The 72089-nt window shown below is 30.3% G+C and overlaps 2 protein-coding genes, 2 long non-coding RNA genes and 1 pseudogene across 5 annotated transcripts; 2 read left to right on the top strand and 3 right to left on the bottom strand.

The window, feature by feature from the left end:
• Positions 1-7466: 7466 nt before the first annotated feature.
• LOC114188920 lies at positions 7467-18081 on the bottom strand. The gene is made up of 4 exons (XR_003605469.1): positions 17778-18081; positions 17523-17652; positions 14453-14476; positions 7467-7726 (listed from the first exon to the last, which is right to left on the bottom strand). It is a non-coding gene; the product is annotated as an uncharacterized LOC114188920 (long non-coding RNA).
• Positions 18082-20345: 2264 nt separating this feature from the next.
• Positions 20346-24015, bottom strand: LOC114175924 (annotated as a pseudogene).
• Positions 24016-27118: 3103 nt separating this feature from the next.
• LOC114192978 (uroporphyrinogen-III C-methyltransferase) lies at positions 27119-30411 on the top strand. 2 transcript variants are annotated; one of them, XM_028082673.1, is made up of 6 exons: positions 27120-27330; positions 27415-27927; positions 28471-28548; positions 28672-28741; positions 28864-29141; positions 29453-30411. In XM_028082673.1, exons 2-6 carry the CDS (start codon positions 27415-27417, stop codon positions 29597-29599), a joined length of 1086 nt encoding a protein of 361 aa, XP_027938474.1. In that variant the 5' UTR covers positions 27120-27330; the 3' UTR covers positions 29600-30411. The 2 variants fall into 2 exon arrangements, with proteins under 2 accessions (XP_027938469.1, XP_027938474.1); XM_028082668.1 differs by having other exon boundaries at positions 27119-27927.
• Positions 30412-39796: 9385 nt separating this feature from the next.
• Positions 39797-43246, top strand: LOC114173617. The gene is made up of 3 exons (XR_003602529.1): positions 39797-39827; positions 39916-39974; positions 43217-43246. It is a non-coding gene; the product is annotated as an uncharacterized LOC114173617 (long non-coding RNA).
• A 14424-nt stretch (positions 43247-57670) lies between these two features.
• On the bottom strand, positions 57671-61011 carry LOC114192415 (O-fucosyltransferase 20). The gene is made up of 6 exons (XM_028082132.1): positions 59951-61011; positions 59662-59827; positions 59191-59280; positions 58762-59045; positions 58422-58680; positions 57671-58228 (listed from the first exon to the last, which is right to left on the bottom strand). The coding sequence occupies exons 1-6, from the start codon at positions 60631-60633 to the stop codon at positions 57998-58000; spliced, it is 1713 nt and encodes a 570-aa protein (XP_027937933.1). The 5' UTR covers positions 60634-61011; the 3' UTR covers positions 57671-57997.
• Between the last annotated feature and the right edge of the window lie 11078 nt (positions 61012-72089).

Raw genomic sequence — 72089 nt, forward strand, 5'->3', positions numbered from 1 at the left:
CGAAAGACATTTTTAGTTTCCTTAAAGGGTTTCACCTAAAATATGCTTTGGTTGGTGAAACCAATTCAAGTTCCTCTTTCTATGGAGAAACCAAATAGTGATTTGCTTTTGGTGCAATGAAAATTTGAAATTGAAGAGGGGATTTTGTTTGAGTTTGCAAAAATGAACAATAGAAGGTGTTGGTGTGAGTGATATAATTGAGGAAAATAAGTGGAATATTTGTAGCATATTATTGTGATAAGATAGGAAGGTTGTGACTGCTTTGTTTTTTACCCTCACCAAATGCAGATATTTTGTATATATAATTATTGTTTTGTATTATCATTAAACTTAAGAAGTAGACATAAAAGATAATTTAATTAAGAGAAAAAGATTGGAAAAGAGATGCATGCAGGTGATAAAAAAGATCCACCCACCCCAAAGATTTTAAAGGTTCTCATTTATTAAGAGAATCAAAGTTACTTTCAAACACGAAATTTTTCTACAGATATTAATTTTGTAGATAAGTGAGAATCAAATTTTTAGGTGAGATTGAAGGACCAATAATGTTATTCAATTCACCCACAATAATTGGTTATCTCATTTGCATATAACCAGTACATTAAAAAAAAAGAATCTTATTCTTAAAATATTTATTAAATATATCATAAAAAATTAAAAATATCATAACAAAGAAAGAAAAAATTAAAATAAAAAAGCACTCATTTTCTTCTTTTAAATAAGATGTTTCAATAATTTTAAAGGAAAACGAACATCATGTACCTACATATTCACTCATATTCATATTTATATTTGATGCATATTCACTCATATGTATATTTATATTTGGTTATAAGTTTGGACAATTCCTGCAAATAGATATCTGTATTCATCACTCCATTTAAGTTAGGTTCCGTGAAGCAACGCTCCCAAGTGAGGAAACAACGTGGTAGTGGTTCGAGTATTTTGACCACATGATCTATGTTGTCAAACCTTAAAGAAACCAACCCTGCACAAAATCCATGACATGAGACTATGAATTTTCAAACACCGATGTGGTCCCATCTTCTCCTTCCTCCCTAAGAAAATGGACTAACGTGGCAATTTCCTTTAATTGGTTTCATTTAATCATACACCACTATAAATATTTTGGGTAACCCTAAATTCTACAATCACCCATTTTTAGTTTTACAAACTCAAATACAAACCCTCTTCAATCTCTCATTGCCATTGTTAGGGCAAACTCACACCACAAAATTAAGATGTCAATGTTCTTCAATTGTTTTGGTTTCTCCTCATCAACTCAAGTCTCGGATTATACCAAAGGTTCATCATCTGAATTGAAATCTCCCTCTTTGCAGAAACCTAAAACAACATCAAAATCACAAGGAGCTCCTCTTGTTGTTTCTTACTTCCCCGTCAACCATTATCCCTCACGCTTGTAGTTCATCGTCATTAATCACTGTTATATATGTCTTATGTTTCGTGTTTCTTCATACATAAATTTTGTTTTTTTATTTTTTTCTTATACATGTATACTATAGGTAACTTATGTTTAAGTTATATGTAAATTTTTTATTTAATTTTTTATTTGTTCATGTGTTGTGTATTTTTGAGGCTCGGGACTCGGTATTTCGAGCAAGAAACTAGGAAGATATTTCGGAAGACGCAGTCATATCGGTTACTTTGTCTAATTTTGACTAGTTTTTTTTTTTTTTTAATATATATTTTGTTGTTCTTTTCTGGTAGTTTGTTTATAATATTAGCTACAGTTCATGTTATTAAAGAGGTGATGGGGGAGAAAAAGAAGATAAAAAGTAAATGAGTAAAAATAAGATTGAAGAAATTAATGTATATAAACTATTTTTTTTCCAGTTTACAGAACATTAAATGCAAAATATATCATGAAATACTTTTTAGCATTGTAATAAGTTTATTTTTCCTTTATGGCTAAATAAATGAGCAAATGTTAAAAAACATGTAATATATAAGAGAATAATGTAATTTTAAGATTTTATTTTATTTTTTATACTACACAATTATTAAAAAACTGTTAAGTATCATATTTTTACAATTAATAAATGGTGTTGGTGTGAGTGATAGAATTGAGGGAAAGTGGAATATTTATCGCATATTATGATAAGATAGGAAGTTCCATCTTAGTTCATTGATTTTGGAGACAAACATAACATGGACCACATGCTTGAAAAGTCTTTTAGTTTGTTTTTTACAAGTTTAAATTTCTTATTGAATATTTGTGGTCTTAAAATACATTAATATTGATTCTTTAAAAATATTTTTAATATATTTAAAATATTAAAATTAGTATTTATCTGTGTATGTTAAAGACATATCAAAGTAAAAAAAAAAAATCCAAAATCGTTTTTTACGCTCACAAATACAAATATTATATTATGTATATATAATTATTGTTTTGTACCATCGTAAAACATAGGAAGTAGACGGAAAAGGTATTAATTAAGTGATAGGTCTTGTTAACTCCTAAACATGATTGGATAGAATAGGAAAGAGATATTTGCAGGTGATAGTAAAGATACACTTTCAAACATGAAAAATTTCCACAGATATTAATTTTATGGATAAGTGCGAATAGCTTCTTCTCTTTTCTTTTTTTTTTTTTTGTGAGACTGAGTGATGAATAATGTTATTTTGAAATCACCCACAATAATTGGTTATCATTTATATTTTAAAAAATAAATCAAGAATTTTATTCTTAAAAGTCCCATTTGCATAAGAGTGATTTGTCAGGAATTAAAAATGTTCGGTATTAAACTCATCTTCATTCCACACACTTGTACAAATTACTCAACTTTTTTTCCTAAATAAGTTTAGATCCGTAATATAAACAATATCTGTCTTAAATACTTACTATTTATTTTTAAATCATGTATCTAAAATATAACTTATAAAATTTTAGCTTAGATTTGTGAAAAAGAATATTTATTTAATTTGATCATCCTATTATAATAATAATGTTTTTGACTTATTTATGATTTTTTTTAAAAAAATTATCTTGATCTCAACTTTTTCTCATAACAATCATTATGATTTTCATTACATCCATGTTACGTATAACATATATGTCCAGACAAATAATAGAAATAATTTATTGTATATCATCCATTAGTAAGAATGATGTATTGTATGGTTTAGTTGATTGTCTTAGCCAATTTTGTTAACCGTCTTAGCCGGCGATCTATTGACCACTATTTGAGTAAGACTATTTTAAATGTTTGCAGTAATGCGATTAATAGTTGTTTAGTGATCAAACGAATATCCAGCAGTGTCAATAGTTAGACTGTCCACATGATTCCACTATAGGATTCTTTTATATAAGTTATTTATAATAATTAGCAACAACTTGATGGTCGAGTGGATTCCTTACAGTGCCAACAGTTGGACTGCCTCAAGATTCCACCATAATGTCCTCTTATACAGATTATGTACGACGTCATTTGGGTAGTCGGGCCAAACGACGTTGCAATGAATTAACTAGTTTTGTAATTAGCGTAAACATGTTAGTAATTAGGTTTAAAAAGCAGTTGAGCCATGATTAGGCCGACTCTTATCACTAACCCATATAGAAAACTAATAAATACAGGTCAAAGGTATGGATGTTATTTCTCTTGCATTAATTACAATATTTATTGTTTTCACCAATCGAACCATTCTGACTTTAGCATCGGAATTTCTTTAACAAGTATCCTCGATCGGCGAACGAATAGGAACATCAAATGGATGATTAGACTGAAGATTTGAAGACTTGGCATTTGACCCCTACACCCAAAACATTTTGGTGCCCACCGTGGGACCAAACATTTATTTATTCATACCTACATGGTGACCATAAGAAACATGACGAGCAACGTATATGTGGAGAACTCTTTAGACGACCAGACTGATACAAGGGAGATGATAAGGAGGATGCAACAACGCATGAATGTAATGTAGTGGAATTATGAGGTAGGGATCAAAGCGTTGGGGAAGAGAATGAGGCCATAAGGTAGTAGAGGGCCGAGAAAGAGCCCATACTATCGACCTCGACCTTACCCAATCCCCCCAAGCAGTCTCGCATTGACCTAGTCATGGGAAGAGATGAATAGCCATGACCCTCTCGAGTAGAGTCGGTCGACCGAACAAAGGGGGAACCAACACGAACTGTTTAGGAAAGCACATGAGCGAGCAAGGGCTTCAATCCATCTAAAATGACAATCCACACTAAAGGGATGTTCCCCTTTGTTAGCACGAGTGACCTTGGTGTATGGATTTTATGAAGCAAGTGCATGAGATCATATGTGGTTGATGAAAAATGAATGAAGATGCATTGATGATCAAGCTAGGGATTTGGTAAATCTGAAATTGACTTGAAGACCATAGACCTTGTATTTTGTATTGTATTTGTACTTTTATTAAGACTTTTTCCTCACATTAATTACAACATTTATTACTTTCGTTGATCGAACCATTGGTAACTGTGGCATCAAAGTCCTTTTAGCAGGTATCCTAATCGATGGATGAATAGGAACACCAAATAGACAATTGAAGTAAAGATTTGAAAACTTCATAAATTGTTTAAGTGAATTTTTGACCCTAGATCCAAAACAAAATGACAATACCAATATGTTAACTAAACTACACATATTATTGTAATCCAAATAAAAACTTATACATATTATTGTATTTCAAATATTTATTAATTTAAAAAAAATAAAAAAAATATAACAAAGGAAACAAAGAAGGTGTTGTAGTGGCTGGAGTATTTGACCACGTGATCCATGTTGTCAAATCGTAAAGAAACGAAGCATGCACAAAATCCACATGACCTGAAATTATGAATTTTCAAACACCTATGTGGTCTCATCTTCTCCTTCCTCCCTAAGAAAATGGACTAACGTGGCAACTTCCTTTAATTTGGTTTGGTCCCATCTCATACCACTATAAATATTTGGGGTAACTCTAAATTCTACAACCACCAAATTAGAAACCCTCTTCAGTTTCACATCACAACTACTTGGGCAAACTCACCAACAAGAGATTAAGGATGTCAATCTTCTTCGAATGTTTTGGTTTCTCCTCACCAAGTCAAGTCTCCGATTATGTCGAAAGATCATCATCTGAATTGAAATCTCCCTCTTCGGAGAAACCAAAGAGAACACCAAAATCAAAAGGAGCTCCTATTGTGGTTTCTTACTTCCCCGTCAACCATTATCCCTCGCGCTTGTAGTTCATCCTCCTGTTTCTTGTTTTTTCATATATAAATTTACTTTTCTTTTAAACACTAAAGGTAGCTTATTTGAAACTTATTATATGTAATTCTTTTTAATATAATTTTCTTTTCTTTTTTCACTTGTTCATGTGTTGGGTCTTTTTCAGGCTTGGGACTCGGTTATTTTTGGTAAATATTTTATTGCTCTTCAATTTTAGTTACAATTCATGTTACTAAATCTTTCAGGTTACATTAGAAAATGAGTATAAATATTTTTAAAAATTTTACTTGAATAATAACTGAAGAAATTGTAAGAAGAGAGATACAAGAAGAAAAAGGAGATGCAGAAAAAATTGATGTGCATGAAAAAGGAGGTGGTGTCGGAGAAAAGCAAAGAGTACAAATAACATAGAAGAGAATAGAGTAAATATATCGAAAACTGCACAAAAGTATGACCCATACTATTCACACCCCTATCTTTACTCTTTGCATACCTTGCTCTTTACGGAAACTAATTTCGCGTTTATATTCGTATCAACATTATTTTTTGCATTGTAATAACTTTATTTAATACAATCATAATAATAACAATAATTATATTATTAGGATTATATCACTTTGTAATCATAAAAATAAACATAAGTAATTCGATTATTTTATACTATGCTTACAATATGAGATCAATAATAACAAATCATTGAAAGAATAGTAATTCTATAGCTATTCATATGTCAAATTTATATATATATATATATATATATATATATATATATATATATATATATATCGATAGAAATGGGGCGAGATTTCGTTATCTCACACTCGTCTCTATAAAAACAATTCATGCACATTTTTATACCCAAACCCAACGAGTATTAAACTTTTGTTTCAATCCTCATCTCCACCGAATAATATGTATATATTTGTACTCATACTCGTACTCGCTTTCTTAATATTTTAATATTAATTAATTAATATTTATAAAATAATAAAAAATTATGGTAAGTGAAATATAATATTATCAAATATGCAATATTAAGATGAAGTTGTTTCTTCAATATCAAATATTTATAATTATATATATTTTAAATTAGAATATCAAATAAAATTTTATGAGAACTAAAACATTTATTAAATTTTCAAATATTAGTGAAACCTAGTTGATAAAATTAAAAAAAAATTAAAATTTAAAAGGAAATAAATATTCAAATTAAAATATATTTTTAAATGTTTGTTTACTTCAATTTTTTAAATTCTAATGAATCTCCTTTTAATACACTAATCAAAATTCTAATACATCCATCGATCAAAATCACGCAAAGAACAAAGATTAAACTAATAATAATAAAATTTTAACATACATCTTGTATCTTTTGAACTTCAATATATGTTAGATGGTAATAAAAAAAATTATGGCAATTACATTAAACTTTTATATTATAGTAAATAATATATATATATATATATATATATATATATATATTGACAAAATTATAGTATGATAATAAGTTACAAAATAAAAAATAATTATATAAAATATATAAAAATAGTATTCTACATTATCAAAATAAATAACAAATAAAATATTAAACAATTATCAAATGTGTGGCTTAGAAACAATTTGAGAGACTATTGAATGAGATCGCACAAAAATATATATATATATATATATATATATATATATATATATATATATATATATATATATATATATATATATATATATATATATATATATATATATATATATATATATATATATATATATATAATTAAGGGTATCATAAGATAAAAAATACCATAGAGATTTAAGAAAATTTTTTAAATATCAACATAGTCAATGATTGAAAAATAAGAAAAATTGTTTTAGGGAAACAAAATAGTTCTTCAAATGAAACAAAAATTAATAATAATATAGTAAAAAAAATAAATTATTTATATTATTTAGTAAATGAAAGGTTTGTGCTATTAAACATTTAAATTGAAAATGTTAAATATTCTCATGTGAAAGGAAAATATACAGTAAATTGAAATATTAAAAGAGAATAAAAATATTCAAATGTGAGACATAATATATATATATATATATATATATATATATATATATATATATATATATATATATATATAGATAAATAAGGTTACTTAATTGACTATGAATATTTTAATAATTTAATCGAAAAATGAGGACATGGCGGAGACCGATAGTATTGCGAGTATAGGTGTAACATCTCGGTAGGATATTACTTAAAATAAGTAATGAAATAACAATTTATATAATTAATACCTCATTTATTGTCCAACCAATTCCCAAAACGCGGGAAATTATGGCTTTAACCCTTAATAGCAAACTATTAATAGTCCAAGTGTCACAAAATTCATCTTTACAATTTAAAATCCAAATCCATGAAAATTGTATTCAAATTACATGGAAATTAAATAAAAGCAATTATAAAATCCCCTCATACTCTGAGTCCACTCTCCGCCACTATGCATCTCCTAGCTCACCTGAAACATCATCTGGTCCCGGATAATAAATTACCCGATCATCGCCACACACAAACAGATAGGGTGAGTTATCCACATAAACATAAATAACTATGAAATAATCTCCCAGCCATTCGTAATTATTTATTTGTTTACAAAAATACCCCCTTTCCCACACTCATAACCAATATGAGTTCATGCATGTACTTTAAATCTGGGATTTCATGTTCTTCCACGATCCTCCTCGCTCGTGGTCCAACCTACAAGCCTATCCCGCTTGTAGTCCTACTTCACGAACACTCACGTCCGTTCATCCGAACTCCTCGCTCGGACCCGGACACGTATACCTGCCTTTCCTACTATGAACTCCCTCGCTCATAGCATTCTCAAGTTGAGCATGAGATAAACTCTCTCGCTTACTCATCCCAACTAGAGTACCTCCGGTGAACTAATCTGTTCACATTTCGCATGCGGTCCACCCATCACGAACTCCTCGCTCGCGACTCAAACCAAGCATATCCTAAATTCTATGGACTTAGTCCTTCAAGCCCAAACACCACAAACACGAGCATATAATTCCTATACCCTAGGAAATAGCAACAAACCAGCTCAATAAAGCACACATAAACATAAAATTCCCAACATTCTTACTTAAGCCAGGGACCCTCACCCAAGCTAGTCCATCAGCCTCACTCAAGCTAACCTGCCTCGCTTGAGCGAGTGTGTAACAATGGCTGCACCACACCATCTTGCTTAGGCGAGCCCAGGCTCGCCTGAGCAAGTCATACATTCGCTCAAAACACACAAACCTCGCCTGAACAAGAATTCGACGCAAACTGCATCAGACCACAACAAGACCTCGCTTAGGCGAGCCACTCTCGCCTAAGCGAGAGTATCTGTCGCTCAAAAACCAAAACCCCTCGCCTGGACGAGAAGTCGCGCTTAACACGTACAAGTCTCATCACGACCTCGCTTAGGCGAGTCATTCTCGCCTAAGCGAGAGACCAAGTCGCTCAACCCTGACACTAATCGCCTGAGCGAATTGCGCAAGCCAAAAGCCAAGACGTGATTCTGCAACTTTCGCTTAAGTGAGATGGACTCCCTTGGGCGAAACTTGCAGAGTTTCATCTCTGTTCATGCACACAAATCACCAAAACCATGCCAATTTACAATGTACTCATTCTCATTCAATCTGTTTCATCAATCAAACCTTAAGCACAGACTTTAATCATGTTTGAATCCCCAAAACACAAAGTTTGGCCATAAACAACAACAACAATACCAAAACCCTCATCCAATTCATATAAAAACCCCAAAGAGCTTTATACACAACATCCAATCCACCAATTCTCAATCACAGTGCATATAATACCAATTCATACCACATAGAATCCAATTGAGAATAGAAAACTCGGAAACACATGCAAAATTCGTATAGACATAAATTCAGCACCCCTAACCTAGAATGAAATTGGGAAAAAGAAAGTTCCTTATTCACCAATACTTTGCTTCAGCCCTTCTTATATAAAAAAATATGAGGATTAATTCATGTTTATCAAGGTTTGAACCTGTGACCATACCAACGCCCATTCAATACCCAACCATCCAACCAACTCATCTTGAGTGATAGTTATCAAAATACTATGATTATACTCTCACTCACTAGGCATAAATATTTTATTAAAAAATAAGAATAATTAAAATAACACATAAAAGGCATACATAGGACTCAAACCCAAGTCTTTTCACATAAACCAAGTACTCTCAACCACTTAAGCTAATACTTTTCCACATCATACCAATTAACATTTAATGACATCAAAGTTCCCTACACCCGCATTTATTAATTAATCAATTATTTAATTAATTAATTTCCACGGGTCTTACAATAGGAACGGAGACGGGGCGAACATGTACATCCCTATACCCATCCCATACCCAATTGAAAAAGTCAAGAATTTTACATACCCATACCCAGTCAATGTGGAGATTCCCCGTCAAAACGAGGATGAGTTCAGGCAATACTCACAAGGACGAGTTTATTTTCCATCCTTATGTATATTTATTGAACACTTAGGTTGACTTGAAAAAAAAAAACCACTTTTACTTAACCCGTCAAACTCAGGTTGGCCTAGGTTTAGATTATTTCGACTCAACTTGATCCTTATTGACTTGACCAAACCTGGTCTCAACCCAATTAGGCTTGAAGTTGGCTCATGTGGATTTAGTCTGAAGTGGACTTATGTCAGCCATAAGTAGACCTTAGATGACTCAACCATACCTACCTAAATCTAGGATTATTCAGCTTGACATGGATTTGAGCCTCCTCAACTTAACTTTGATATGACTCAACATTGCTTGACTTACTTCAATTCAACCTAGGTCCCATCGACTTTGGCTTTACTCAACTCAACTTGACTCTAGTCTGCCCCAATTTGGCTTGTCATGGGCTCACCTTAGGACAAACTAACCTAGGCCTAACTCGAAAACTTGCCATGGTTTTACTCCAGCCTAACTTAACTCAAGACCGACCTTACCAAGACTCACTTACATTTATCTAGCCCAGTTTAATTTAGGCTCACTCTAATCTATGTTGGGTCCGACTAAATCCAACTTAACATAAATTGGATATGACTTAACCTAACATAACTTGGGTCTAGCCTAGTCTAGCTTGACTTTAGCATGACCAATTCAACTTGTGTTAGGTTTAGCCTGACCAAATCTTTCTTTATTTGGTTCAACTGAACTCGATCGTAGATGAATTTTGCCCAGCTTGATTTGTCCTTATCTCACTTAGGAATGATAACACCTAATATTTTATAACTTGAACTTACTAAGCCTTGACTTGAATTTTAATTTTCAAAATTCAAAAAGTTTTCAATTCTATCTACAATCTAATTATCATAATTGAACTTAAAATTTTGAAATTTATTCATTAAAATAAAATTAAAGTAAATATAGCTATATAATTATGAACTTAATTTAAAGACTTATATATTTAGTGTGTTCTTAATATGCCAGATTTTGGTGAGTGTTTATCTTGAAATTGGTTGATCAACTTAGGTCGATCTTAGAAGATACATATTCAATTTTCAGTAAACTTGTCTCAATTTCTAAAAATCAAAAAAGTATTAAAGGAGTCCAAATTCAGAAAATGATTAATATACCCAAGTTGACGTTATTTTGATATAGAATCCAATCAATTTGAAACGATAAAAAAATGATGTTTACAAAGAAAATTAAACATGTCAAAAAAAACTCGAATTATTACTAAAAAATAAAAACGAGCTTAAAAACGTAAAATCAAACATTTAAAAAATACAATAAGTATAAAAAATAAAACTACAAAATGAGTACAAAATATGTAGTAAGTTGTTTTTTTTTTCAAAATTTTCTAGTATATATATATATATATATATATATATATATATATATATATATATATATATATATATATATATATATATATATATATATATATATATGTAGATTTTAAGTATAGTTGTTAACTTGGCCCATGGTCTATGGGCTAACCCTAGCCCACCTTTGAATAAGTTTCTTTTTAGGGGGTCCTCAATTGCGGGGCAAAAAAAAGTATAAACCCTCGTAACCCCTCTCAAATGGGTTAAGGCTAGAGCTAAGATGGGTTTGACTCTATTACAAGATTTTAATTAACTTTTAAAAATAATACCTTCAGTTTAGATCATATTGAGTTTGGTTGTCTCGGACCGAAGGCTAAGATGGCCCCGCCTAGACCGAGGTCGAGACGAACCGTTTTGGACGAAAAATTGAGACGAACTCTCTCAAATTGAGGATTGAGAATGGTTGACTTAAACCAAAGGTCAAGATAGATTGAACTATGCTGAAGGTCGAGAACGATTGACTTAGATCGAAGATTAGGACAGGGTAGATAGAATTGAAGGTCTATACCAGTCGGCTTGGGCCGAAAGTCAAGACCGGCCAGCTTAGGTCGAAGGTCAAGACTGGTAGGCTCGAGCATAAGGACAAGATTGGTCAGTCTAGGTCGAAGGTCGATCCTGACTGGTTTGGCTGAAGGTCAAGATATGCCTATTCATATCAAAAATCGAGAAGAGTCGACGTAAACTGAAAGTCTAATAATTTATTTAATAAATGAATATTTTCTTATGTTTTAAAAGTACGTTCATAAGTTGTTTTTAACCCACAAGATTTTTATGGACATTTTGATCGAGTAAACTTTTTCAATAGAGTTTTTTTATCCTGTGAACTTTTTTGTCCTAACCCACTACAAGACCAAACATTGTGGAGTGGACAAATTGAGTGCTCTAATTTTAAGTACGTTGTTAAATACACATTATGACTTAAACGCTGAAGCTGCAAACGTGGAGTTATTTATGAAACATGAGAAAGAAGAACATGAAAACTACATTTCTACACACATCGATCGTTTGATAAGGTAAATAAATTAATTTAAAGTAGGAGCGTGTTTGGAATCGGAGTCAAAGTCTTTATTTGCGGGGCAATTTTTTCCATGATGGAAGAAGACAGTTCTGAAGTATAGCGTCTTGAGCAAGGAAATGATTAGTATAAATACATCCTCCCTTTTCACCAAAACCCAAACCTAACTCATTACTTTACCTTTTCATAAGGCAAAGATGAGTCTTCTCTCAGCCTTATTCTGCTGCTTCTACTCCAAGAAAGAAAATAGCTCTACGGTGGCAGTGAAAGCAGGTTCTTTATCTCTCAAACCCAAACAAGATTCTCAGAAATCTTCACCTCCCATTGTCGTTTCTCATTTCCCAGTTAACTCTCCACACTCACTCTTGTAGCTTCGTTTCAACCATCTCTCACAACTTGTGCTTTTTGCTTATTCAAGATCAAAGTTCTATATTCACAACATACCGTTCCTTGTAATTTTTCTTCTTACCCATATGCAACTTCAATTCCAGTTCTCTTTTTTTTTTACATAATTTTAATTTATGATTTATAATTATGTGTAGTTTAATTTAACTTTTTATTAAAAATTTGATTAATAAATTTATAATACTGAGTGTAAAATTTATTTTAAAAATAATAATTTTAAAATTAAATTATATTTAAAATTTATTTCTTAATTTAATATATCTAACTAAAATTGTTATTTGTCAATCATACTGAACCACCCTTAATATCCATTTTTTCAATAAGTTCAATTAGAAAAACTAGGATGTTAATTTGATCCAGAAATATTATCTTTAATACTGTTAATAAAGATTTGAAACATAATGCATTTTTCTCGGTCTCACTTTGTCAAGTTAAAGCAACAAAGTACCGATGTTTTGAATTAGAAATTCGGTAAAGTTAGACCTAATTAAAAAATAAACGAGCAAGATTGGGTAAAAAGAAATTTAATAAATAAATTACGTAAAGTTGCAGATTTTATATAATATAAACCCAACCTATTGTGGTTCACTCTCTTAGTTGATTTCAGTGAGATAATAATAAGGAAAGAAGTTCCTTATGAAATAAAAATTTAATATATATTATTCATAAATTAATAACAATTGTATAATATAATTAATATTTATAAATAATATAATTTATTAATTAATATTAATCTATTATAATAATAAAAAATAACAATTTTATATAATAAAATTATATAAAATACAATCGTAAATATATATTTAACAAGGTATCTAACTGGTAGTCTAGGTAAATAAGAAATTCATAAATTTTTTATTTTATTATGCTGTTAATATATATCCAGAAGTTGCAAGCAAAAGAAAAATATTTACATAAATTCTTCTCTACTAAAAAACATGTGAGGATACATAAAAAAAATAGTAATCAACGTCACAGGTGACGTAGTGTAAGAATATTTAACTAAAATACTTCACGATCATAAATCTTAATCATAAATCTTATAAATTTAATATGCAATCATTGCTTCTTAAATCATATTTTGAAGTAAGGGCTTCACAATGATGGAAAAACTGGTAGCATATAAGTGTGCCATTTTTAACTACTCTTAATATTTATATAATTTTTAAGCCGTGGTTTGATCTATTTACTGGTTATATTTTCTGTTTTAAGTCTGATTCTGACCTACTTCAAAACTTAATATAACTTCAAAGTTTGTTAAGTAATTGTTTTATAGAAAAATGTATAAAAATGACGCAATAAATTTACCTAATCTATCAAAACTAAAAGATCAATAAATTTTGTTTGTTAGATAAATCATCATTTATTTTTTAACGACCAATAAGAAAGGAAATAGAAAATTGTAAGTGTTTAATTCATTTTACCTTTTTTTTTCTTTAAAATGAAAAAAATTGATTTAAAAATAACCGAGTTTTATTCTTATTGATAAGTTGAATGTGTTTGACGAAAAAAAATTACAAAATTAAATGTAAGACTAAACGAAAATGCTATAAATCTGAAATGTGAGAACAAAATTAAATGCTATAAATTCAAAATACGAGGAAAATGAATTAAATTCTAAATTTATTGTTCACTTTTTTATGCATTTATCAATCAATGATAAAAGAAAATTATGATAGACTTTACTCTAAAGATATTTATGTTGAGTTGATGAATATTGGACTTCATTTATAGGTTTAAATATTTTTTTTATTCATATTATCGTCGTATTTGTTTAATGTGATATTTATTTAGTTTTTAAAGTTTATATTGTGTAAATTTTGTTGAATTTGATTCTTTTTGAGAGTAAAGATTAACATCAGAGTGAAATATAAAAATAAAATACAGAGATTGAGAATTGAGAAGAGAAAAAGGTACCTTTGCAGCAGAGAATGCAAAAACCTACGACATAGAGTACTGAATTAGATAATCAATTCCTATAATAATTCTTCCATTTTTCTTTCTTTCATAAAATAACGTTCTATCTAAAAAAATTCAAAACAAAAATCTCATTCTCAATTTATTAAATTACTATTAACAATTTCAATGTTATACTAACATTAACCGTAAGGCCCAATTGTTTTTGCCCTTTTTATTTTAATGGCTACCCAATCTTATGTGTCTAAGGGGTTGGTCCAATTCGATTTCTGACCTAATGTGTCTCAAATCCTAATTTGTGCTCATTTTTCGTAAAAACAGATCCCTCACATCCCTTGAGATGTTGCTGCCACCTCTGCTAGGGTTCCAAAGTGTACCCAGTTTCACGTTCAGCTTGACCCCGTTTTGGCTCACATAAGTATTCCCAACCCACACTTTTCGATCTTTGGTCCTGTTTCCGTGAGTAGTGTTAGAGCTCTGGTATTAAATGCCCTCTGTTCATTTTTCCAGCTCCGTAATCTTCTCCTAGAGCTGTGGTGTTCCGTTGTTCGGTGTCGAGGCCTTAAAACTAGCTCATTCTAGGTAACGGAAGCTAGGGATCTTCGTTAAAGTATGTTTCTTGCATGTTTTGCCACTGTTTTATGCTTTGTACGAGTGTGGTGCCATTGCGAAATATTAAATGCATGCATGCTGCTGTTTGGGGAATGGTTGGATGGCTGTGCAAGGCGAATAGTGGCGAGACCCGACGTTCTCACCCAGGCGACCCGGCCTCACCCAGGCGAGACTTGCAGAGACAGACCCAAACTCGCGCTCGAACTCTCGCTCAGGCGAAGAACTTTCGTTTGAGCGAGACACCATCTCGCTCAGGCGAGAGAGGCTCGCCTAAGCGAGAACGCGTGGGGGTTTGAGGTTTGTTGTTGTATATGTAGCTCAGGCGAGGAAGCCCTTTTTGGGCGAGGGACATGCTCGCCCAGGCGAGTAGCGGCTCGCTTAAGCGAGAATCCGCAAGTCTCACAAGGTTTCCCTGATGACAGTCTCGCCTAAGCGAGACCCCGTGGCTTAAGCGAGACTGGCACGATACTTCTCTCTGTACAGTTGCACCTTTCATGGTTTTGGGTCCTTAATTGTATATTTGGCTTGTTATGTTTTACCTTGGGTATGAACTGTATGAATTGGGTGACCTTGTATGAATAAGATGGAATCATGATTCATGAGTTTTAAATATGAGGTGAGCATGATGTTTATATGAGGTGATTCATGGAATTAAAATGATGGGTTTGGTATGGGTTTGACATGAGACATGAGGGAATGTGGATCCATGAATGTGGCATGGTGCTGATAGGAAATACACTCATACTACGTGATTTGTGAAGGATGAGTGGAATGGATTCAATAGGAAATACGAGTGAGGATGGATTGTGAAGGTTGACATGATATATATATATATATATATATATATATATATATATATATATATATACACACACCCGTGCATGTTAAATAATACTAGTTTGATTTTGATTGGTCCGTGTCAGTGTGTAATTCCTTGAAGCCTCTAGGTGAGACTTTTAGGGTCACACTTTAGTAGTCGGGATGTAATTCCATGGCCCCTGTTAGTGGGTGTTCATGGTGGTGTCCCATCTATATGGTCTAGTAAGGATTCAAGGTAAGGTTGCATCCTGACGCTCTAAGGAGTCAGTTAGTCTCACTAAGAGCGAACTGATTCCTGTGGTGAGAGTAGCAGGAGGCCTGAAACTCATTAAGGGCTAACCTTGTGCGTGAGGGAATTGATTCATTGTAACACTTGTAACACATAGCTTGGGAGTGAGCAGCTCGGGGGTGAGCAGAGGTATCCACCACAAGTGCAAGCATCCGCTGAATCTGACCAGACTATATGTATTCGGATGAGTTGAGTCAAAGTCTAGTGTATTGTTTGAGAAGTCATAACATGTTTGGATGACATATGAAATGCTTGGTTTGTGTAATGGTATGTTACTATTTGATGAACTGTTTTACTCTAACTTACCCTATTTGTTTTGTCTGGTTGTCTTATTTGTGGCTCTTCTCTTTCGCGATGATCATCAATTTATTGATGGGAGCAGATGCGAGAGGTCCTCGCGGTCAACAAGGGACTAAGACTAAGTATTTGGGTTCTCTAATTAATCATCCAGGTTTTCAGGGGTTTCATGTTGGGCACATATGCTTGTGAATATAAAACTCAGATATAAGTACCACTATCCTTAAACAATGTATAAAAACACACATGACATGGGTCACGATGTCCCCACATTTTTAAACACTTTAGTCCATCCTTTTTTTTAAATGATGAAAAAAAGTGGAAAGTTGGAAAGCAACACGTAGAGGGAAACCCTTGAGGGAGACTACATTCTTACAATTATTTCCAGACTTTGAAACTCATTCAGTGTAAGCAGTTTCTACAATGCAGAAGATGATGCAATTCAATCCAACAACAGATTATAGTTCACTATAACTGCTAATGATCTAAGCATTTTGGTGACACACCATCTTATCCACTCTGCCATAACTTTATCAGTAAGACTTAGGTTACATTTATAGCTACATAAAAAGAAGCCGCTCTTGCTGGACTGAACACGTATTGCTAGAGTGCAACAGTTCAATTAGCTTATTAAAATTCTCGTCCCATGTGTTGCCTTGTTACGTGAGACCACAACTTATGACAACAAACTATTTAATAGTCAACATGAAGGGGCAGGGGCAAAGGCAGAGCAAGGGCAAGGCTTTTTGTTTTCTTACAGCTACATAATACATGTTTAACCTTTTTACAGTTTTTCCAGGTCACAGGAGTTCAAGAAGAATAAAGAAGTAGCACCTTTCAGCTTCCCTAATATATTGGACTTCTCCTTTCATTACCTTTAGAATCTTCCTGCTCATGCTCAACACTAAACCTTTTTAACTCACTCACCATAGTTTTGTTTCCTAATTTCGCTACCCATTTTATTACTTCTAATTAAAACACAGAAACCAGTGCAAGAATAAGCCAAAACAAAATTCTTTAACACATTTGCAAAAAAGCATTTCAAATATTTACCTCTTACAAGTGCCTCAAGCTTGGAGCTACTGTGTTGGTCTTGGGAGAAACCAAGCTTGGGTTTCCAAAGTTCGTGTTGCAACTGGATCGGGTCTTGACAATTGATGATTTTGAATCCCAGGGATTCAACCTACAGAATTGAAATTAGGGATAATGTCCCTTCTCGGCATAATGTCCAAAAACGAAGCAGAGAGAAAGGTAAAACACACGGAATCAACATGGAATCAACTTTAAAACGCAATAACATGGAATCACCTAGGTTCAATCACGATAGATAACTTGTTCTTCGATTTAGTTCCAACTTCAACGATGACTTCAGATACGCGAGAAATTTTGAGGCAAACAAAAAATCTTTGAGGGCGCGCGAAAAATCTTGGACTCAGAGCACACTGGTTAGGGTTGCGCGAGAAGGTTTTCGTGTTTAGTGATGAAGATTCTCGATAAAGACTGGCGACTTCAGCCTACGCCATTAATCTGCAGCTCGAACCACACCATCCACGATCTACGCGATCTTTAGTTTAGGGCACGCGAAAATGTTGGGAAAAACTGTCTATAGAGATGTTTAGGGTTACGAGAGTTTAGTAAAGAAGTCATTTCTGTGCAGTTAAAAAAATATTTTAATGATATTTTGCTTTTTAAAATTTTATTTATGAGGATCAATAGGTAATATTAGTAGGTAAGAAATAAAATGTTTACTTGCTTACGTAAATACGATTACATACGGATAAAATCCTTCAAAACCTTTTCCCGCTTAAGTGTGCTAAATTTATATACGGACGTTACTTTCAGATCCTAGGCGCCAAAATAATACATGGATACAAACGGAAAAATCCGTATGTAAGTAAATAATTACCTACTGAAATATATCGGTAAGTAAATCGGTAGGTAAGTGACAAATTACATACGGATTATAATCCGTATGTAATTATCAGTAGATAACTAACGAATTTCTTGTAGTGTGTTTAGCCATTTGGGCTGGATTTTCTATTCTGGACTTTCTTTTAGGACTACGACTCATGTATTGGTTGTCCTTTAAACTTTCATTTTATTTCTGTTATATTTCCGTACCTGGTTTAGTATGACATCATTGTATACCTTGATTTATTGTAAGGTATTATGTAGAAACTCTAAGACTGTGCTACTATACTTTTTGGTGTGACGCTTCTTTTAATTATAATTATTAATTAAATGAGGTGTTACATTAACAAATTAGCAAATATATTATTATTAATTTAAAATATAATAAATTTATAATTGAGACGAAAAAAATTAATTTTATGAATTTTAGTTACCGCAAAATCAATATCTAAATGTAGATAATAGAGACAAAAAAAATTAAGTTTTTAATAATACGATAATTAAAAACTAAAAAGTTAGTTTTTAATTGTATTATTTTTGTTGACTAAAATTTATTTTCTAAAATAAATTAAAAATTGACTAAAAAACAATTTCTAATTACATCTTGAAAAGACACTAAAATATTATTTTTAAATAAACAAATATTTTTTAATAATAACTAATTACTAAAAATATTGCATCTAGTGATACTTTTAATTTAATCACTAGAATGATTAATTATTATTAATTTTATATTTAATTAATTTCTTTCCTCGTAACATTTTATTAAAATCTACTATATAAATTTATTTATCTACGATAACTTTTTCAAAAAATCTTGCTATTACTGTAGAATATATATATATATATATATATATATATATATATATATATATATATCAACATATTTAGTAAATGTAACTTAATAAAACTATTAAATCTTGTAGTGAATAATCTCTATTATTTGGACAATTCAAATATTTTTCCAAACCTAAACAACAACAACATCAATTTTTTCCTTTTCCTCTAAATTAATAAAGACCGACAAGAAGAAGATCCTTCTATAACATTGTCATATTGGTCATAAAATTATTATTTCCTTCCCTTTTTAATAAATGCTATTACAAATAAGAACCACCAACTAGTAATTAAACAAATACTCCATATGTAGTTCATCTTTATGAAAAATGAGAAATGTTAATCACTTATTTGGAATGTTTATAAAAAATAACATTTTGCTATAATGGGCTTATGTTGACCAACATGATAATGTTAAGTATTCATTGAAAGCTGTTAATGAACAATTTACTATATCTAATAAATCTCTTGCTAGTTTTAATGAAAGTTATAAATGAGCACTTTACTACATCTAATATATCTCTTTCTATAATTAAAGGGTATGTGTCGATGACTTATGCATAAAGAACATTATGATTCAAATGAAAGTTTTGAAGGTTATCAAGTCCTATTTTTTCTTGGCATGCCTAGTAATGATAACGGGTCGGGTCGGCTACGGATAATAGGATAATACCTACTCGTAATTTGATCTGCAAAAAAGAAAAAATTCTTCTGTTATTCGTTCGTTTACCCGTTAGATACTTGTTTAAAAAATATTTGTGGATTTTTTAAAACTCATGGGTACCCGTGAATATTCGCATACTTGCAAATATTCAAAAAAATATATTTTTTATAAATTTTTTAAATAAAATAAAATAAAATTAAATTTTAATTTTAATTTTAATTAAATTTAACTTAATAAATTTATGATACCCGCACCCAACCCATTTATAATCAGATATTAAAATACCTGCAGATACTAACTACCTGCCGCCAATTTTATCTAAAGATATTCGCGAGCACAAATATTTTTGTCATTTCTAAAAATGCCATATGAAAGAGTAACATAAAGTTTATCATCAACAATAATATATAAAAAAAATAAAAGTTACCTTTATTCAGAGTGTTCCTTTACGCTCTTTCAATAACTTAAAAATCTTCAATAATTGAATCAGAGCTGAAGCTAGTTGCAATATCCCTTTCAATATAGATTATCATAGTGCTTGCTAAAAATTTAGCCTCCATCTTATTTCTCAACTTGTTCTTGATTATTTTCATTGCAGAAAAAGATCTTTCAGTTATAGATGTAGAAACTAGAAGAGTCATGATAAGACGGAGTAATCTATCTATCAAGTAGTAAACTTCAGACTTTTTTGTTGTTGACAAACATGTACATAACTCTTGCATTGTCGATAAATTCTTCAAATTTGAATCTTGACGAGCATCAATAATGAAATGTTGAAGTTAAAAATTCAAATTAATCTTCTCTTGCTCATTGAGATCCATGGGATAATATTTTTTCACAAGAGTGCAAATTTTATCAAGGTTTAATTATGCCTTTGGTCCCCATTTTGGAGTCAAAATCTCAAAATGGTACCCAAATTTTTAAAAGTCTCAAAATGGTCCCCTTTTTTGTTGAAACGTCTCACGTTTGCCCTTCCTGTTAACTCAAGGTTGACGCCGTTAGAGGGAGTGACACGTGTCAGTTCCTCGATTTTTTGAATTTTTTTTTATTTTTTTTTTGAATTTTTTTTAAAAAATCAAAAAATTACCACGTGTCAAGCTGTCATCGTGCCACGTGGCAGTGGCAGTGACACGTGTCAGTATTACGTCACGTGTCATTTTGTTAGTCTCAATTTGGTCCCTTTATTTTAATTTGTCTCAATTTAGTCCCAATTTTTGTAAAAATTAGCAATTTTGTCCCCCTTCAAATTGAAACAAAATTTAATTTTATATAAATGTTATACAAATATTTTTATTAAATTTGATATTTGTATTCAAATTGATATTTTTATTATATATTTTTAACATAGCTAAGTTTAGTTAAAATTATGTTTCACATTCAACTTTACTTAAAATTGTTTTAAAATTTTAAATTTATATGTGTTTTATTGTAACATGAACTAGGTAATTTATGAATTTTTTTCTATTAACAACTTTTAAACCATTTTAAATAAAGTTCAATGTAAAATATTAATTAAATGAACTTAATTTGGTTAAAAATATTTACTTGAAATATCAATTTTGATGGAAATATTTGTGTACATTTATACAGAAATTAAATTTGATTTTAATTTGGAGAGGGACAAAATTGCTCATTTTTACAAAAATTGGGACTAAATTGAGACAAATTAAAATAAAAGGACCAAATTGAGACTAAGAAAATGACATGTGGCGTAATATTGACACGTGTCACTGTCACTGCCACGTGGCACGATGACAGCTTAACACGTGGCAATTTTTTTTAATTTTTTTAAAAAAATTAAAAAAAAAATTAAAACAAAAAGAAATTCAAAAAAAATAATAATAAAAATTCAAAAAATCGAGGAACTGACACGTGGCACTCCCTCTAACGGCGTCAACGTTGACTTAACGGTAAGGGCAAACGTGAGACGTTTCAACAAAAAAGGGAACCATTTTGAGACTTTTAAACTTTTTGGGTACCATTTTGAGATTTTGACTCCAAAATGGAGACCAAAGGCATAATTAAACCTTTTATCAATATTAAAAGCTTTATAAGCATCCTTAGGATCTAAAGCAGAGCTTAGAATTAATAACTCCATTGCTTGGTCATTAAATCTACAATTTAACTCTTGTAATTGCTTATCAATGGTAACAAATAATATTTCAACTTTGAAATAATGCTCCACTATAATATGATCCTTTTGGTGACGAGAGCGTCTTTGCCTTGCTACATAAGAAGCCCCAAAATTAGGCACCTCAATATCATGTTTTTCACAAAAAAAGAAGTCACATTTTTTAATAACTTATCCCAACCATTTTCTTTCAAGTTTTGAATAAGTCCTTTTGTAGAACAAACTAGACGCATAACATTAACTATATCCTGAGATTGTTGTTGTAATGCTTGACAAAGAACATCTGTTATCCCCATAATTTCTCTCACCAAATACAATATCAGTATAAACTCAAATGAGGTCAAACTTTTATAAGCATTATCAGCATCACCACGTTGTGAATAAGTAGATTCATCATCAGTAATTTTTTCTAAAACTAAACAAGTTGCATCATACATATTGATCAAGCTACAAATAGAAGAGAAATGGGAGCTCCAACGGGTATCCCCAACTCGTTTTAAAGTACCAATTTGATTTGCCCCTTTACCCTTTTCAAGCTCATCAATTTCTAACAAATATGCAATTTCATCTAACTTGGCAGCCTGTAACTCATCATGACATTTACTAGAAGAGCAAACAATATTGACAATAAAGGTCAATTTTGAAAAGAACTGGTGAATTGGAATAACTTCTCTTGATGCAGCAACCAAGGCAAGTTGTAACCGATGAGCAAAACAATGAACATAATATGCACAAGGACAATCAGTCAAAAATAATGCTTGTAATCCATTCCATTATCCTCTCATATTGCTAGCACCATCATACCCTTGACCACGGATATTAGAAACATTAAGATTATGTCGCGATAGTACAACACACAATTCATTCTTCAAAGTTATTGCTGCAGTGTCTTTAACATGCACAATATCAAAAAATCGCTCTTGAATAAAACCATTTTTATCAACGAATCTCAAAACAAGATCCATTTGCTCTTTTTTTGATTCATCACGAGCTTCATCGACAACTATACAAAACTTGGAATCCCCAATTTCCTCACGAATATGATTTTTCACTTTACTAGAAAGAATATTCAATAACTCCTTTTGAATTTTAGGTGAAGTATATTTGGAATTGAATGGAGCATTTTCCAACACAACTTTTGCAACTTCATCATTGTATGATGCTATGAGTTTTATCATCTCAAGAAAATTACCTTGGTTCCTCGATTCAGTACTTTCATCATGACCTCTAAAAGCACAAGCTTGAAGTGATAAAAAACGAACTGTGTCAATTGAAGTCTTGAGACGTAACCGATTCTTCATAATTTGATCTAAGCTTTGCACTTCCAAAACATTCCTAATGTGACAATTTTGATTTAACAAGTCTTGACAAGCAGACACTGCAATATTGTGTGGTGAACAAGGATCCTTCACAATGTGTTTAAGGAAAGCACAATTTTTTCCATTATTAACTTTCCTCCAATTTTTAAAACCTATAAAATAACATTCAAAAAGTTAAAACATGTTGATGACAATAAACTTATTGCCAATTAGAATTCAATGAAAATAAACTCAATTACCTGTAACAATGAAAACATCTGAGTCAGGTCATCCACTTGGTTTTTTACTAAAAAGATAGCACAGTAAGCAATATGCAACATCTTTTAATGGCGAATACTCTAACCATGAAGGAAATAAGCTAAACCATGTGTATTGAAATCTTCTTGGATGATCATCTTTACCAGACAATGGATAATTTTCTAGATGCATTTGATATGGACCCCATTTTAGATAAACCCTTCGTACCTTATCAATTTGATTTGGTGGGTATTGCCAAATTTGAAGACGCTTTCTCGGATCATGTTCTAAAGTATTTTCAAATTCATTATATGTAACTTTAGAAACCTTAGAGAGTTGTTTTTCGTTTTCTTCAATATTTGGATTCTCATGAAGTTTCTCAATTTTAGATGACGTAGATGCATTTTTTTCATCTTCATCACAAGCCTTCCTCTTGAAAAAAGAATCAATTCTTTACTCTTTATCATAATTTTTCTAATATAAAATTTTCACCTCTCACCTATTTACAAAAAGATAAAATTATGAATATCCCAAATTAAATCTTAAAAGCAAGACTCAATATTTTAAGAAAACTAATAACTTCTAAATGATTAGCTTCCCTTACCTTAGAGTAGATTCCTAATCTTGTTCTTCCCTTACACAACTTCAAAGCCTAAAATAGCTCTATCTACACAAAGAAGAGTTTGATCAACAATTAAAACATGATTTTATGATCTCTAACAGATAGAGATATGTAGGGATGTCAAAACGGGTCAGCTCGACCTGTTTTGACCCGACCCGTTACTGACCCGTTAAAATCGGGCCGGGCCGGGCCAACCCGTAAAAAGAAAATTGGTTGAAAACTAGAACCCGTCCCGCAACTGTCCGGGTTGACTAACTTGTTTCTCTATGAGTTTGAATGTGCATCACAACCAAATAGAATACTAGAAACTTCAATCTTGAGAATGAAAAACCCCAATTTTAAAAGAGAAACCATATCGGAAACTAAATCGTAATACAAAAATACCACAGATAAATTATAAACCCCATCTCAAAAGGGAAAAATTATCACAAAGAAACCCAATTCAGAAACCCTAATCCTAGCAACAGTGCAAATAAAAGGAGATTAGGGCAAATAAAGGGAGATGAGTTCAAAGCAACAGAAGAAGATGATGAACGACAATTGTTGGTGGTGGGGCGCCTACTTCCTCTGCGTGAGATCTGCCATTGTGGATGAGAACAACAGTGGTCTCGTTCTCTCTCTAGTCTCGCATCTCGTCGCTCTCATCGCTTTGGTCTCTCTCCCTCTGGACCTGTGCCTCCTCGCTTTGTACGTCAAAGAAACAACGTTTGTGATGAGAGCAGAGTGAAGGGAACGCTTGAACTTCGAAGGGAAAGGAGGGTAGTAGAGAGGCTTCGATTAGGGTTCAGGAGGCTTTTGCGAGGTTGCTGAAATGTGATGGTGATTGGGGTTTAATTTGGGGATTATTTTGGACAACGACAAAGTGAAAGGGATAAGGGTTTCAATTTCAAAGTGAGAGGAGAGAAGGGTTTCCTTGTGTAGAGGTGTGGCATGGCAACGTGATTGAAGGCAAAGTGAAAGAAGGGAGAGGGTTTTAATTTCAAAATGAGAGGAGATAAATGTTTCTTGTGCAGAGTGTGGCAACGTGAATGAAGGAAGGAATAAGAAAAATCAAATAAAACAGGTTAATGGGTTAGGGGCGGGTTGGCCCGCGTTTGAACCCGATGGGTTAAGGGTTAAGCAGGCCGGGTTTAAACGGGTTAACGGGTTAAAAAACATAACCCAACCCGATTTTTTATAGCGGGTTAACGGGCCGACCCGTCGGGTCGGACCCGTTTTGACACTCCTAGAGATATGCTTAGAGCGTAGAAAAGCCACATACAAAAGATAAACATATTGCTTCAAAAATAAAAAGGAAAATATGAACTTACTCAAAAGAAGAAATTGTTCAGTCCAAAATGTTCCTTAACTCTTTAATTTTGTCGTAGTGCAATTTGATTTTGAAAATAATAAAGAATTGATGGTGAAAATTGAGATGAAAATAAAATGGAAGAAAAAGATGAAGGCACGGAAAAGAGAAATCAAATAAAAGAGTATAAAAAATTATAATAGAGAAAAAAAATGTGATTTTTAAATTTTAAAAATGATTTTTCAAACTAAATTAATATAAATAAGGTAATAATATATAAATAAAGTAATAATATATAAATAAAATAATAATATATAAATAAAGTAGTAACATATAAATATTTTTTTAAAATATATAGAAAATAAAATAAAATAAAAATTAATTAATATAAATAACGTAATAATTTATAAATATATAGAAAATAAAATTAAAAAAATGATTGGGTGTCTCTTCATACTTCCTCCGCCATTGTCTCAAACATTTCAATCCACTCGTCTCACTATAGTCTTAAGGATCACCATTGATTACATCATGTGTTTATGCTTTATAGCCTAAATGTATATTTTAAAAATCATTCCTTTTTAAAATATTATTTAAAAAAATTAAACATGATAATTACATTTTCTCATATATTTTAAATAAAATAATTTTTTTTCTTCTAGAAACTAACTTTCATTAAAGTATTTATAAGAATTTATGAATATGAAACTATGATTTTATATCTCAATAGAAAATCCAATAAACCGTCTCTTCCAAAATAAAAATTTATAAGAATTTTTCAGAAATAAATTGTTCTCATTTTATAAAATGTAAAACTATGATATTTTTAATTTATATTCAAATAATAAAATTATAATTTTATGACTATATAATTTTGAATTAAAATAATAAAATTATAAACATAAAAAATTATACAATTATAAAATCATAAATTATAAAATCATAAATTATAAAATTACATATTATAAAATTTTAAAATAATAAAACCACATAATAATATAATAATGATATAATGACAAGTCAACACAACAATACAACATAATAATAATCATTTTAATTTTTTGTCAGTTTTGGATCGGTCACATTACCCAATAAACTCAATAAGAGATTAAATTAAAAGGAAAAATTAATGAATACTTAATAAATTATAACAATTTATCAAGGATTCAATTGAATAATTTTAATTTATTAGAAATTTAAAATATAATTAGGTAATTATTTTAAATCTTAAATATTTAAAATATGAAATTAATTAAACAAATAAATATCGGAAAAATTTTGATTTAATAATAAAAGTTGAAAAAGTTAAAAAGGAATGAGATAGTTCTAGGTTCAACACTTTAAATCTCTAAGAAGACAATAATATTTATTGGTTTCATTATAAATAAATTTTAATAAATTTGTCATCTAAAGAGATGTTTTAATCAGTGAAAATTTTATTTCTAATAACTTTTTTTATTCTTAATATTAAGTTTTAATTTCTTTTAAATGAAATTAAATATTATTAACTTAAATTTATTTTATTTTATTTAGGTTCGAAAATGGAGAAATGATAATTTAGTAATTGTAATTAACAAATCCACAGACCTGATCTCCAAATCCTCCAAATTCTGCTATCTAATTCATGAGATAGAAGAGAACAAAGAAAAGGGAAAAGCACACAGAGTCACAGAGGCGTGTCCCTCCCACAAGCCCAAAGGCAAACAACACACGCCGTCTCCTCAATCTCCCCAAAGTCCATTCCACTTGCCACTCTCCAATTCCAACACAAACACTCACTACCTCTGTTTAAAATATATAGAACAAATTCCAAGCCTTTAAGGTACTTCGTCTTTTGTCTCACACCACCCACATGGCTCTTCTTCACAAGCTCGCACCTTTTTCCTCTCTCCACTCACCCTTCACCGGAAAGCCCCATTTTTCTCACACCACCCACATGGCTCTTCTTCACAAGCTCGCACCTTTTTCCTCTCTCCACTCACCCTTCACCGGAAAGCCCCATTTTTCTCCTCCCCGCCGCCACCTCGTTTCCTTCTCCGCCTCACCCTTCACGGAGAAGCACTCCCTAGAGAGGTACCAGAGGGATCAATGGGTGTACGAGGATAATCAGACGATGTCGCTTCCTCCCCCTTGCGACTCGGGATCCGTGAGGGAGGAAGATATAGCCCTGCAGCTGCCGGAGCTGAAGAAGCTGCTGGAGGTGCTGAGGGAGAAGAGGGAGAGTGAGGGGAAGTGCAGTGGAGGAGAGTGTGTGCCAGGGAATGTGTTCTTGGTGGGGACCGGACCTGGGGACCCTGAGCTTCTCACTCTCAAGGCTGTGAGAGTAATTAAGAGTGCTGATTTGTTGCTGTATGACAGGTTGGTGTCCAATGATGTGCTGGATTTGGTTGCCCCTCAGGCCAAGCTTCTCTATGTGGGAAAAACTGCTGGATACCATAGTAGAACACAGGTAAAGATGTTGTCTTTTTATTTTCTTCTGTGATTAGGTTGTTGCTAGGTTTTTAAATTGAGGTTTTGTTGCCATTCTTTATATTGTGGGTAATTGTGAATAAACGTGGTTTTTGCAGCCGCAATTGCGGTCGTGGTTTTGTCATTCTTGATATTGCAGAAAATTATGGATGAATGTGGTTGTTGTGGCTGCAATTGCGGTCAACAGTACTTAAAAACCATGAAGTTGAGGCCAAAGTTACTGATAAATTTTCTTATTGTGGTCGTGATCTAGTCACAATGATCTTCTTAGTCCTTGATAGTGTGGAAAATTACGTTAATTGTGTCTTTTGTCGCTGCAATTCTAGTCAGGACTGTTTATTGTAACCTTGAATTGTGGGGTTTTCTTGGAATTTATGATTCGCTGATGCTGGAGTCAAAAAGTTGTGTTTGTGTCAACTTCTGAATATCCTTTGGAGGTGTGATTTTTGATGTAAGTTGTAGAGATATTTCGAGTCATAGATGTTGATAAAATGGATTTTTTTGTGTGGTTGATTTGTGGCAGGAGGAAATACATGAGCTTCTTTTGAATTTTGCAGAAGCTGGGGCAACTGTTGTGAGACTTAAAGGGGGTGATCCATTGGTAAGTTTTTGTTTGAGATTGTTTTAGTGGATTGTATTAGTAAAGCAAGTTACTGTTTTAGTTTGTCATGGTCTATGTGATGAATGTAGATGTCTTATAATGATTGTTGTTGGGTACTTGTAGGTGTTTGGGAGGGGTGGAGAGGAAATGGACTTTTTGCAACAGCAAGGTATCCAAGTCAAAGTTATTCCAGGTATGACTCATGAATGTAATGATTCAATAGGCACCAACATTGTTCTTCTATGTAATGATTTCTATAAGAAAAGGCAGCAACAGTGGTGATTATTGTAATTACTTATTTCTCATTTCTTGCAGGTATAACTGCTGCATCTGGAATAGCTGCAGAGTTGGGAATACCATTAACTCACCGAGGCATTGCAAATAGTGTGAGATTTCTCACAGGGCATTCAAGAAAAGGAGGATCTGATCCTCTCTTTGTTTCAGAAAATGCTGCTGATTCTGATTCTACCTTGGTGGTTTATATGGGCTTGTCGACCTTCCCTTCACTTGCACACAAGTTAATGCTTCATGGTCTGTCCCCTCAGACCCCGGCTGCAGCCATTGAGAGAGGGACAACACTTCAGCAGCGCACAGTAAGCACAATCTTATCTTCCTTTCATCATAGTTGTTCTCTTCCTGTCACATTGATTAGGTTTCTGATTAGTAGACTCTTTTCTGATTACTAATCTTATTGTTGATGCCTTTGTTGTTAATCTTAACAAATTAATTGAGGTAAAAGATGGTCGGTCATCTTAGAAGGTTGAACATGTAGTGTGGGAAGGAAGTGTATGGTGTGAGTGAAGACTTTATGATTTTTTCTAATGGTAACAGTGAGCAGAGAGAAAAATTACTTTGTAGTTGTGAATGGTTGTTAACATGAAAGTGATGATTCACAATGATGCAGGTGTTTGCTGAACTAAAAGACCTTTCTGAGAAAATAACATCTGCTCAGCTGGTGTCACCAACACTGATTATAGTAGGAAAAGTTGTTGAACTATCCCCATTTTGGCCAGCTTCTACAAAAGAAGAATCATGTTTAATGCAGACATGAGGGATGATGTTGTTGAGAAATATTACTGTGATGTGAAGCTTGGTGGAAATGAAGGGTTACCTTGTTGAGGGTTGATTTAGCATGAGCTTGCACATAAAAAGGGGTGATGATGATTTTGATTGAGATCTATGGAGGATGCCTGGGAAAGAAGGTAAATAAAGCTATCTGATGTTTATGGAAATGCAGAACTTCTGCCACACAGTCTTGGGGGTATCAATTGGATTGATTGGCTTTGGCAGGAACTGTTTCAGAACCAATTTTGATTTTTTCATGTTCAAGATTGGGAATAAAACAAAATGATACACAGATTCACTCTCACTTTTATGAAGAAACACACTGATTCCCATAGCTGCTGTTATCTTGATCAGTGATAACTTGGTCATTGGAGGAAAATTTGTGTTATAGCCTTAGCTTTTTAGAATCTTTCTTTCAAGAAGAAATGTGGAGATGGGTTTCATCAAGTGCTAATGTTGCTGTTATTCAGAACCATTGATTGTATTTTTCATTCATTGTTCTTGTCTGTTGATGTTAAAGATACTGACTTCATCATGTGACCTTGATGGTTGTAAGAATTCAGTTTTGGTTTACTGAATTCAAAATCATATACCTGGTGGTATTCCTGTAACCAAAAGATAAGGTTTTATTTTGAGTTTTTGAACAACCTTGTAAATTATTCACTGAATTATTTCTTCTATGGGATTTCTAAATTAAAAAATCCCAAGTACTTCACATCATGAGCATAACAAAGGAAGAATATGTTTCGTTTTTGTCCCAATGTAAAATAATCGATCAATGAATACCTCTTGAATTTACTTTTGCCTTCATTTGTAAATATTTATTTCCAACGTGAGGATTTGATATAATTGTTTTTCACACTCTCCTATCTTCTACTCAATTCTTTTGCACTGCATTGCTAAGTCCTTTGCTAGTTTTAGTTCAATCTTTCTTTTTTCAAGTCTTTTTACCCGTTGTGTTTTAGTATTGTATATATATTTCCTTCTTCCTTTTTCAAAATAATATAACATTCATCTTTTCTTCTTTCTTCTTCTACTTTTATCTTTCTAACTCCATGTCATTGTGTTACACTCACTACAAAATTTCACTCATGAATATGAGCGTTTTTTTTCCTCTTTTGGCCTTGTTCTCAAATTTGTTGACACCCCTGGTCGTGAAGAGAATTATTTCCCAGAATAGACCTCTTTAAGAAATTGAATAATTTTACAAAATTGTTTTTTGAAATGTATATTTATTTATTAAAAATGATTTATTATAAATTTAAAATTTTGATAGTGTGGTGTAAATTTAAAATTGGTAAATATATTTAATCTAAAATTTAAAAATCAGTTAGGAGTAAAACATTAGAAGAATAAAAATAATTAAATACAAATACAATAAATCTTGAAAAGCATCTCTTTAGATTTAAATATTTAAATACAATAAAGATAATCAAATTTATTTCAAATACTTTTTGCCAAAAATCACAACTAATCATATTACTAAATTAACATTTCATTTTGGGACAAAAAGATTAATTACTTTATAAAAATTAACATTTCATTCTTAAATTAATATAACACGAAAAGTATTCAAACTTAACCTTAAAACAAATATTTATCTACAATTATCACTATTTTTATAATTACAAAATTTTTCTTAACTTAAAGACTCACATGGTAAAATAAAATAAAATATATTATTAAATCACTCAAAGCATAAAAAGCATCAAAATATAATTTTAAAAGTATTTAAATATAAAATTATACACAAAAAATAATTTAAATATAATATATTATAGGCAAAACATAAGATATAATTAAATAAAATTTTGGAAAGTTAGTATTGAATTTAAATTATAGACAATGGTTATTTACACAAAAATAGTAATATATTAAAATATTATAAAACTAAGGTAGGTTTATTAGGTTAAAAATTATAAAACACCAAATAAAAAAGTTAGTATTATTATTATTAACGAAAGCAATCCACGCATTGTATTTTTTTATTACATTAATATATATATATATATATATATATATATATATGTATGTATATATATTTACCAACGGAATTATTTTTAACATTGATTATAAATTATAATTATATAAGAAACATCATAGATTAATGTTTCATTGTTAATAAAATAATTTAATAAATATAATTAAGTATAAATTAATAACTAAAATGTTGAGTTTAAATAAATGTAATTAGAGTCAGCAACTTAGAAGCGTCAAAATGTTATCTAAGTGACCCAATGAAACATAAAAGTTTTTTCTAAAACTATTATTAGAAGTTATTATTTTCAACATAGTCCAAAAATCATATTGTTTAGAAGTTAATGTACTTCGCATAGCGAGAGATCACCATGATAAATTACCTCTTCATTATTTTCACATATCTAAAAACTTATATTTTTCAAAAAAAGATAGTTATGTCAATAATAAAGACCATTATCTTAAAAAATAAAATTGACTAAATATATAAACTAGATATGAGTCATGATGTCATAGATCAATGTAGTGGTGTTACTTAAATGTATACATTGTTATTAAAATTTAACAATATTATATTAAATATTTTAAATGTATACATTAAAAGTTTTCTATATTATTTTGTATAATATTAAATTAAAAGGGAAGTATATTAATAATATGTATAATTCAAAATAAATTAATAAATTTCGTAACTAATAATTGATAACTATTTTGTTCCAATAAAAATTCAGAAGTTTGGGAAAAAAATAGTAGATAACTCTTTCGTAAATAATAATGAGTAATAGCAATTATTATTTTAAAAGTTTAAAAAGTTTCAATTAACATTTAAAAATTTAAAAAGAAAACTAAATATTTAATTCTAATAAAATCATTTATTCCTTTAAATCAAATATTTCGTTTCATCAATATATTTTTTTCTCAAAAATACAGATAAAAACATTTTCCATAGTTGAAGTCAATATTCATTAACAATAAAAGAAAATATGTTATATAAGCATGTTCAATAACCATGTATAAATGTTCAATATTAATAAAGAACTTAAGAAATTGTTCAAGTACACCATTTCAACAATAACATTACAAAAATTAGCTTAATCCAATTATAACAACAACCATTAACAAACACTTCATTATTTGGTTCAATGAAATTATTGTCTACTTGAAAGATAACAATATCTCCTACTTTTAAGTAATTTTCAGAACAAAATAGCCTCCAACCTTGACCTATCTTTGTTGAACTTCTAGGTTTTGATATTAGGATTTTGCAATTCACTATAATTTTAGGCCCTATAAGAAACACATCTTCTACATTCTCCTTCCGAACGAAGTTGACAAATTTTGATGGCAAGTATTGCATGATTCATACATAAGGTGATTGTTAGTACGTTAAGTTTTTTCATTTAATTTTACATAAACTGGTATTAAATTATACTTGTAAGGATAAAAAGAAATGAGAAGGCATATACCAAGCAACTTCCTTTGCTTTGATACTTTGTCAATTTTACTAAAAGTATAAATATTGTATTTTGATGACTAATACGGTAAATAAACACTGTCAGACTCCTTGGCGTACAACCACCTTTAAACTTTTAGTTGAAATAAAGAATTTCCTAAATACTGAAACTGGATGTGAGAGTCACTTTGGATGTCATACACATTTCTCATATTACTCCAACCTTCAGTGATTCTCGAGTTATCTGAATCCATGTTATAGGTAATTGTCGTGCTCTTACCATTTACGTCTACCAAGTGCCATTGTGGACCTAATTCGTGTGCATAACCAACAACAAAGTGTCGATCGACAAATCCAAATGGCTACAAATTAATGAACACACTAAATTATTTTCCAACAATAAATAAAAATATAATCAGACATGTAGCTGGTATGAATTTGATAGTTCACTAAATAATATAACGTGAACACAAATTATGATCCAAATTGTTATCCAAAACAATAGACAATAATAGAGTAAAATATATCATTGTTTATAAGAATTTAGAAATATTGATTTAACAATGTAAGTCAAATGAAGATAATAATGTTTTACAGCACAATACACACATACACACTGAATAATGCTGACAAATATTTGGCATACATTGGAAGATATGTAAATGGTGTTCAATTTGTACCATGGATCACAACTTGTGTTAATCTTAACGTGCAAATATTTGGAATACCCAAAAAATTATGCATTGTATTTATGAAAATGAAAAGAAGTACAGAAGAGCGACTTCTATGTTTGTTAATTTGGTTCCATACATGTGTTGTGGTTTTTTTTCATTCATAAACATCTATGTGAAATAAGACCTAATTGATATCCAACTTTTCTTTAACGTCTAGAACATGATATACTGGGAACAAACACTATTAAGACTACTACCCAAGTGAAATAAAAATCTTTTACAACATAGTACACATACAACAACCTTAAGTTCACAACCAATTGGCGAATGCTAAACTTTATTCATTTCATAGCTGCTTTCCAATTAACAGTTCTACAACACGAAAATTACGAATGTGTAAGAATTTAATAAAAATGAGTTGAGATGAAACATTTACGGCATACCTTCGAGCATATGTAGATGGTGTTGAACTTTCAAAGTATTGCTGTGTAGTTTTCACTTTACTCCATGTCCATTGTCATACTTGCATAAGAGACTCACTCCTAACATATATGTCTGTTAGGAATCCAAGTGTGAGTCTAAGTCCCACATTGACCAGAATTGAGAAAGTAGAGCACCATATAAGGATAAAGACCCATAAACCTATTGCCTTAAGGTTTTGGGTTGAGAGTGGTGTCAATGTCTTATGTGGTTGGGCTCAGATCTCATTGGTGTTGTTCTCCCCAGTGAAACCCCCTCTGTAAAACCTAACAAGTGGTATCAGAGTCGATGGTTAATACCGGCTCAGACGAGTGCAGTACCAGTATGGTCCTAGTATCGAAAGTCTTCCTGGCAAGAGTCCCAGGTAAGGGTTCTAGGTAAGCGTGTCCCGTTAAGAAAAAACGGCGGTACAGAAAAGGGCAGAATAGGAGTACTCGTGGTTGGGAATGCTTCCGCTGGAGGGGGAGTGTACCAATGTGGTTGAAGGGACTCACCCTTGAGGGGGAGATTGTTAGGAATACAAGTGTGAGTCTAAGTCCCACATTGACCAGAATTGAGAAAATAGAGCACCATATAAGGATAAAGACCCATAAACCCATTGCCTTAAGGTTTTGGGTTGAGAGTGGTGTCAATGTCTTATGTGGTTGGGCTCAGATCTCATTGGTGTTGTTCTCCCCAGTGAAACCCCCTTTGTAAAACCTAACAAGTGGTATCAGAGCCGATGGTTAATACCGGCTCAGACGAAGGGACTCACCCTTGAGGGGGAGATTGTTAGGAATCCAAGTGTGAGTCTAAGTCCCACATTGACCAGAATTGAGAAAGTAGAGCACGAGAGTGGTGTCAATGTCTTATGTGGTTGGGCTCAGATCCCCCTCTGTAAAATCTAACAATGTCAAATTGAAATTTGGGGATAAAACAAATAATGATCATGGTCACGTGCAAACAATGAAAAACACTTTAAAAATGTTAGTGGGAGGCATTTCAAATTATATCACTGCCACAAGTAGATTTTATCAACTTATTATTTAGTTATATTAATTAAAATTTTAGTCATAACTTAAAATAATAAATAAATTTTTTATATAATTAGAAGTAAATTAAAATATTAAAATATTAAAACTAAAATATTAATCTGTTTAATTTTTGTTTAAAAATAAAGGTTAAAAAATTGTATATATTTATGATTTATAATATAATTATTTTTATTAAGGAAATATATATATATATATATTTTTTTTTTCTTTTTTATGGAGCCAACTATCTGGATATCACTATAGTAAAAGAAGATATGAGAAAACCTACATAAAATAAAAGAAACATAAGGTTAGAAATCTTGAAAGATTGAAAAAAGGTTAAAAGTCTTGAAAGATAAAAAAAAAGTTTTGAATAAGTTAGTAAATTTTAAAAACATTCAAATAAGAAAATTGTTTTTAAATAAATCACATGAAGAAACACTTAAATAAAAAAATAGTTATTTAAATTTAATAAACATATAATATTCATACAATTACATTATATATAAGATAAAACATATAGAGATTGTAAAAAAATTATCTATTAAGATTATATTTATTAAGATAATATAATAAATGTATGTTGCTTTTTATCGTTATAGAAAAATATATAAGAGATATGAAGAAGTGATGTTTACTCTTTTAGACATATGTAGAGGATAAGACTTCAAAAAAGTGAAGATCAAGAATTGTAGTAAAATTAAATTAAATACGACAATTAATGTTAGTCTTCGGTCGCATGGACAAAGGATAATAGGTTTGATGCAATGTACAAATAGTAAAACTTTATTTCCAGTGCAGTCCGAAAGCAAAAAATGTTGTGTCGTCACTATAAAAAAATGGAAAAATAAGTATTGAAAAAGATATTGCGAGAAAACGTGCATCTAATTTTTCAGAGTGTATAGAAGAAAAAACAAAACATATATTGAAGAAGCTAAACAAAATGCTAGTATAAAAAAAAAAAACATAAGAGCAAACACCTTCCTTCTGTCTCATTCAATCTCAAGCAAATGCATACTAATTTGATATATATTTTTCTAATTTTGTACATTATTAGTTCTCATATTCAATCTCATTGATCATAACTTTTGTTCTTGCTTTGAACTTCTCAAGCATGAGCATGAGCCTAGTAACTCGCCATCTTTTTTGCAAACAATTGCACCAAACATTCCTCTTTTCCTAAACCAACTTGTCTCCTTTGCCTTCACTTCAACCACTGCCTTAGACTACAATTCCCCCTTTGCTTGCAATCCCAATATTGCCAACCAACATTTTGCCTCCACTTCCCAAAAACATTCCATCACTTCCACAAGCATACAAATAATTACTACATTTCCTTCAAGATCATCAATTACATTAAAAAAACCTTGTTCACTTTTTACAACATTTTAAGGGCAACCACTTTATGTCACAAAACATTGAAGCCTATGAACAAAAGAAACACAAGATTAAACCTAGAAAAAAATTGCCAAATCAGAAACCTACCATTCTCTTGAACCCAAGCAAGGTTGAGAATTAGTTTCCCATCATGCAGCCACCGGAAAGGAGCATCAGAACCATTCAATTGGAACTTCTTTGGAGATTCACCTAAGTAAGCAAGGAATCTCCCACCACCCTTAACCTTAGCACCCTTCTCAATATACTCCAATTGTTGATTTGTGCCTCCGATGTTGAACTTGTTTGTGAGCTTTTCAACTGGGACAAATTTGTAAAGTTCAAAAGTGGAAGGTTGAATAAATCCCTCACAATCTTCCCATACATTGAGGCACTACCACTAGTTCTGATACGATTGACATGGAGAAAATAAATCCCCATCAAAGGCATCAATAAAAATCATATCAATGATAATAATTCAATTAAATATGACATGTTCCAAAGTTCAAACAGTTATTAAGCAAGACTTACTTCATTTCAATCTAGAGTGACATGCTTTCCTTGAGATAGACAGAGTCCAGAGGAATCCAGGGTAAAAACTATAATATTTGAAGGAAGTAAAATGATAGCCGCTTCAATGGCATCAACCCTGCATCCACAACATCAAATCATAAAAAAGAAATAAAAGCATAAAAACAAATCTATTTGGTTTTGTTTTAGCATACTTGAATCTTGTCTTCAGGTCCCCTATTGTATCTGCATAATCTAATTTATATAAAATATTAAAAAAAAGTGTACTACTCAAGTCTACTATCCTCTCTCATATACTAAGGATTTGAATTCGACTATTCTATTATACAACTACTTAAAATGGCATGGCGAGACAACAAAAATAAAAATTAGTTGAATGCCAAGTAGAGACCTGAAACACTTTTTGTTTACCAAAAAAAGACAGAAAGAAATGGATAGTTATATGTAGTCTGAATGCAAATAACATCAAAGTTTTTAGATATAAACAATGGTTTGGCAAAATTAGAGACAAAACACCACTGCTCAATCTAGTTTTCTTTGAAAGCAATCCATATCTTGAATTCTTTATGGTAATGGGAAGTCCTTTTTTATAATTTATAATTAAATGAAAGAAAAGCAGGATCCCAACAAAAGTTGCCAATAAATAAATAAATATATAATCAAAAATAAAAAATAAAATAAAATAAAAAAATATGTTTTTGATTGATGGTAGATTTTTTAACTTTAATTCTACTATGGAAAAAAAAAAAGAAAAAAAAAAGGAAAAGAAGGGAGAATCTAATTTGTCTTTGTCAACACCCAATTTCGTCTGGCATAATAAAAAAAATAATAACGAATAAACAAATAAAAAATAAAAATAAGTAAGTTTTTTTCTTTGGAATAGTTTTTTCTTTTTCTAAATAATAATAATATGATAATAATAATAATATTAATAATAATAATAAATAAAAAGAAAAATATTGTTTTAATATTTTATGTGTTTTCTTTTGACCCTTTGTTTTTATTTTAGCCAAAAATACTCTATCCACCCATGCCGCATTTTCTTTCAACTAACAGCAGCCCAAAAATTTATATTCTCACCCCCACTCTATGTTTTGTCATTTCTTCCAAATCAAGATGTTAATGATGAGATTCTAATATTTAGAAGCAGAATCTGTTTTATTTTTAGAATCATTTTTTCCCAAGGATAATTGATTTTATGCTCTGATTTTATGACACCTCTTTTCCATATAAAGAAAGTAGTAATATGATTTTAAGTAATATCTCTTTTACTAATGAGAATCCTTTTTCCTAATCAAGTCTGATTTTGTGCTCTGATTTTTCTGTGATTTGATTTCCATAATGTGATCATATTAAGACCATTTCTTGCCTTTTAGAATTCTTTGTAATCAATACTGACTTTATTACGAGATTACATTAGATTTATAATTTCTTGTATATAAACCCATCAAGCAAAAGAATAAATGGACGATTCTAGAGACCTCTCTCTTACCCTAAGCATACAATTTCTTTTAACCCTCGCATATAAAAAACCCATTCACCTTCGATTGTCACCCCCACATGCTTCTTGGTGTTCTAACGCAACTAATGCAAATTCAATCTCTCTCGTTCAGGTTCAAAAAAATTAATTCTTGTTGTGTTATGTGGTCTTTGTTGAGATTTGATTATGATCTTTGTTGAATTTGATGTTTTCACCATTTCTTCTTGGTGTGGAAAAAACATTATTGTCATGCATTTTGAGGTTCATTAGTTATGAATAAGTGAGAGACTCTACAACATTTACAGGTTATAGTAATGTTTTCTTAGTGACATTTATTAGAAATGTTACTATATATATTATAACTACATTTTCTTAAAATTGTTACCATAGAGAATATTAACAAAATGAAATGTAACATTTTTAAAAATGTCACTATAGATTATTAAATTTTTTATACTTTTAGTAACATTTTTTATATTATAATTATTAAAAATATTAATATACATAATTTTATGGATTGTAGTAATTTTTTAAAATAAATATTATTGTAAATTATTTAACATTTTTTAAAAGAATATACTATTTTGTTCTTGCCCTTGATTTATGAATTTATTTAACACTAAAAAAATCATATTTAATAAAGGTTATTTATCAATAATAGGTTTAAAGGAGGTTTTTTTAACTTTGGTTAAATTTCAAAGGTTTACTTGTAAACTCCAGAAAATGTCTTTAGTTTTATTTTAGACTCAATAAATAAATACAATTAAATAATTTTTGAATATTTTCTACAAACAAATAATTTTTATTTTATTTTTTTCCTCTACTTTTTTTTTCTTTTCCCTCTTTCTCTTCGTTCTTTGTTCTAAACCCTACGCTCCACATCAACGCTCTAGCACCGCGCCTCACCACTGCATTGGAGCTCGGATTAGAAGGAAGTTAGATTTTTGCATAGCTTCCACAAAAAGGTTAGGTTTCTTCTCCATTTCATACATTAGAAGGTTAGGTTTGTCTCTCAAAGAGGATTCATCTTCATCTCCATTTCCACCAAACTTTCTTTTCGGAACTGCATCTTCTTCGTACCAGGTTCTTTCTCTGTGAAACATTGTGATTGGTTATTCTTCTTATTTTCTCTAGTGATTTTGCCAAACAATGAACGATTTCGCAGATTGAAGGAACTTACTTGGCTGATGGAAAGGGGCTATATAACTGGGATGTTTTCTCTCACAAGCCAGGTTCACATTTCTTACTCATTATTTTCTAAAACATTTATCGTTTATATTGGGAAAAAAATCCAATGGTATATATGGTTGTACATTTCAGGAACTGTCACTGATGGAAGTAATGGTGACATTGTTGATGACCATTACCATCGTTATAAGGTATCATCTTCTATTTTGTCTCATTATTCCCTTCCCTAGCTTTCTCTAGGAAAACTTATGGTTATGGTTATGCTATGAATGTTTTGTTAATCCTTCATCCCTCATGATGTTTGTATTATCCGTTTTCTGCAGTATTTTTCTACATTATTGATATTGAAGATGATGCTGGTTCTCAAACTGTCCTTCACATTGATTCCCTTGGTCATGCTCTACATGCTTTCATAAATGGAAAGCTTGTAGGTAAAATAAAATTAAAAGCAACGACATCTAATGACAATGTTTTTATTTCACTACATCGCAAAATATTCCTTGATCTATCCAATAATACTTATATGTGACATTATGGACAACTTTTTCAGGGAGTGGAACTGGCAACAGTAACAAAGCTAAGGTTGCAGTAGACATCCCCATCAAACTAGTGGCTAGGAAGAACATAATTGATCTCCTGAGTTTAACAGTGGGACTTCAGGTTTGGCTTTACTTCTTATGTTGTATATAAGAATAGAAGGCTGAGGCAATATTGGTTTATATATGCATTGGCTTGTTAATCCTTCCTCACATCCTTTCACTTTACCATCAGAACTATGGAGCATTTTTTGACACATGGGGTGCGGGGATTACTGGTCCAGTATATTGAAAGGTTTGAAGAATGGAAGCACAATTGATCTCTCCTCCCAACAGTGGACATATCAGGTTAGTCTCAGCTTAACTAAAGCCAATTATTTTCTTTCCCATTTTGAGTTTTGTTCAATTAACTGAACAAATACAGTTGAACTAGTAAATTGAACTTCAGTTTTCCTTTCTTTAATGAAGTCATGCATAGACAAACTACACCATCTGTATTTTTGTAAATTCAGGTTGGCCTTAAATATGAAGATTTAGGTCCATCAAGTGGAAGTTCTGGACAGTGGAATTCAAAATCTGATTTACCTATAAATCAACCATTGACTTGGTACAAGGTAATCCTTATATGAATATAACATCCATTGAGATTTTCGAGTTTTCCTAAATTATGCTCTCACTGCTATAACTGCATAAGCTGATAGAGTCTCGTTACACCTATTTGACACTACAACAAAAATCACTTTAGACAACAACATAAAATTATGATATAAATTATAAAAACCGTGGTCTAAAGATTAGACCACAATTTTTTAGGCGTGGTATAGGTGAGTGTAGCTATAGGTAATAGACAACGGTTTTTAGTATGACAATATTTTTAAAACCGTTGCTTAAAATTCTCACAATAAACAACAATTTTACATGTTGATTTTATACCTTACCTGTGTTTTTAGACCACATTTTTACTAGTTTTGCCCACATAGTTTAAAGCAACAATTATATAATCATGGACTTTCATGATATTTGTACATCATTTATAAAAATGTTGTTTATTATATGTTTAGGCTACATTTATTTAGCCGTTGTCTATTTTAGTGTGGTCTAAACTATAAATTGTTGTAGTGTGATTTTCTTAGTTTATGGACTGTCCAATGCCCTGTTTACTCAACCATGTTTGCATCTGATATCTTCACAATCACATACTTTAAAGAAAATTAAGGGAATGATATAAGACAAATGAATGTTTTGCTATGAATGTTTTGTTAATCCTTCATCCCTCATGATGTTTGTATTATCCGTTTTCTTTTGGATATGTAAACATTATTACATCCTTCGTTTTTTTTTCTTCTCTTTATTAGCCGTTTGATAGATACATTACAAAAGTTAAACTTTTCTCTTTATTCACCTATTACTTCTGTTTTGTTCAATTGTTGTATCTTTTTCTATATTATCTTTAGCTTCTACAAATTTGTTAAACCACGAGCTTTACCTAAACGATGTTTGTATATAACCTTCTCAGTTTTATTTTCGTATCGTTTTGATTTAGGTAATTGATGGATTCAAGCCATAGGGGCAATCTAAGAATATATAAACATGGATAAAAACTGGATGGTAGCACCTAGATCTTCTACTAGGTATTTGGATGGATTGGATTTTTTTCTAAATTTCGCATTTGAGAATAGTGCTCAAGGAAATCAAATTTTATGTCCTTGCAAGGAGTGTAACAATTGTAGTTGGGGTAGTCGAAAGGAAGTGCATGAGCATTTAATGTGTGTTGGATTTGATAGAAACTATACAAAGTGGGTTTTTCATGGAGAATGTGGCTCTTCAAATAAGATGTACAATGATGAACGAGAGAAATTTCGTATGCATAATGATTTGGATACTTTGTTAGAGGAAACGATCATGATGCCCCCCAAATTTAGGAGAAAATGATTTTGATGACACTATAGATGAAGATAATGGTGAGTTTGACACTAAAATAACTAGGTTTTCCAAGTTAATACGTGATGCTCACCAAGAAGTTTATCCTGGATGTAAAAATTTCTCCAAATTATCAATCATTGTTCGATTGCTACATATTAAGAATCTCCATGGATGAAGCAATGTGTCATTTGATATGTTGCTAAAATTTTTAGAAGAGTTACTTCCTGAAAACTCTTGTTTGCCATCATCATATCAAGATTGCAAGTTGATCATTAAGGACTTAGGTTTTAGTTATGAAAAAATTGATGCTTGTCCTAATGATTGTGTCTTATTTCGAAAGGAGTATGAGAATGAAGTTAGATGTCCTAAATGTCATGCTTCTAGATATAAAGAAATGAAACATCAAAGATTTAGAAGAAAAGTTTCTTCTAAGGTAGCTTTACTTCTAATTCCAGCCAAAGTTTTGAGGTACTTTCCTTTAAAAAAAAGGATCAAAAGGTTATTCATGTCATCAAAAACTACTAAATCAATGAAATGGCATGATGAAGGCCGCACCAAAGATGGAAAGCTAAGACATCCAGCTGATTCACTTGCTTGGAAAACCTTTGATTCTCTCCATCCTAACTTTGCATCAGATCCTCAAAATGTGAGGCCTGGGTTAGCAAGTGATGGATTTACTCCATTTAAGATGATGGCCAAAGGACATAGTATTTGGCCTGTAGTTCTGATGACATATAATTTAGCTCCATGGGATTGTATGAAACAACCTTACTTGATGTTGTCACTACTAATTCCTGGTCCTTCTTCCCCTAAAAGTAGTATTGATGTTTATTTGGAACCTCTTATTGACAAGTTGAAGGAGTTTTGGGAGAAAGGGTTTGAAACTTACGATGCTTCTAATAAAGAATTTTTCCAGGCACATGTTGCATTACTTTGGACTATTAATGACTTGCCTGCTTATGCTATGTTATCAGGTTGGACTACAAGTGGAAAATTGGCATGTCCTGTTGTTAAGAATTTGGCAAGTGTACCAAGTCGCGCAAGTAGTAACCGATAAGGCCGGGATATCGTTTCCCAAGAGACTCGAGTATATTAAATAATTGCGTAATTAGTGACTAATTTAAACTAATGAATAAATCCATAATTTGGGTTTTTGTATGCAAGAAAGTAAATATTTCATAAACAAGTAAAATTGAACTTTGAAAGTTAAAGGCACTTAGTGAATGGAAAAGATTAGAAATGATATGAGTTGATATTGTCGGGGTTAGAATTCACCAACTATGCTCTCATGCAACTACAACTTGACATCCTCTTCATTAATATGTTAATGCCAACCCACAAATTTACTCAAACCCTAATTCCTTAATGGATTGAGCCTATATTTCCTTATTAAAAGTCAATTCCTTGAACTCTTAATAAGTAAATTTGCTTTATGTACTAGGGTTTAAGACAACCAATGGATCAAGCCCCATTCCTAGGTACAAGCTCCATTGAGTTTTCTTATTTCAAATCAAGTTTTCAAAAGATATTTCCACACCCAATGAACCAAAAATCATGCAATGGATGGCTAAACCAATGCAAGCATTAAGTGAAGAAACAAGAAGACTAGCAATTAATGAAAGAGTCATATATATAATCAAAACATTTGCATTTACACAAGAGTTTCGTGGCTACATCTAACCCCAACAAAAATGGGTTTAGCTCTCCATTGTCATGGAGAGCTCAAGCTTGCAAGTGGAAGAAATGGAAGAGAAAGAGATACAAAGAGGAAGATGGAGTTGTTCCCACAAGCCCTAGCACTCCTCCAAGCTCTCCAAAATGTGTTCTTCGTGCCTCCAAACTGCCAAAGATTGTTTCCCCTCGAGAATCCAGAAGAAATAGGTTAAATTTTACCACATCAGCATAGGTGTCGCTCAGCGTCGTCCCCGCACCGCTCACCGTCCAAAAATGCAAGCCAATCAGCGCGCAGCGCTGGCTTCTGGTGCTCAACGCCCAAAAATGCGAGAAGAATGACGCTCAGCCTTGATTTTTGGCACTCAGCGCTGGAAAATGCGAGAGGTATGGGGCTCAGCCTTGATTTCTAGCACTCAGCCTTGAATTCTGCTATATTCATATCTTCAATTTTGACTTTTTTTCTTCTTTTTTCTTTGGTTGACAACTTCTTTGACTTGAGATAAAAACTTCCTATCATTAAATTGGACACAAAAATGGGAATTAGTGGTATAATTAGATCTATGTGACCCATATTGTATTTATTCACAAAAGCAAAGTAAAAGTGGGGATTAAGTAGGTTAAAAGCTCAAGAGGAGTTGATTTTGTTAGCAAAAGATAGCCAAGATAATGGTAAAAATCTACATTATCACCTGTATGTAACTACCACACATGCACAAGGTACTTAAACAATAGTAAAAAGATGTGTTATATGTGTCATCGAAGGTGGTTAGACTCAAAACATAGGTAGCGAAAGGATAAAAAATGTTTTGATGGTACCTAAGAATTGAGAGGAGCACCTACTCCGTTAACAGGGTCTAACATATTGGATATATTAGGTGATAGAAAAAATTCATTTGGCAATGCTCAAAAAAAGAAAAGAAAGAAGGGTGATCCTTGGTCAAAATTGAGTATATTCTTTAACTTGCCATATTGGAAGACTAATTTGCTTATTGATGTGATGCATATTCAAAAGAATATATGTGAAAATATAATAAGAACAATACTGAATATAGAAAGGAAACCAGAGGAGCATCTCAAAGCTCGACTTAACTTGGTTGAGATGGGTATAAGGAAAGACCTTCATCCTATAAATATAGGACCAAACAAGGTAGTCCTTCCACATGCAAGATTTTCACTTTCATTAAAAGAAAAAGGCATCTTTTGTTGTGTTTTAAAAGAAGTGAAAGTTCCAGAAAGTTATGGTTCCAATGTTTCTAGATGTGTTAATCTTGAACGACACAATTTTCTTGGACTAAAAAGTCATGATTTTCATATATTGATGCAAGACTTGCTAAAAGTAGCTATTCGAAAAGTGTTGCCAAAGGAAGTTGCGAGAGTTCTAATGGAGTTAAGTTCTTTCTTCAAAATGTTATGTTCTAAAGTCATCATAGTTGAAGATTTTGAATCATTGGATGTAAAAATTGCATTAATTCTATGTGAATTAGAGAGGATTTTTCCTCCATCTTTTTTTGTCATAATGGTTCATTTATCCATACATCTAGCATATGAGGCTAGAATTGCCAGGCCTGTACATTACCGATGGATGTATCCAATTGAAAGGTAATTCTTTTTCTAAGGAAATCTTTTTTGGTAAATTTATTTCCTCCACTTGTATTCCTAATCATAGTTTTATATTCTTGTAGATTTCTTCATAGGTTAAAATCTTATGTGCGTAATAGAAATTATCCAGAAGGTTCAATTGCAGAGGGATATTTAGCGGATGAGTGTTTGACATTTTGCTCAAGATATTTGAACGATAATGTACAAACAAAGTTCAACAAGCTGCCAAGAATTTATATGGTCCAATAGGTAATGGAGTGATGACTACTTTGCAACCTCTTGAGTGGGAGCAAGCTCATCGTTATGTCTTGTTTAATTGTGAGCTCACCAAGTCATTTGTCAAGTAAGAAAATATTCATATTTTTGTCTTTTGTGTGAGATTTTAAATTTTGTGAACTTATTCAATTTTTTTTTCTTTTGTAGAGAACATGAGGAATTCCTCTCTAGTAATGTTTATAAAAATTCAACAAGAACTTGGAATATGGCAAAAGATCAATCTCTTACATTTCACAAGTGGTTTGAATACCATGTCAAAAATTTGGTTGTGAGTGAGGAGGTTAAATGGTTGGCTAAAGGTCCTAATACTGTTGCTAGAAGATTTTCAGCTTTTGTGATAAATGGTTACAAGTTCATTATTGAGGGTTGTGAGAGACAAACACAAAACTTTGGAGTAATGGTTACTTCATCTACTGTGAGGTTTAGAAATAAAGAAGATGAAAATCCTAAAGTAGAAAATGTTACCTACTATGGAGTTTTGAAAGATATAATATAGTTAGATTATTATGGACACTCTGAATTTGTGTTATTTAAATGTGATTGGTTTGAAAGTAAGCAAGATCATTTTGGGTTAACACTTGTAAATTTTGGGAAGTTGATTTACAAAAGTGACCCTTTCGTATTTGCAACCCAAGTAAAGCAAGTATATTATACAGAAGATCCAGGGGATAATTGGCAAGTTGTCACTAAAACTACCCCTAGAGATTTATTTGATGTATATGGAGATTTAGAGAATAATGATTTTGAAAAATACTTGGGAGATGAATTAAAGAGTCCACTTTTGTATCAACCTGTGATTGATGAAGATGAATCTGAGGATGTTAGTTGGTTTAGGGATGATGTGCCTAGAACAACAATTGACACAAGTATTGTATGATGTGCTAAATCAATATGTCTTTTATTTAATGTGTTAAATATCTCTTATGGTTGTTTTCCCCCTTTCAACATAATAAATGTGATTTGATGTAGGGGCTGGAAGTATTCCTTTGCATTATGTTGCTTGTGGAGGCAATTTAAAATGTTGTCAGGTAAGATTTAATTTAGCTTTGATTTAAATATGCCTACTGCCTTTTTCCTTTGAAACTGGAACTGATGTTATTCTTTTCAGATCCTTGTTGCACAAGGTGCAAGTTGGATGGATTTAAATTGAAATGGGTAAGATATAATGAATGTTTATTTAGTGCAAACTTTGACTTGATTGATATGATATTGATACAAATTTGAACTTTTTACCCCTCGTGGCTTCCTCTTGATATTGCTAGGATGTGGTAGCGTCATTGGCTTGAACAATTATTGGCACCCAGTTTTGATACCACAGTACCTAAATTTTCTCATGAGTGTGCTCAACATAGCTAGGTATTTTTAGTATGATTCATTTCATAAATTCAATATTGCTAGATTTCTCTTTGTGAGAACTTCCTAACAATTGTTAACATCTTCTCTTCAGTAAATTTTTCTGAGATATGTGTACTTATGAGAACTTAAATCCATATGTTCTTAATCGGGTGAAATTTTGAATGAGAAAGTTATTATTCAATGATTAAATTTAACATTAAACGATCATTATGTGTATTTTTAAAATATTTTATATTAAAAGATATTTTATATTAGTAACATTTTTGTAACGTCGCCTTTATTAAAAAAAATATTACTAAAACCTTTTAGTAACAATTTGAAAATGTCTCTCTATTTAAAAGAAATGTCATTAAAGATTTTTAGTAACATTTTTATAGTGTTACTCTTTTATACAAAAAATATTACTAAAAATATTTAGTAACTTTGTTTAAAATGTTGCATTTTCATTAAATAAATGTTGCTAAAAGTATTTAGTAACACTTTTGTAAATGTCTCAATTGATACGTAAAAATATCGTTAAAAATCATTAGTAACATAGGGTATACGTAACATTTGATGTAATGTTACTAAATCACATTAGTAACATTTTTTGTAATTTAGTTACATTTTTTTATTGTTACTGATAATCATGAATGTAATAGTGAGATCTCATGTTTTAACAAAATATGAATATGTTGTGCCATGTTTTTTCATATTAAGTTTTTTTAATCTTTTTGTTTAACGTTTTATAAATAATAAAATAATATGTTTAATCCTAAATATTATTTTCTAATCTTTTATTTATTTATTTTCCTAATGTTTTCATAACTTATGGATATATAATAGTCATGCTTTTTTGGGTATCATATCTTATTTCGGAAGTTTTTTCTTTAAAGAAAATAATAATAAATAAATAATTTAAATACCTTTTTAACTTTTAAAAGGTATAAGTGCTTGTGTGACCACTCGCGCCGTCTTAGTACTTAATACATTTGTTCTTCTATAAGATTACTAAAAACATACCAAATTTTCAAATATTAAAAAAAGGTTATATCAACATCTTCGAACAAATTGTTTTCTTAAAAAAAAATCATAAAGAACTACGTGACCTTGATTCTCCATTATGATTGGAGATACATAGGAGTAAGGAGTAATTAGACATGTCAAAGTGAGCCAACCCGGCTCACACGGGTTGGCTCACCACGAGCCTGGTTGAAAATGAGTGAACCCAACCCGGCTCACTTTCTGGTGAGCCAGAAATTTTGTAACCCGGCTCAACCCACCACGGGTTGGTGGGTTAAGTGGGTTGGCTCACCAACCCACCTAATTTTTTTTTTAGTATTCAAATATTTAAATAAATTTTTAAGTAACCCATGAGATGACAATCATAGTAAAATCAAGAATCAATGTTTTGATCATGCTCACCACCAATATATGAAGAATTATTTTCAAAAAAGTATCCATTAGTCTAAGAAATCATGACTAATATTACAAATTTTCTGTCATACTATTCAACAAAATATAAATAAAAAAACTATACATTTTTTTCATGCTAATTTAGAAAAAAATTGTTTGTAAGACGGTTACTTGAGTAATTTACTATAAAGATTATAGTTAAAAATTAAAGTATCAACATATATATAACTTGACAATCAAATTAATTAAACATTCAAACTATCCAAAAATAATTAACCAACATTCTAGCATTTAAAAATATAAAATTGTGAACAAATATAATAGGAGTAGTAAATAATTATTAAAAAAATTTAAAAAAAATTAAAAGAAAATTGTAAAAAAAAAATTGGTAGGTTAAGTGAGCCAGGTTGAGTTCAACCCACTTTTGAAAAAGTTAAATTTTTCTCAACCCAACCCGGCTCGAACCCGTGGTGAGCCGGGTTGGCTCACGGGTTGAAACCCATTTTGACATCTCTAGGAGTAATCCTTGTTGGGCCTAAGAAACAAAAATCTTTTCTTGTTTCTTTTGAATTTTCTCTTTTTATTATTTTGGAAAATAAACATTTAAAGGAGACCACATCCATTTGTATTTTAAGTAAAGGTATCGTCTTAGAACGAGCGCTATAGGGTTCTAGCACCTTCCCGTCACAATTTCAGTTGTGACAGTTTAATTATTACACCTTTTTCATGAGCCCAAATGTTTTTTACATCCTTTCACCCCATGGTTTGCTATTTACACTCTACACATGAAATGTCAGAAAATGACATTTTATAATCTCTATTTTTAGAGAAGGGTATAATATTAGAAGCAACATTCTTCATAGTAATTAGAATAAATATCTTGAATTTATGCTTATTTGATGTGTCTCATCAAGTTTTTCTGTCAGAAAAGATATTATTCTAATAATTAGAAGCAAATATTCCCGGTAATAATGTTTTTTTTAAGAAATTGTAAAATTTTAATAATTAGAAGCAAATATTCTCGGTAATAATATTTTTTAGAGAATGGTACGATTCTAATAATTGAAAGAAAAAGTTCCTAGTAATAATTAGAATCAATTATATGAATATTATGTTATGATTTGATTAGGATCTTCATGTACTGAAGAAAATACGATTCTAATAATTATAAACAATATTTTGTTAATAATTATAATCAATACTCTGAATATTATCCAACTATCTAATTTTTATAATAGGTTTCATCGTGATGAATCCCTTCCTCATGTATTTTATTATAATTAAAGACCGGGATTGATTTCAGTGGTATCTCAAGGTGTCTATATAAGCACAAAACCTCTCTGATGCAAGACACAAAAAAAATTCAAAAAATCTCCCATCTTTTTTATTACCAGATCACACACGCAAAAGGAGTTATCTTACTACCTTTGAGTCGATTTTGCTCTATTCGTGACCTTGAAAGATAAATTCTTTTTTTGCTCTTAATGTTATTCATGTATCGTTGAGACTCTATTATAATATCAAGTGTATGATTGATTGACTCATTGTATGGCTAAATGTGTTTGGGGTTCGAATGTTAGGTGATTTTGGATTTGGATTCGTCATTGATATGTCATTATTTTGGTAATTAGAAATATTTTTCGTAGGCTTTTAATTCTCTTTTAAAAAAAATAAGTAAAAAATAAAAAATAATATTATTTATATTCGAGATTTGACATCATATTTAATAATTATATAAAAGAAATAATATAATATTTTATTTTTTCATTTATTATTTTTTTAAAGAGAATTAAAAGTCTAGGAAAATATTTCTAATTACCAAAATAATGGTATCCCAAATAAAAGAAAGAGAAAGGTTAGGCATATCAATGACGAACCCAATCCCAAGATCACCTAACATTAACATTCGAACCCCAAACACATTTAGTCATACAACGGGTCAATCAATCATACACTTGATGCTATAGCAGAGTCTCAATGATACATGAATAACATTAGGAGCAAAAAATATTTACATTTTAGGGTCACGAATAGAGCAAAAACGACTTATAAAAAGAATGGAGGTTTTTTGAATTTTGTTTTGTCTTGCATTGGAAAGGTTTTGTGCTTACATAGATACCTTGGGATACCACTGAAGTCTTAGTATTTAATTATAATAAAATATATGAGGAAGGATGGGTCCCAATGAAATATATTATAGAAATTAAATAGTTGCATAATATCCAGGGTATTGATTATAATTATTAACCAAATATTGCCTATAATTACTAGAATTGTATATTTTTCAGTACATGAAGGACCTGATCAAATCATAACATAATATTCATATAACTAATTCTAATTATTACCAAGAATATTTTCTTCCAATTATTAAAATCGTACCATTCTCTAAAAAGCATTATTGCTAATATTTGCTTCTAATTATTAAAATTGTACAATTTCTCTAAAAAAAAAACATTATTACCAGAAATATTTGCTTCTAATGACTAGAATAATATCTTCTCTAACTGGAAAAACTCGATGAGACATATCACATAAGCATAAATTTAGGATATTTATTCTATTTATTATGAAAATATTGTTTCTAATATTATACCTTTCTTTAAATCTTTAAAAGCACATATTAAAATGTCCTATTTTGATATGTCATGTGTGGAGTGTAAATAGCAAACAATGAGGTGAAATAATGTACAAAATATTTGGACTCATGAGAAGGGTATGATAATTAAAGACAAATTAGATTTTTCCTTCTTTTTTTTTCTTTTTTTCTTTTTTTTTCTTTTTTTCTATGGTAGAATTAAAGTTAAAAAACCTACCATCAATCAAAAACATATTTTTTTATTATTTTTTTACTTTTTATCATTTTTTTAATTTTTATTTTTTTAAAAAACAAATACGTTCACCATAATGAAATTGGGTGTTGATAAAAACTTACACAGTTAGTATTACAGTAGTATGTTTCGTGCAGTATTGAAAAAATTTAAAAGAACTTCTACCTATATATGCACATATTACATATATGAAAATGTCATCACGAAACGAACTTCAACCTAAAAGAAAAAATTGAAAAACCTGACAAGCAATACAACAATCTAACATATATATGAACACAAATATAAAAAACAACTCAAAATGAAAACAATGATAATGAGAGAGAATGAATGGTAAAAAACCACGCAAAAAAAAAACACCCGAAAAGAATGAGAGATATACATACAGATAAAGAGAGATTCATGAGAAGACATTGAACGAAAGTGAGAGATCGAGGTTGAAAGGAAGAAAATAAGAATGGAATTTCTTTAGGATGTTTAGGGTTTATGAATTAAAGACAAAGATAGGTATGCAGTTGGAAAGAAGGAGACGATGGTTGAAAATAGAGAGTGAGAATGGAGATGTTGACGACAATTAGGGTTTGTAAACAAAAGAGATGAGGTAGTCTTTGAAAAATGAGAATTGTTTCAAAAAATTGGACATGTGTAAGCTGGAAAACTTGCTAGATGTTGCATTTTGAGGTGAACACAAGATATTTTTACTTTTAGTTAAAATATTGTGTTTTACTTTTTGTAGTTGTTTGAATTTTTTTGCATTTTATGCTACCTTCAAATATTATATATATATATATATATATATATATATATATATATATATATTATTAGTATTAATTAACCGTAATTAACCCTGTAATGGCAAAACCAGGCCCAACATTGTTTTTGTTTGTATCATTTGAACTACAAATGAAAATTTGTCTATTCAAACAACTGGAGCACATAGGTAAGATAAATACTTTTTCACCTCCATAATGTTTTCATTATATCTACAAGGAAGTGTTAGAAAGGTTTTAAATGTTTATAGCTTAGATTTTCATATTTTGTAATTCACAAATATGTTACAAATTTCACAATGGAGAATTTATTTTAGTTTAGAAAATATATTTTCATAATTCAAAATATATTTTCAGATTTCCAAATTACATAATTCAAAATGTACTTTAATTGTATAATCTATAATGTATTTTGAAATTAAATAATCTAAAAATATTTTCTAAATTATACAATTTAAAGGTGTTTTTCCAAATTACATGATCCAAGAATAAGTTTTTGAATTACATAATCCAAAAATATAGTCCTAATTATCATCTAGAATATGTTTCGAAATGTGTTATTAAATAGTTTCAAATCAAAAATATATCCTGAATTACATAATCCTTAAGACATTTTCATATTGCATTATATAAAATATATTTTTGAGTTTCAATTCCATAATTAGAACAAATTTTCAAATTAAATAATTCAAAGTATTTCAAACCCATACAACTAGAGATACAAATACATACAAAGATCATTAATTTGAATGCATCCATCCCCATGTTAAAACATTTTTATTTTCTCAAATCTTTAGAAAGTTTAATAAAAATTAAAGGCCTGTTTAGAAATCCAATCATAATTATAAACTACTAAAAGCGACTTCAAAATCAATTACTTCTTTTAAAATTATATTTTTAATCCTTCATTAATTAGTTTGATGATTAAAACCCAATTTAGAATGTTAATTTTGATTTTTTTTTTCCAAAATAACACTGTTTTCCTTTTATTTTCCCACCTAACATACTATGCCTAATATTTACAACAGTAGCACGATTTTGAAATTGGTTCAGAATGCGGTTATTGAAGAACCGAATTCTGACTTTCATTTACGTTAAAAATGATTTGGAAACTAGTCAGAATTTGATTTTTGGGGAAATCAAATTCTGAACTGGATTTTTTTTTTAATTTCCGTTTTTATTAAAATTAAAAGAAAAAAATATTTTTTTTTAGTTTTAATTAAAAGGAATGAAAAAATATTTTAAAATGTAATAACTAATTTAATATTTTGAAATAATTAAATATTCTAAAATATATAATTATATTTTTAAATAAATTAAGTTTTTTATTATTTGACATGCAATATATACATAATTAAAAATTATATTTTAAAAATAAAAGAATAATTAATTGATTGAAGATTATTTTTGGAAGGAGAAAAATATTTAATTGTACAATAATTCAAACTAAAAATAATTATTTTAAAAACAGTTAATTATTTAAAATTTCACAATCAAATTTTAACTACAAATCATCAATGCCTAATTTATAAACTTTCAACAACACCAAAATAATAATCAAATCAATTTATTTTATAATATAATTTTACAATCAATTTTTTTTTCTTCAACAACAACTTTTCAATCAATTATTTATTCCTTTATTTTGAACATATAATTTTTAATATTCTATACATTACATTTCAAATAATAATAAACTTAATTTATTTCAAAATATAATTATATATTTTTCAATATTTAATTGTTCCAAAACAATTACATCAATTACCATTAATAATTACTAAATTAATTTATGATAATTCTTCCAATTAATTTTTTTCCTTTCCCTATAAAAAAAATAAAACTAAACAAATAAAAAAAATTTTAACTTTCTCTTCCATTTTGAAAAAAAAAATAAAAAAAATAATATCCAACTCAGAATTTCAGAAAACTGAATTCTGGCTGGTTTTGAAATAATTTAAGAAAAAAAAGTTAGAATTCAGTTTTCTGGAAACCGAAAACTGAATTCTGATCCATTTTAAAAAATGTGCTAGACTGGTAAATAAAAGATAAAAGATACAGTTTGCTATTTGGGTAATTATATTTTGAATCCGTGGTACTGCAGAGAAAAATTCTGTTAATTTTCCAGTTAAACATTGATGACGTGATAAGTCTGGACTATTACTGTTTTCATTACATAACTATGTTATTCTACATACAAAAAATCCAAGAACTTTGACCGGTGAAAATATTTAAAGAATTAAGAATAAAAGAAGTTAAAAGTTTAATGTGAGGTCTTTATTAGAATCAAATAGTTGTGTTTTTTCCTTGATATCATAAACTCGATTAAAACACTTCAATATTTATCAGTAGAAAGATAGCAACAAAACACAGATTATATCTGTGTGGTCTATTTACAGCACTTGTCTGACACACTTACCATCTTTGCTGGGTAAAGTAGCTAATTTTCTGACTTAACGAAACTTTTGTTTCCTGTAATAGAAAAAAGATGAGTGATGCAAACAACATGTGCGTGGTTGAAGAGGAATTTGATTCGCTGTAATTGCATTACCAGGAGTTACAAAAACAATTGTTGAATTCAATTATTGTCTCCCTACTGCATAAACTTTTATAGCCCTTTGGCTCCTTTTCTGCTAGGATTTTTCCCATAATTGAGATTATTTTTAGCTTCTTAAAGGGTGCACACACCTGAATAATGCATGCATACTTGTTTTTCTTTTAATGATCCTATAATTTTTCAAGAAAACTTTGGATTTGTGGGCCATGCGGGGTCCCAATAACACCATGTCACACACTACTTTGATGCTGAATTCCACTGCAGGACATGCACAAGCCTACACACCCTTGTTACAGTACTACTGATATCTTGTCTCATGGGGACCAGTTGGTGGTGATCAAGGAATCTTAGAGCTTTTTGCTACGACATTGTGCAATTGTACCAGGGTGGAGGACATACCCTTTTATGTTGCAGATATACATCTACTAAAGATAAGATATATTTACGGTATATAAGGTATATAAATGAGTCCAAAATTCTCCTAAGTAAACCGGTTCTATAAGGTCGAGTTAGGTTTACGGTTTAAAGTCCATAATCTTAAAGAATAGTACGAGAGTCATCTGAAACCTATCATAATAAGATTAGTTATTTGCAGATCTGTTGTATCATTTGTTATTATCAGACTATCTATTAATGTCTAGTCTCACGTTCGAGATATATATATCTATATTCAAACCAGATATATGTCTATACTCAAATGCATGTAAATGCTGTGATTGGTGAATGCAGGTTTTGTGCTGAGAATGAAAGCAGCGAATAGAGATGATATTGAAGTTGAAGAGTATCAGGTAGATGCAGCAAAAAGTAAAAAGGGGCGAGTCAGAATAATTTTAGAAGGTACCATTATTACACTTGGGAGGTCCCTTGGTTTCAAACTTTTTCAGGTACAGCTGATGCTGCTGGATAACATTGACAAGAAGAAAACACCAAACCAGAGTAGGTCCTGGTGTTGTTTGACTTCTTTAGTACCCAGCCAAGAACATTTGAAGCCATTCTCACACCCTGCTTCATGGAAACATGCTTACAAATAGTGTCTCAATGTTACTCCACCAATAACATGATGTGTTTCTGTTCCAAATTGCACCCAGGCCAGAAGCATTGGATCAAATGCATTTTTTGAAACAATTTTCAATCCAGTCAATTTCATGCTAAATTCCTGTCAAGTTCATTCTGGGGAAAGGAGGATCTGTTTCATGATTCAGGAATCTACACGTCAAAAGTAGCAGTCATGTGTACACATCAGATGTTGAGAAAAATAACAGCTCATGTTCAACTTTTTTTTTTAATGTAGATATTGAATAAGACTTTAACTTTAATGTAAAGAGTTTTAGAGTATTGATTCGTTATAATTCACTTTTCATATAAGTCTTCTTTGCATTTGTTGATTACAATAAGTTACATTTAAAGTCATATCAAATGTAATTTTCCAATTTGTTGACAGTGTAAGATATTTTACAACAACAATACATATCTATTACTCTTATTTACAAGCAGTTAATGTAATTTTGTCTTTTGCTAAGTAATTATAGATACAACTTTGTATATGGCTTTTAGGTTTATTTAGAAATTTGATTCCTATGTTTATGTCTTTATTTTTATTTTTTTTTATTTTTATATTTTTTTTAGTCTATTGAGTGTCTATTTAAAAAAAACTTAATTGAGTTTCTATTTTTGTAAAATAAAAAATGCAATGTAAATTTTCAGTTAAATTGGAGATAACATCATTTGAAAATATTATATGTCAAAATCTAAGTTTATCACATGTCAAAATCTGAGTCATCTTTTCTTTGAAACTATCACCTGTCAAAATCAAAATCAAATGTATTCTAAGATAGAAGATGACCCAGATTTTGACATATAACAGACTTATATTTTGACATGCATCACTTCCAAACTGTTAACGCCAATTTAACGAAAGAGGTCACATTGACTCTTTACAAAATTAGAGACTCAATTGAATGAAAATCCAAAATATAGAGAATAAATTACTAATTAAACCTGATTTTTAAATTCTTTGTTATGCACATTAATAATTAGTGTGTATGATGCTTTTGTTTGGACATTAGTGTGAAAGAAAAAAGGGACCAAAATTTAAATTTGACCATGCAATATTATTCATAGAAGAAAAAAACATGAGCAGAAAGAGTAGAATGTTTGACGTAATTGGATGATTTTGAAATAAGATGTTAGAAATAACAGTCACTATACCCTGAAAAAAACATCAAAGCTCAACCAGAATAATGCCAAAACAAACACATAATGCCAACCATACAATAATGTTATGTTCTGGCAATGCAGTGGTCCTACGTAACTAACTTCTTTTGCTCATTTACAGACTTGCACTTGCTTTACTCTAAACTTTGGAAAACAACTTTTCAGAATATAGTTTTCTTTCAAATTTGTTCATACAACACCATTTTTTCTTGATAAAAAAACAAACCATAAACTTAACTCATGTGCCAATAATTTGCAGAACTTTAGTCTTCTTAAACATGATCGTGCGGTTCTTTGACCAATAATTAAGCCACTGAATGTCATTTTGAATTTAACTTTTAAGATATTATAATAAATATCCACCAAACTAACCGTGCATTGCAATTTTTAGCTGAATAACAGTGAAAAAATTGAAATTTCAGTACACAAAATGCTTGCTAAAACAAAACTGTTCTGTTTAAAAGTACTTGCTTGTTGATGGAAAAGTAGTTTAGTAACTTCAGAAACACTTTAAAAGCATAATTAAACTGGCCAAAATAGTATTGTTAGTAGCATTCCGATGAAAAGCATAAATTAAAACTTTATGAAAACTACATGAATATTTACAAAGATTTTCTTCTTTTCTGGTATTGGAATCCCAGTCAAATCAAATATTCTGTTTCTTCTAGTTCTTAACTTGTCTTATTTTTGCAGTTGTGAATCAAATGGTAACAAGGGTTGCACAAGGTGATCTTTATTATCAGATGACAAGAATCCAAAAACTAATGATAATATACATATATACACAAATATCAACAAGTCTTCACATTGTGATAAGAATTACACAGCTAAAGAGAACCTATCAAATATCCTATACTATCTCTGTATAAAAAAAAAATCAAAGAATGATCTTCTGTTGTATGTTATTTTGAATCTATCATTTGAATGACGATGGAAATGTACATTGGCACATAGGTAAACGTAGAAACTGGGTGCCCAGAACTCTTATGGTTACCCTGAAATGAAAGGCACTTGAAGTGTTCCAAAGGGGTCAAAATTGCACATCCTGTTGAAAGTATCACTCTCTTCCTTGCTAAGTAGCCTTCAGAAATTAGCATGTGAGTCATTGCACATGCACTCAGGAATAGGATACTTTGTAACATCTCTTCCAGCTTTGATAGTCCTAAGTTCTGGCTGCCCCAACGAGTCCTGGTGCAACTCCTTCATGATTCTGTTGAACTCTTCTTCAGAGAGAGAAGAGTTATGAAAATAAGGGAGCATGTGTCTCTTGTTTGGAGTTATATATTTCTTGTGCCCATCAAATGCTCTCTGACCCTGAAAGTGAAACACCATTTTCAGTATTTTGATTTCTATTGCATACTACTTAGTTTCCTGTTTTCACAAACAGATATAAAAACCACCAAGTTGGTTTCACTTTGTTCCCAACTCTCCTAGATATGGTAAAAATAGTAAAATGTTGTTTTCACCATTTCCTATCTTCCAAAACAAAACAACATAATAGGCAAACCTGAATTGCATGGCCCATGTTTCCTCCATGAGATGGCATGAAAACATCACTCTTCTCAGAGACTATGTAATCTATGGCAGCCATTATGGATGCCTTATTTGCAAAGGGTTGTAGTTCTCCTGGCAAGGCAAGATCTTCCTTGCTATAAAAGTTAGGAAACTCTTGCATCAATGGAAGCAAGGCTTCTTTTCCACCCAAAGGTTCTCCTCCAGCCCAATAAATTCTTGCATTCTTTGGAGCTCCTAGACCCTTCAAAAGCCTATAAATTGAACCAAAACATCTATCAGAACATGTTCAAAAACAACCTAGTAAAAGTAACCAAAACTGCTGTTGTATTCACCTGGTAACCTCCACAGCATTCAAAGGGCACAGACCAGCCATCTTCCTTTCATGGTAAGTCATGTTTGATCTTGCAGTCAATAGCTCTGGCCGTTCTATCCTCTCATTGTTAACAATCTCGTCGAGTTCTTCACTCAGACCAGGGAGGCACCCAGTTCTCACCCACACATCCTTTTCCATTCTTAGATGAAGAGCAAGGTAAGGTCCCTTGCTCTTCATTCTCTCTGCAATCCTGTCCCCAAGTTCCTGAACCGGTTGAGCAAACCTCAGTGCATTGAAAGCAACCTGAAACACAAGATCAGAACTAACTTTCACAATCTGCAACCAGTTATTATACAAGAGAATTTCTAAAGGGTGATTTTACCTAGTTTCTTGTTTTTATTTCCCATTTAAAATGTATAGAAAGGAAGAGAATTTGAATACTAAATACCTTGCATCTAAGCTTTTGAAGATCAGAAGAAAGATCCTTGGAAAGCCTTGAATCCAAACCACGTAAGAGCAAAACACCTTCTCTGTTGAACTGCGCAAGACTACAGTCAGGAAAGTGTCCTTTTTTCCGAACAACAATGAAAACACTCATTTTCATATTAATGTAGGTGGCATCATAAAATGACCCTCCTCATATGAACTATCATATTAATGGACCAGAAAAATTTGGAGAAGCTAACCCCATTAAGAATTACAGAAAAAGCAATGAACAGAACACCTGAAGAAAGCAGAACAGGATAAGAGAACATCTCCAACTGTTTTTGGTTTATGGTCTTGAAAACACTGTTTGTGGAAATAATTTTCAAAACTTTATGGATTTTGGATGAGAAATTGATTGTTGAGTACTGTACGACTGTTTTGGAAAACCGTTTTAAACACAAAAAAGGGCGAAGAGAATCAAACAGGCCCTTACTCTTCTGAGGTATCTCGAACGGATCCAGTTGGGAGTGACATGAAGGGGAGGACTTCCCTCTACTGGTTTTGTCATTAGGTGCGTTGATGGCAATGCTGAAACCACTCGCACATCATTGGCAAGAACTCTCTTGAAGTGCTCCAAATCAAATATATCACCAAACTCACTGCAACCAAACAAAACAAATGGAAAACATCACAAATAAGGAAAAACATCAAAGTCTCACCACACTATTTTGAATTCATGAATAAGCTAAACCCTTATGACTATGGACAAGAACAAAATGTACCTTTCATCACCCCAAATGACATTGACTTGCAATATAGGAACAACCAAAGCAGCCCCAAGAATCCTAGCAATGACAACTGCATCAACAATTTGATTCCTTTGCTGATTCAAGCCCCCAGAAACAACCACCATCAGGTACTTTCTCCTATCCTTTAGAACCCCATCAGTTGCTCTTCTGTAATCCCTGCTGAAACTCAAGCAAGGTTTGTATCCCAACCCATCTGGTTGCTTCCAGAACTCACTCTTCTCAACTCCTCCATCACCTTCCACCTTGTCCAATCCCTGTGCTCTAAGCTCCACGTGGGAAACCAAAGCCTTCGTCAACAAAACCTCATCTTTTATGTTATTGTCTCTCAGAACACCAACGTTTGACTTTGAAAGTGGGGTTGAGATCGTGTTCTGAGGCAGGGTTGTGGCACATGGGTAGGGAGAAAATGGGATGTTAAGGGTGAGGGCGAACTTGAGCATGCCAAGGAAACCGAAGAGAAAGAGAGTGAAAAACCACAGTCTTGGCCTCCTGAAGATGGTGTTTGTGAAGAAGAAAAAGAACCTGTTGGTGCTTCTTGAAGTCTTCTTGGGAGAGTCAAGAAGAGATTGCAGAGAAGAAGAAGATATAGAATTGATGATCTGAGAAGGAACTGATATGTAGGACAACTTCTTGGCATTGTTTTTTGACTTAGCCATTGAAAAGAGATGAGCTTTTCACAGAGTGATTAAGAGAGAGAGAGAGAGAGAGAGAGTTAGTACTTTTCCTTTATTGTTTTTTGTTCTGAACTTCACTTCACTTCCTTCCTTCAGAAGAAGAAGAAGAAGGACATAATGAGAGATAATGAAGTTTGGTTTGTTATAAAGAGCCTCAATCAAGTTTTCATTCAAAAGTCTTCACTTTGTAGAGAGAGAAGTGAAGAGAGAGAAGAGGGTCGGCGGGAAGAGGAAGTTGGATCAAAGTTTCAACGCCTAATCAAAGGAATGAATGAAAACTGAGGTTTGAGGATTTGGACAAGTTCGGTTTAGTTCTGGTGGAAACAGGTTTTAAAGTGGAATTTTTGGTTTAAGGTGTTGGCATTTGGCATTCATTATAAAGACGCTATCTTTCTCAAAACTCCACTTTTGATGGATATGGGAACTATGTGGCATGTTTGTTAGAGATTGACCCTTAAGCCCCCATTCATTATTGCATTCATGTTTGGTTTTTCATGCTATTGTCTGTAATCATAATCAAAATATATTGCTCATGTTTTTCTTTTTCATCCCTCGCTTTTTTTAGGGTTCTAATATTCAACAACAACTAAATCCATAGCTATTTAATTCTAATGTCAAGCATAGAGGTGTCAATGTCGCACAAAATACATGAATTGGTTTTCCAAAAGTTTTAGAAATCAAACATTTTATTAGCTCGATTATTCTATTTAATGATGTGCCCAATTGGTAGAGTCTTGCATTACCTTTTTTACATTTTGGTTAAAACTTATTTTAATATAAAAATTTGCTCTTTTTTTTTTTTAACTTTTGTAGATACTTAGTGTAAAATTATATCAAACATAATTAATGAGAATTGTCCAAGTGTGAGTCAAAAGTCTCACATTGGATAAAATAGACAAAGTTAAATACTATATAAGAATAAATATTCATAACATCATTGTCTTAAGGTGTTGGGATTAAAAATGGTGTTAAAAGCCTTATATGTGTAAAGTCAATGTCATATATATAGAACAATAATCTCTTAAATAATCATAACCCATATGACATAAAAATATAATCTATCAGTGATATCAAAGTCGATAGTTCGGAGTGATTGACCGCATAACCATACTATAAAAAACTAAAGTGACTGAATGGTGTCAAAGACCTTATATGTATAAAATCAATGTCATATATATAGAACCACAATCTTTCAAATAACCATAACCTATCAATAATTTACATAAATTTTGTAGTTTTTTTGTTCCATTTGCTAATCACTAAAATTCAACTCAATAATATATATAGAGTTTGACAAGAGTTCAAAATCACTCTCAAATCTTTGGTAAAGGGTTATTTGACCCGCAAAATATGGCAATTCTGAAAGTGAATGTAGACGAATCCTTTCCCACATTCACACAATGCATGTCACAAACCCTAAAACATTCCAATGCTCGAAGCTTCTCACTTTATAAAAAATTACCTTAAAACCATGTTTGAAGATTTAAATAATAAACCAACTTTAAGCAGAAATTCACTGCCTTGTAGCATATTACTATACAGAAATATCAAGCATGTTATCTTTCAATATTATAACTGTTGGGAATAGTCCAAGTGTGAGTCAAAGTCCCACATTGGATAGAAAAGACAAAGTTAAACACTATATAAGAATAAAGGCCCATAACAACATTGCCTTAAGGTTTTGGTGTAAAAGTGGTGTCTAAGGTCTTATATGTGTAAGACTAATGTTATATAACCATATGGAATCACAATCTCCCAATGCCCATGCCATAACCATGCCCATGTCTATAACCATAACATATATGAAAAAAATATAACCTATCAGTGGTATCAGAGCCGATGGTTCGGAGTGACTGACCGCATAACCATAACAAAAAAGGGGGTCAGAGTGACTGACCGCATAACCATAACAAAAAAGGGGGTCACCGATGTGACTGACCGCATAACCATAACCAAAGGGGTCACTCATACATCTAAAAGGGAAATATACCATATGAAAAAAAAAAAAGAAAAAAAAATAAGGGACTCACCCTTGAGGGGAGATGTTGGGAATAGTCCAAGTGTGAGTCAAAGTCCCACATTGGATAGAAAAGACAAAGTTAAACACTATATAAGAATAAAGGCCCATAACAACATTGCCTTAAGGTTTTGGTGTAAAAGTGGTGTCTAAGGTCTTATATGTGTAAGACTAATGTTATATAACCATATAGAACCACAATCTCTCAATGACCATAACTATGCCATGACCATGACTATAAACCATATATGAAAAAATATAACCTATCAATAACTCCATTGCTTTAAACACACTTAAACCTAGTATCTTTATGGTAAAATATATGATAAACAAGTAGGATTATAAAAAATATAAAACAGTAGATACAATAGACTTATCTCACAAGAGGATTATATCTTTCTTTAATGACTTTAACTCCACAGACTTAATTATGTTTCTACAAAATATAGTTCTCCAAATAATGTAATTATGTAATTTAGAATTTAAATTTCATTATTTTTCAATTAATTTTATGAGCTTGTTTTAGTTGTACGTGTTTCATGTCAAATAAAAAACTTTGATAAGATTGAAGAAGAGGTGGTGAAAAAAAATTAAACTTATGATATAGATTGTATCACAAAGGAAGAAGATTCATGTGTACAAGCCGAAGAAAACACAATTAACACTACTAAAAATTCTCATATTACATGAGAATTTTCTTGCTATTTTTTTTAAAAACTTTAATTGGCAGGTAATTCTTTCGTGGGTAATTATTTCCTACAAAATTATAAAATTCACAAGTATTTCCTACCAAATTTGTTGCAAAAAAATGTTTTATATAAAATATTTTGCAAAAAAATTGGCAGCAATTTCCTGTAAATTTTTTTTCATAACAAAATTTATAAGTATTGCCTATGAAAAAAATTTCAAAACAAAATTGGCAAGAAATATGGATTTCTTTTTAGTAGTGTAATAGGAGAAATTTGAACAAAAATATTGAAAATAAAAAATAAAAATTTATTTATGAGAAACTTGAAGCTTAATTAAGTTTAATTTAATTTGTTTATTTTTTTTCATGATCTTAGGGTGTATAAATATGATTCACTAAATTCGCTTAAAGATGGTGATGAGTTTGAACTATGTTCTTCTTTGTAAATATTTTTAGAAGTCAAAATGATAAACATTAATTACTAGAATGGTTGATATGTCATTTTTTTAACTATCATAAAAATAGACATAGAGACTTGCATTTGTGTATCATTCATCTTTAACAATCGTAATGTGCAAATGATGCATGCATACATATAATTCTTCTTTTATTCATATGTTACACTACTATTAAAACATTCCAAGGACATCCTTTCTAGTTGATTTTTATTGTTAGACAAATAATTGTATCATTTCTCGTGCAACAATGAGGTTACTTTTGTAAAATAATATTTTTTAAATCCTGTTTTTTTTTTTCAGTTTTGTACTCTATGGGCCGGTTGGTTGGGCTGATCAATCGGTCCTGTTCGAAGAAGATTTCTAGAGGTGTTGTCAAGCACACCTCACTTAATTTCTCAGTCATCGTTAGTCCAACTATCCAACATCGCTCAAATTCGTCGGATCCCTTCCCGTATCGTTAGTTGGATTGCCCCACAAGATTTCATCCTGATCTTTTATACAGATTAAGCTTCAAGTCGTTCGGTTTACTATAAGCAGGACCAAATGACGTCATTGACAATCACCTAATCTCTTAATTAACGTAAACATGTTAGTAATCTAGATTATGAGTGATTGGGTCGTAATTAAACTGACCCTAATCACATATCCATAAAGAAAACTATAAATACAAATATAATTCAAGTTGAAATTTTTATCTCACATTAATTATAATATTTATTGCTTTAATTAAACAGTATTACATTAAGTTTAACATTAGAGTACTTTTATTAGGTGCACACTCGTAACAGACGGCATGACAAAAAAAAGTGAAGAGTTTGAAAATTATTTAAGTGGATGCCCAAAACAAGTTTTATACTCTTTTAAGTCAATAATAAATAAAGTTGAGTTTAATATTATTTATACGTTTTTTTAGAAAGAATACTATAAAAATTATATACTAAAAATTCATGAATAAACTCATACAATGGACTACGATTTTAACTTTAGCCCAAAACTTTAAATATTTTACTTATATACTATTTATATTTAATATGAGATTTCAAATTTACTTTAAATTTCTAACGTGATGGATGTGTATGTGCAACCAAATCATTGGTCCATTTTTTATGAAGGAAATGGACAACATATGAATATTTAATCACGTCTCTTGTAAACTTGCGAGGAACATAAATTATCTAAACCCCATATAGTAATTATAATTAGTGTTGTTACAATTACACATTATAATACTTGCAAAACCTTATACAATTAAAATTGAAAAACTAAAACCACATCATTATAATAAATTATGAAAACTTATGAACGAAAAGTACCAATTAAAATTCATAATAATTATAATAAAATTTAAATATTGAAAGTTAATTTTTTTTAGTGAAGGATGGAAAAGTAATTTGAAGAAAATAATGTATATTACAAGGAGAAAGCTAATGAAAAGAAGAAAGGGATTGAACATCGACACAGAAACATATATCTCATCCTCCTAATTCTTGAAGACAAAAATGTGTTAGGCATATGAGATATTTGTTCACTACCAATAAACAACATGCTTTAGGTAATCTAATGTCATTTTAAGATATAATCCAATCCACCTTCCATTTAATTCCACTTTCTAATTTCATATTCATCACATATATATAAAATAAATAAATATAACCCCACTTTTCTAAAAAAATCATAAATTATTTTTTATAATAGAGGCTATAGTTTCTAGGCATATTCTGTTCTGCTTTGCCAGATGGATTATGTATCACACAGCAACAATACATTCTCAATTTGGATAAGAGAATAAAAAAAATAGACAATCATTCAATAGGTTATAATTTATATAATTATTTTTATTATTATTTCTTTATATATATATATATATTATTTTTATTTTGTCTTCTTTGTTTGTAAAAGTTTTTGAATAAAACTTCTGTAAAAAAATTCTCTTCACGAATGATGATGATGGGACCTCGTGCGCTGGAACTCATATTCACACGTCTTCTACTCACAAGATAATCATTATTTTAATTATTTATTAGTTAATTAATTTTTAAAATATTTATAACATCGCAAAATAAACACTTCATATCAATACATAATTATAAAAATATTACAATTTGTTGTTGGTTTTTGTATTTCAAAGAAAATGCCAGCTGGAGTGTGATAAAACCTTGCTGTCAAATAGTGCCACGTGGTGGACAGCGACGCGTCCAGCATTCCACATGGGATTTCAGTATCACATTCTGTGGGCTTCGTGCTCCTTTTGCTTACTACGATGTATTGAGTAACAGAGGATAAAAGCTTTCGGAAACTGCACACAAAAAACACAACACAAAACTAAATAAATATGTACCCATCTAAGAACACGTCTAGTTTAAAAACTAAAGCAGTAGTACCACTCAGATTTGGAAGAGCTTTTCATAAAAGCTTATAATATAAATATAAAATAAAAAATCAACATATTGGTAGGAATTTTGTGTTATAATTTCTTTAAATATTTATTTTCAACCTATGCTACTAATTATAGTTTATAAGAAGTTAATTCATGTCACCTTTTTTTAAGGCTTTTCTAAAAAAATCAACTAGTTTATATTTAAATAAGTGGAATAATTTTCAAAGTAAAATTAATTTAAAAAAATAAGATTTAGATAAATTATGCAAACGAATTTTCTAGATTAATTTATGAAGAATCTACTTTTATTTTTTCTTTTCATGTTTTTCTTATTTGCACACTCTAAATATTAGTTATTTTAAAATCCAACATTATCGAACTGTGATTAAATTCCTTGTCATTATCATTTTTAATTTTATAATTTGTGTGTGTTCTTTTCGTGTTTTTCAGATTTTTTTATTTTATTTTGCAGTCCATTAAGTTTTTAATAGAATAATAACGTTTCAAAAAATTAAACAGGGTCAAAATCATGTTGATTTTGTAAAATTCTAACAAATTGTCATTTTTTTACATGTATCATTCCGCTAAAATTATTAGATCCGTAAAATTTAAAAATTTGGTAAAATATAAGATTTTTTTTTACAAAATCATAGTAGTTAAATGGTAAAAATTGTAATTACATGTAACTTTAAAATAATATACATAAAAAAATTAAAGAAATATAGTATCTTATTCACTCTGCGTTATTGTATATGTTTATCAAATATAATACCTTCATTTATAGAAGGTAACCTGAATTTTAACATACTCTTTTTTTCTTTTTTTTTTTCAATGAGATTTGTCACCTATAACACTATTATTCCTCTTATTTATTACAAAAGATGATTTTTAAGATTTTTTCCTATCGAACTTAAAAAAGAAATCCTAAAATCAATGTTTATTCCAAAAATTATTGGATAAACAATTAAAAACCATTTTATTTTTTGTATAAAAGATCTTTCAAAAAAAGTTGTGTGTTCACAACTCTACTAAACATCTAATAGTATAAAAAAGATCAAAACGTGTGATGTTTAAAACTTCTACTTTTTTTATGGAAACTCAACCTTAAAAGGTTAAATCAAACCATGTATAACTATTAACTAATCAAATAATTTCCTTTACATTCATTTTTTTTTATTAAGAAATTTGTCATACACATACACATACATAATCAACTTTTTTATTTATAAAAATTGAATAAAAATTGACAACATTCATTAAATCGATTAAGCTAAATTTTCTTGAAAACACAATATCAATATATTGTGGCATACGTATTACACTAAATTAAAACAAAAGAAAAAGGTTAATTGACATTGAAGTTACTTATGAGAGAAGTGAGGAAGTAGAAAACGATATAAGTGGGGTTGTGAGAATGATAAGAATGATGAGTGGATGATTATGAAGTGAAGAAGAGAAATTAAGAGCCAATTAAAGAAGGACACACTACATTCCAATCTTTGTTGCTTCTTGGTTGCTCAGAAGTGGAAACATCATAATGCCATTGATAGAGACCTTTCTGTTTTTTTGTTTTTTTTTCTCTCTTAATCTCATTTTCTCATACTTTCCCTAACATATCAAAGACACTGTTGTACAAAGTTTGGCCATTCTCATTTTCGTGTGGGTTTGGTTTGGTATGACCAATTTCATGGTTCTTGTTTTCAAGTCAAAATTTTCATCAATTTTGGATAAGAATTTTCCCATAAGAGGGAATCCACCATCTTTGCATTTCATTTGTTGACTTGGGCATTAATGTTTACATTTTGAATTGTTTATGTTTTTAAATCAAGAATTGTAATCTTATCTACTTTAGTTGAATATCACATAAGATTACACAAAAATATATTAATATCATATATTTCAAACAAATTATTGACAATATAACATACGTTATAATAATTAGATTAAACATATATTTTGTGAGTTTATTCTCCATATCCATATTCAGTCAATGTGAAATTTTTTCGTCAAAATAAAAACAAGTTCAAACAATATTCATAAAAATAAATTTATTTGTCATCTTTAGTAGGTAGTTAAAATTTTTTATTGAATTATATTTGTTAAAAGTAATTAATTGTTACTTTGTCTCGTAATGAAATTGAATTGTTACAGTTATATTGTGTGTTTGTCAAGTCATACAGTTAAAGAGGATTGTTGAAGAATTACATTTCAAGCAACTAAAAACTACTATAATATTCTATAACATTAGCAATTGTACACAGAATTCGATCCTAGATTGAAAAAAAAAAAATATTGATATGAAATTTTATTTCTTAAGAGATCTTTGAAAAAAATAATTTTTTTTTCTGAATAATTTATTGTATCAAACACTTGTTATTATACCAGAAAATTAATTTATATCTAAATATGCATTTTGTTTTTATTTTCAAACATTTTTTTGCACTATTATATTAAGTTAACGGAAGAGTTTCTTATTCTACAATTAATTATTTGGTTATGAATTTTTTTTTTCTAATATACTTGACGAATACTCACTTAATTAATCGGTTACCTTTGTATTTTTATTACCCATAATGCAGTAAAAATAAGATAGCCGTGGATTAAGTATTCAAAATCACTTTCAAGTCATGTATAATTTTTAAATACATGTGTTTTCAAGGGTTTTAAGATTAAAAAGCATTTAAAATTTCATTTTGAAATTAAAATTATATTATTACACATATAAAATTGTTCTATGTTCTTTCTATAGATTATATCTATTGTGGTTGTTATAAACTATTAAAAATTACATATTGTGTTTTGGATCATATACCCATCTACCCATATATACCAAAACCTAATTTAATATTTTAATCTAAAATTAAACTTCGAATAACTTTTGGGTTTGTTTCATGCGTGTTTCTAAACATTACGCAAACATTTGTCACTGTTCTTCATTTTTAATAAGACATGTGAGAGCGTGACCATGCGTGATGAAATGATTATGATTACTTTTGGAGTTACATAAAAAATCAAACAATTAGAATAATCAAATTTTAATAATATTATTCCAGTTCCACTCTATATAAATATAAACTCACTCATCACAGAAGATAGATATAAACTAATATATGATCTAACTTATCTATTTGTATCACATGTTATTCTTAAATTCGACCGAATGTATTTACATTTTTAAAATCATATAACTTATTAAAATAAAACATTATTCAAAATTTTCATAATATATTATATCTGATTGAGTAGTTGATATTAAAATTATTTATAAAGGTGCCAACCTTTCTTAATCATCTTACAGATTTATGAGATAAAGATGTTGATGATAATAAATACTTTATCTCCGGAGATAAGTTTATTAACATCATTTTAGTTATATTGGTCTAGTTTTATATTCATTTAGTTATTTCTTTTAAAAATCCATAATTGTAATATACATAAAAAAACGTAAATTTATTTACTATATTGATTATTTTTATGTAAAAATTTATTTAACACATAAAATATAACCACTTTAAGAAATAATTTACACTAACCCTTGAACATTTGACACGCTTCTTTTAAGAAAGGACTTCATATGACGATTGACTTTGTTATAGATATGAATGAAAAAGAAAGATATATAGGTCATGGATTTATATTTTTTATTAATAAAAACTAATATTTTAATAACTAAAATTGACCCTAAAAGATTTTATCACTTATTTATATATGATTAATGTTTTAATAAAAATAAAGTATTGTTCTGCGTCTAATTTGAAGTTCAATATAAAGAACGCGTGCACTTGTATGCAAAAATATTTGATTTCAATTGTCAAATGCATGAACAAGCTAAACAGTTGACATGGATACATCATAGTATCAATTATTTCCTAATCTTTTTTTTTTTAATATTATGAAAGAATCATATATCATCATCATCCTCATCTATAATAATTTTATATACTTTGTTGAATATCCTTGATTATCATGGTCTTTAAGATGGTATTTTTTAGTTGTACTTTGAATATGTAGGTCCTCTATTTGTCTTTGATCTTTTTGCTAGATACATCAATTAGGTTATTTTGTTTATCTAAGAACCTCAATGTAAAATCAGGACCTGTATAAGGGTTGAGGCACCCCTAAAGTGTCTCTGTATATATATTAATATTCTTTGCTGATAAAAAAAAAAAAAAATCATGGTCTTATTAGAGTCATTAATCTTCTTAAACTTGATGCACATTTACTTTAATCATTTCAATATCAATTAGTTAAGGCATTAGTTAGTGCATATATTAACCTATCTGGTGGAATCTCAATTTCTAGAAAGATGTTATCAATTTAGTATGTTAAGTTGTTATCATTAATTTAAAAGTTATATGCACAAGAATAGAAATAGTTGGTCAAACTTTTTTTTTTCTTTTTCTTTTTACTAAAATTTACCAATATTTTCTCATGTTAGTTGGCAACTTCTTTGACAAGTTCAAAACCCTAATCCAAGTGATATCATTATGTCCAAAAACGAAAGCTTCTTCCATGACTTTGTAATTTGTCTAATTCATCAAATTACTTATATACAACCTATAACTGACAAAATGTTTTAATATTTTTTAAAAAGAAAAAAAAATCAAGAATTGATTGTCACTGCTTAACTACACTATTTGTACAAATGTTTTTATTAATTATATTAGTGATTTATTTGTTTGATTAATTATATTAGATTATTATTGGGTGGTTGTGTATTATTTCTAACTACTTAACCTTAACAACTCCATAATATTGTCATTTTTTGGCGAAAGTGGGTGTATTATTAGTTGTCTATATCTTCACAACTTTACACATTTGGTTTATTGTTCCAACTACCAAAGCAACATATACATTATATTTATAATATTCTAAATAAATAAATAAATAAAAGATAGAAAGGCAAAACAATTCTGTAATCTGGTTTTAGCAACAACATTGAATATGATTAAAGATTTTTTTTTTTTTTTACAATAAGGTGCATGAAATAAAGTGTTTTGTTTTGCTTGTATACTAAGAAATTAAATATAGTGGACCTGACTTAAGGAATGTGATATAGAAAGTATAGAAGTTTGCATAATGACAGAGAAGAGAGTGGTTTAGTTAATGAAATTATTATTATTATAGTTATCTTCATTCTGAAGTTGGAAGAAAGGTTCATTAGGTGATGTGGTTTTTAATTTTTATTTTGGAAACTTAAATAATTGAAGCATAAAATGAGTTGAACATAGGAAGAGGTGGTTAATTTGTCAAAATCACATGAGAGTAGCTTGTTTAGGAACTATGAATATCACTGAAAAAGGAGAATGTGTCTTTTTAAATAATGGCAATAATTAATGGGTTGGAGATAAGTTCATGCTCAAATTTGCTTGGATAGAAATGGTTGTTGATTCTTCAAACTCACCAAAAATATTTTATCACGAGAGAAGCAAAATTAATTTACCCAACAAGTTTGATTGAGATTATTAAATGGTTATTATTCCACATTGATTATTGCTAATCCACATATTATTGTCATAGTGTATTTCATGTTCTATTTAAATATTCAAAAATAAAATTTAATCAAATTTTATTTCTATTTGTGTGTGGTTTGTGAAGTGCAATATATTTAAATTGTAATTTTATCACACATAAATACTATTGAAAAATTGAAAGAGAATGAAAATACTACTTTTTCCCTTTGTATTAACTAATATTCTAGAGGATCATTTGTTGCGTTTTATCATTATTTTCAATTTCTGTTTTTTATTATATTTATTTTAGCATTGAATCTGTACAAAGTAATGAAAAATCTATCGTTTTGTAGTCATACTTGTAAAATGGTAATTTTTTCAGTGAAATTAAATTTATTTTCATAATGTTTTCAAATCAAACCTTTTGGTGGTAAAAAGATTAAGA

This window comes from Vigna unguiculata, chromosome 1 (genome assembly GCF_004118075.2).
Source record: "Vigna unguiculata cultivar IT97K-499-35 chromosome 1, ASM411807v1, whole genome shotgun sequence".
In the NCBI taxonomy this organism is placed as follows: domain Eukaryota; kingdom Viridiplantae; phylum Streptophyta; class Magnoliopsida; order Fabales; family Fabaceae; genus Vigna; species Vigna unguiculata.

Bases quoted from the DNA above. Each gene is read 5' to 3' on its own strand.
- LOC114192978 (XM_028082668.1), top strand. From the start codon at position 27,331: ATGGCTCTTCTTCACAAGCTCGCACCTTTTTCCTCTCTCCACTCACCC. The intron at 28,549-28,671 runs GTAAGTTTTTGT...GGGTACTTGTAG, and splicing joins TTAAAGGGGGTGATCCATTG to GTGTTTGGGAGGGGTGGAGA. The intron at 29,142-29,452 runs GTAAGCACAATC...ACAATGATGCAG, and splicing joins CAACACTTCAGCAGCGCACA to GTGTTTGCTGAACTAAAAGA.
- LOC114192415 (XM_028082132.1), bottom strand. From the start codon at position 60,633: ATGGCTAAGTCAAAAAACAATGCCAAGAAGTTGTCCTACATATCAGTT. The intron at 59,828-59,950 runs GTACATTTTGTT...GTTTGGTTGCAG, and splicing joins GTCATTTGGGGTGATGAAAG to TGAGTTTGGTGATATATTTG. The intron at 58,681-58,761 runs GTGAATACAACA...TTCAATTTATAG, and splicing joins AATGCTGTGGAGGTTACCAG to GCTTTTGAAGGGTCTAGGAG.